This window comes from Quercus suber, unplaced genomic scaffold (assembly GCF_002906115.3).
Source record: "Quercus suber isolate HL8 unplaced genomic scaffold, Cork oak 2.0 scaffold_278, whole genome shotgun sequence".
Taxonomy (NCBI): domain Eukaryota; kingdom Viridiplantae; phylum Streptophyta; class Magnoliopsida; order Fagales; family Fagaceae; genus Quercus; species Quercus suber.
This window is the reverse complement of record NW_027069734.1, coordinates 148129-215484: the sequence shown is the minus strand read 5'-3', so window position 1 is coordinate 215484 and position 67356 is coordinate 148129. Positions and strand designations below refer to the sequence as shown.

Genomic DNA, 67356 nt, shown 5'->3' with positions numbered 1-67356 from the left:
CATGAACGTCGCCAAAATTTAGGCGAATTCCTTCATTAAGGCCCCGATAACAGTGTTTTTGCTATTTATAGTAAAATTTGTTTTTCCTTAATAACTTTTAGTTTAAAAGTCAGAATAAGGTCCCGTCTGTTTTGGGACGACCCTTAAGGTCAGTAGTTTATGATTCTGCGCTTAACTCAATTTTGCCATTTTTGGTAAAATTCGGTAATTTTGTCACCTAATCGCTTAATTAGTGCGAATTAGGGTTTTAAACGTTTTTGCTTAGTATTTATATGTTTTGTAGCCGTCAGAGGCAAAATAGACTATTATCAATAAACACAGACTTTTGTCAAATTTTCTTCTGGTGGATTCCAGTTTTCTCTCCTTGTGGATTCAGGGAAACCCCTCGTGGATTCGAGGTTTACTACCAGAAACTAACAGTTTAGTTTCTGTCCATCAAGAGAGCATCGTGTGTGCTTCTCTTCAGGCTTCCGCGACATCAGTCTCTTTGCTGGCTTTGCCTTTAGCAACATACCAACATAATCAAAGGTAGTTTATAATGTTTAGGATCATCGTGGCTGCTATATATTTTGTTGGTAAATTATATAAGCATCCTGTCTAGTTCTTTGGAATTATTAAATCTCATTTATGTTAAGCACAACATCAATTTTCAATTTGATTTTAAGGATTTGTATCAATTGAAATGAATAGCAGCTAGTTATGGCTTTAGTTCTCTTAGAACGGAAATTTGATTTTATTTCCTTTTAAATTAGTAGTCCATTGGCATGTCAAAACGAACATTACTTGACAAGAAAGGAAAGGCATTGAAATTCTTAATCTGCCATTGGTATTTTGATATGGTTAATTGTTCATGTAACTTTGGTATTGTTCACATCCCCTGCATAAAAATCAATGACCAAGTCTAGATGAGATCCACCCATTTGATAATTAAGCACTAGTTCCACAAGTCTACTCCATTATATAAGCCAAGTTTCAGTTTTGATTTTATGGCTAGGAGGTAATCATCCCTTGCTGTTTGGTTTGCAATGCTGAAAACTTCACTTGTTTTCTATACTATCACTTGACTTCCACCCTCTTGCTTTTCTTTCATCCCTAAAAAAAAAAAAAAAAAAAAAAACATTTTACTGGTTAAATTTTGAAGTAAACTGTGCACAGACTTTATTAGTGGAATAGTGCCTTATTATTAGTGGAAATTATTCAGGTGACAGACTTTATGCCCAACCTCAGGGCTGCCGGGTTTTGGGTTTACTCTCCATGAATTTTTCAGTGGGGAGTCAAAGAAGGTGATTCCTATTTGACACCCAGAGATACTCGCTTTTTAGATATGTGACAAAAATGATGGTAGCAGTCTAGCAGATAATGGAAAACACTTTCCTAAAAAAAGTGGATGTTGGAACCGTCCTGAAGTTATTTTGATTTTAGACCCCCAAAACATTCCATTTCCAAACGCTGGAAGTGGATTCCAACTTCCAAGCCTAGAAGCTAGATTCAGTTGTTTTAAGCCAAAAAGAGTTCAGAGGTTTTTGCTTCAATAAAAATGTACAGTTCATGATCGTGGAAATGACTTATTATTTTACTTTAATCTTTGCTAGAATTTGGGCAACATCAATCCGGGACATACTATTTGCTTCATTTCAAGTAACCTATGTATGCCATTGGCCTATGAAGTTCAGCTCGGTTTGCTATTCACTGTAGATGGTAGCGAGAGGTGGTCTAAGTCACTCACTGTTCAGTCCTTTGCCTGATGCATCGAAGCACATACTCCACAAGGCATTCTTTACTATCTACATTTTCTTTTTCAGTTATTAATCCTCAATCAAAGGGGAAGGAAAACCGGAAAAGGGAGGAACACCTCTTGGCTGCATCTAACAAGGTGAGTCATTTTTCTTTTTTGGGCTAAGAACTTCGAAAAAATTTCAATAAATTGATACGGTGAAGACTTATAATGAGGCTCAATAATTGAGAAAGTACAACTAATAGTAGTCAGTGATTGTGAGTGAGATAGTAGTGACGGAATAAATCAAGGTGCAATAAAATTAGGAACGGTTGTACTAGAACAAAATACAAGTATCATCTAAGGCTGAGTTTGTTTCAACTGAAAATTAAGGATGGCAATTTTTCTCTGCCCAACTCCACTTCGCCTTGTGCAAGTTTTTCCCACCCCGCAAAGGTGGTAGGGCAGGGATGAGTTTAGGTTTTTTAGCACCGTCCCTCCCCACTCAATTAGTGTTAAAAACTTAATTTGAATTACTAAGTATATAAATGCATGAATATTAAGACTTTTTATTTTATTGTGATATTGTCTTGTTAATCACTTTAATGTTATCCAATTCTTACTAAAAAATAGTTTGATTAAAATAATAAATTTAATTGAAATTTCAAGTATATTTATATTCACAAAACAAGTTTTATAAAAAAAAAAAAAAATGTAAAGGCATTGAGCGGGATGTGACAAATTAACATGAAGTAAAGTCTTGAAAATATTTTTTGGAAGATATTTTCTCCATTTTTGGGTGTTTGGTTTGATAGTAAAAATAGTTTTAACTTGAAAAATATTTTCAGATTAATTGATAAATAACCCCTTTAGAAGGGTAAAACAATTTATGCCACACACACAACTACAACCCAATTGATCCATTGAGACACCCTGCGAACTATTGTAACCCACTTAGGGCCGATCGGGAAATAAAAGTCTCTCTCTTTCTCTAAAATTGGGACTAACAGCAGTGACGAACCCATGACCACCGTGACACAACTGACAAAAGCGACCATCTCTTGATTTGGCAAGCCAACATAACCCATCTTTGTCTCTCATTTTACTTTTTAAAATTTTGAGTGGATTTTTTTTACGCGCTTTGTGAATCACAGTGAATTTTGTTGTTCTTGGGGTCTTAATTCTATTTCTTGGTCTTCTAAGAAGCAATCCACTATTTCTCCCTCATCCACCAGGGCTGAATATCGAGCCCTTGCCACCACTGCTATGGAACTCCACTAGCTACACACCTTATTCAAGGAGCTTCATCTCTTCCTTCCTCACATTCTTACCTTTTAGTGTGATAATGTTTATGCCACTGCTCTCAAATACATTGAGGTTGACTTTCATTTTGTCAAGGAAAAGGTTCTTTGCAAGGACCTTTGTGTCAAGTTTATTTCAGGCAAAGACAATCTGGCAGATGCGTTTACTAAGCTTCTTGCAGCTCCTCATTTTCAAACTTTGCATGGCAAACTAATGAATCCCTCCATAAGTTTGGGGATGTTAAACAAAAGAGCTCAAAATAGCTTCAAACGACATCGTTTCAACAGAAGATTTCAGAACAAACCAAATGGCAACATTTCGTCAGCAACACGTGTGATCGTGAAATCACACGACGTCATTTCTCATTTAAGTGCATTATGACAGCGTTTTATCTTAGTAGCCGTTGGTTCTTAAATTTCTCATTTAAGATTTTTTTTTTTTTTTTTAAAGAAGTATATAAAGAACTCTTAAGTGTATTAATTTTAGCTATTATGAAAATTGATGAGCCAAAAATAACATGGGATCATCATTCTATGTCAATGACGACCAGAACGAGCGTTACACATTTATTGTACGCGTTGATCATGAAAAGTAATGAACGGAGTAATCGTAACAAGTGAGTTGTGTACTTCAGAGCTCTCATTGATGGCACACTAGCCATTGCCCATGAATGCTGAGATTCATTACCTATTAAGATAGGAAACCACTATAAAAGGAAGGGACAACATAATCCAAAGGTACACACAAATACTCACCCAAAAACTACTCCAAGTCATTTTTTCTCTCTATATCATTCTTTTCCTTTCTAACTTAAGCATCAGAGTGTTTTTGGCAAACACCACACTGGTGTATTACACTTCTTTCTCAAGCTTTCTTATAAATTTGGACCAGAGACATGACCCACCATGAGATCGTCCATCCAGTGAGACGAGGTCCTCAACTTGGTGATTTTTTGCATAATCAGTTTGGCACCATCTGTGGTAAATACTGATCGTTTAAAGCCATCTTCCCTAAGTGACAAAAGGGAACCTCGTAGCATAAGATGGATGCTAAACAAGCTGCAGAACAAATCCAAGCCTTGATAACTGGCTTGGAAGAAGTAACTCACCAGAATGAAGAGCTGAGGAGAGCTACTGAATCCTAGAATGAGGAACGACAGCGGATCATGGAGAACCATAATGAAGAAGAGCGTTGGAGGATCGAAGGAAATCATAATGAGGAAGGATCAGATAGCCAAGTGAACAAGAGGATGAGAACGCCAAAAGAAAACTCGTCCAGAATGGAAAGTAAGCATCATAACATGAGGAGGGAGATGGACGAACTTAGGAATGCAGTAAAAGACAAAGCTGTGGGGAACTTAGACGGAATGATCCGAAGGACGAATTCACATTCACCACAGAAATGTTGAATCGTCCACTCCCACCAAAGTTTCTTCTTCCCTAATCGGAGTCCTTTGATGGCTGAAGAGATCCCTTGGATCACATTGAGTCGTTCAAGACTTTGATGCTTTTACAGATGACCCTAGACGAAGTAATGTGCAGGGCCTTCCCAACGACGCTGAAGGGCAGCCAAGGTGTGGTTTGGCAAATTGCCCTCATGCACCATTGCGAATTTCAATCAGCTCAACAAAGGCTTTGTTTGTCATTTCATTGGCGAACAATGACACAAGAAGCCAATTGGGCATTTTTTCAACATACGCTAGGTAGAGAGAGAATCACTGAAACCGTACGTGATGCGTTTTAACAAAGAGTTGCTGTAGGTGGACGAAGTAGAAGACCAAGTGATCTTGACAACCTTCCAAGCAAGATTACTACCAAGTGATTTCTTCTTCTCAATCACCAAGAGTCCGCCAAAAACAGTACCAGAATTACTCCACAAGGCCTAGAAGTATATGAATGCAGAGAACATAGTAATAGCCAAAGGAGTGATGACTAAAAGGAAAAAAGACGAAGGAACCGGTCACAACCCTAATAAGAAGAAGGAAACACGGGGTATTGGGCATGCATTGGACAAAAAGAAGAACCTTCCAAATCGAAGACCTAAGTTTACTAGTTTGACTCCTCTAATGATGCCTATCGAGCAAGTATTGATGCAAATAAAGGATGAACCAGCTCTACAACTGCCTAGACCCATTCACGGCCTAGCAAAAGTAAAAGACAAAAGCAAGTACTGCAAATTCCATCAGGACTGCGAGCATCACACTAATGAATGCAGGCACCTGAAGGACCAAGTAGAAACACTAATCCGTTAGGGAAAATTGCAGAAGTTTGTACGAAGAACGAAGTCGTACAGAAGACAACAGAGAGATGAGAAGGAAAGGGAGCCAGAGACGGGGGGCAATAAAGCCCCCATAGGAGAAATAAAGATGATTTCAGGAGGATTGGTAGTGGGAGGATCCTCCAGATCACTGAAGAAGACGTATGTAAGAGAAGTAAATAGCGTACACTCACGGTTCCCACCTTCAAAAACACCTAGATACAATGAAGCGGACATCGTCTTTTCTGAGAAGGATGCTTATGGCATTAGATAGCCCCATGACGATCCGCTAGTTATAATGCTCAGGATGGAAGAGTTTAACATGCATTGGGTACTGGTAGACAATAGAAGCTCAGCAGACATCATCTATCTGCCAGCTTTCCAACAAATGAAATTGAACAAAGAAAGGCTTTGACCATTCACTTTCCCATTTGTAAGTTTCATTGGGGACAAAGTTCTTCCCAAAGGCATTGTTAAACTAACCATAATTGTAGGCACTTATCCAGTACGAGTCTCCAAGGAGATTGATTTCCTCATGGTAGATTGCCCATAACATACAACGTCATTCCTGGACGACCAATACTCAACAAGTTGAAAGCGGCAACGTCGATCTATTACCTAAAGGTTAAATTTCCTACAGCCCATGGCATAAGGGAAATCAGAGGAGATCAAGTCCTTGCAAGAGAATGCTATCAAGCTGCCTTAGTATCAGGGAAAAACCACACATGGATGATAGACAAACCTGAACTAGTACCCGAACCGTTAGAAGTACCACAAGAAATTAAAGTCGTCCCTGAAGATTTGTCTAAAGTCTTGAAAATAGGTTCAGCACTTTCGGCTTCAGAGAAGACGAAGATAATAAACTTCCTGAGAGAGAACCAAGACGTTTTCGCTTGGAAGCACGAAAATATGCCAGGAATCAACAGAGGAGTCATCCAACATCATCTCAATGTTAATCCAGAGTGCAGACTAGTGTAGCAGAGACGAAGAATATTCGTACATGAATGCAATAAGGTAATAGCAGAGGAGGTTGAGAAACTTCTAGAGGTAGGCTTCATAAGGGAAGTATTTTACCCTAAGTGGCTAGCCAATGTATAATGGTAAAGAAGAATAACGGCAATTGAAGAATGTGTGTCAACTTCACAGATCTCAACAAATCATGCCCAAAGGATAGCTTTCCCTTACCCAGGATCGATCAACTGGTGGATTCAATTACCGGATGCAAGCTTTTAAGCTTCATGGACGCCTTCTCCGACTATAATCAAATCATGATGGATGAGGAAGATCAAGAGAAGACCGTATTCATCACTAGCCAAGGGTTATATTGTTACAAGGTGATGCCTTTCGGATTGAAGAACGCTGGAGTCATATACTAGAGGCTGGTGAACCGCATGTTTTCTCATCAGATAGGAAGAAATGTGGAAGTGTATGTAGAAGATACATTGGTGAAGAGCAATAACGAAACGAAACACTTGGACAACCTAAAGGAAACCTTCGACACACTGCATAAGTATAAGATGAAACTAAACCCTGTAAAGTGTGTCTTTGCTGTCTCATTAGGAAAATTCTTGGGATTCATGGTATCTCAACAGGGCATAAAGGCTAATCCAAACAAGATAAGGGCAACAATGAAAGTAAAGTCCCCTAAAACAGTAAAAGAAGTACAAGGCTTAACAGGAAAAGTTGTGGCATTGAACAGATTCGTCTCTCGAGCGATAGACAAGCGCCTACCCTTCTTCAAGGTCTTGAAGAAGGCCTTTTAGTGGACAGACAAATGTGAGGAAGCCTTGACGAAGTTAAAAGAATACCTGACATAGCCACCATTTTTGAGCTGTTTTAGTAATAGGAGAGAAGCTACAACTCTACTTGGTAGTATCCAACATAGCAGTAAGCTTAGCACTGATTAAAGAAGAAGAAAACGTGCAAAGACTGGTATACTACATAGGTTTGGGAAGACATTTCCATGGACTTTATTGATGGGCTACTAGTGTCTCAAAGGAAGTCCATTGTTATGGTGGTTGTTGATCAGTTCTTCAAATACTCTCATTTCATTTCCATTGCTCACCCTTACACTGCTACAAGTATTGCTCAGGTATTTTTTGATAATATCTTTAAACTTCATGGCATGCCTCGAACCATTGTTTGTGATCGAGACCCTGCATTTAATAATGCTTTTTGGAAGAAATTATTTTACTTAAATGGCACTAGTTTTAACCTTAGTTTGGCCTATCATCCTCAAACTAATGGGCAAAGTGAGGTGGTGAATCGAACCTTGGAAATGTACTTGCGATGCTTCACTAGTACCAAGCCCAAGCAATGGGTTAAGTGGTTGTCATGGGTGGAATTCTATTATAACACTAGCTGGCACTCAACCATACGACACACTCCCTTTGAAGTCGTCTATGGAAGGGAACCACCATCTCTATTAGCCTATGTCCCAGGTATAGCAAGGGTGGCTACTGTGGAGGAGGAATTAATTTGAAGGGATGAAGTCCTAAAAGAATTAAAATAGAACCTCAAGGTAGCTCAAGAGCAGATAAAGAAAAACTAAGATTTGAGGCATAGAGAGAAGGCATATGAAGTGGGATCATGGGTTTATGTTCGCTTACAACCATATAAACAAGTTTCAGTTGCAATGCGACGAAATGCTAAGCTAGCTCCATGCTACTATGGTCCATTTCAAATCCTTCAGCGAATAGGAGCAGTAGCTTACAAGCTTGACTTACCACATGAGTCTCGTATTCATCCCATTTTTCATGTCTCCTTGTTAAAAGAAAAATTAGGGACACATGTCTCAGCTTAAGTTCAGTTACCCTTAAACATAGAAGGTAGAGAAGGGTTATTGGTGCGACCACAAGCTATGTTGGATAGCGAACAAGGCGAAACAAGAAAGAAATACTCATACATTGGCAGGGACTTTCCCCAACAAAAGTCACGTGGGAGAATTTGCAATCAAGGAGGAATCAGTTTCCAGAATATGCCCTTGGGGACAAGGGAACTCTTTAAGAGGGGAGGAGTTGTTATGCGCACAAGTTGTTGCAGGGCAGGTGGGATCTTTGAAGATTGGCAGCTGTGGTGTTTCCTTTATTTGTGCTAAGATAGTTGGTATTTGAATGTTATGTCAGTTGTAGTTTTTTTAACATTGAGTTATTATTTTGTTCTAGCTTTTAGGAGTTGGAGTCTATTGTTATTTAGTTCTATTTTTTAGGAGTTGGAGTTTAAGAGGATCACGATTTTGTTAGTGGTCCTGATTTCATGCTTTGGAACGTTACTATCTACTTGTATAAATTTAGCAGCTATTGGAATAAAAGTCATCAGAAAATTTATCATCCAGACTTATCTTTTAAGGAGGCCGGATTACCTCAAATCAATCTAGAAATTATCCATTGTTTCCTATTTAAATTCCACAAATAAGCCATCATAGGTAACGATAAGGAGATATATGTACCACAACACCCTGCAGATTTGCGGGCCAAAAAGGAGATCTAGAGCCTAGTCCTTCCAAAACCAATATATAGCTTAAGAATAGTGGCAGAAAAACTTAATTGATTTTGCTTTTAGTCAACGATAAGTTTTTGCAATTGTACTGACTGAGGTTATTTAGATTTCATGTATATGACTCTGGGTTCGAAATGATAAACCTACTCTGAATCCACTTAAACTAGACTGAACACATATAACTTAACTACAAACTCCAGGTATTAGGCTAATCAACAAGGTAAGCAGCAAATAATCAAATGTTAGCAAATAATCAAAGAGAGAGAGAGAGAGAGAGAGAGAGAGAGAGAGAGAGAGGAAATGTGAGAGAGACTCAGATTTTATTAATTTTACAAAACCCAACTTTTTTATTTTGTTTTCTCTTGGTTTTGTATGTGTTTTTTGTTTTGGATGAGAGAGACATAAAATGGGGGTAAACGGAGGTGGGTTACAGTAGCAAATGGAGCAAACTTTAAGTAGGCAAAGTAACACTTTTCAAACCACAGATAGGCAATGTAAATTTGGGTTAAACCACAGGTGGGTTTATTGCAATTACCCCATTTTAAAATAAGATCATTCACTCTAATAGTTGGTTTTAGTTGGTACTGATTGGCAGTTGATCTAGTTTCTTTTCTTTTTCTTTTTCTTTTTTTTTTGGTAGATTAACATGACACGTGACCTGGATAGTTCCCTTTCAGGATTTCTCCACAGCCATGGTTTTTGTTTTTACCCATCAGGGGATAGAAAGAGGGTGGGGGTCCAATTGTTTATGTAGGAAATAATTGTTAACATAATTTTAATTTAGCATTGATGATTTAATGATTGCAGCAGTAGATAAATGCTGTATCCGGTCAAGAAGAAAATGGGGACGGGGGAAGGAAATGCCTGATGTCAAAAAATTCAAGTTAATGTAAGTGAAATCACATGTACATTCAGGCAAGAGTTGTAAATCACATGAAGAAAGTGTTTTCCTACATTCTTTCTCTGAGCCAAAAGTGAACTCCTGTTTTGGCTACTGACAGCGGTAAATAGAAGCGAAGTGTGGCATCTATGTGTCTGGATCTCTTTTCTACTGTGTTTAATAAGTTTCTTTGAAGATTTCAGCTACCGAAAGTGACAAGCTGAAGTTCAAAGTTCATCAGTTGCTCCCATACAAATAGAAATGAGCTAGGAGCTCAATTGTAAAAATATTGAACTAGTATTGTATAAAACAGGATCTCTATGCTTGTAAATTGGGTAACAAATTGGGCAATAGTTTTTGTAATTGTAATGTTTTCCTGATTACATAGAACTTTCGCATGTTGTGTACACTTATTAATTTAAGAGAATGGCATCATTTTGGATTTAGTTTCTTCCTGAATGTATAGGATATATATTGGAGCCACCTGCAGGCATTTCGCATACGTGGTGCAAAATTTTGAAATAGCATGTGCATATTGTCCTGGTCCCAAACTGGCAATAAACAAGAAAGGGTTAATTATAGCTTAGGATAAATCAATGCAATTTAGGATGACTCAATGAAAGGGAAAATTCTTGAATATTCTGAGAGTACTATAAATGCATATTTTTCCTTTTCACATAAATTTTGGATCTTACCATAAATTTAATTAGTAAGACCCATAGTTATGTGAGAAAGAAGAGTGCGCATTTATGGTACTCCGAGAGTACCTAATAATTACCTGAAAGAAAGAACATTAATTCAAATTCGAGATTTTCGAATTTAGAGAGATATTGAGAGATCAAGACTTCTCACTATTTCTTAGATTCGTGGACCCAATTCAATTCAATGAGATCTTTCATTTACATTCTTTTTCTATCAAGAATGTTTTATAAAACTCTCGGACTCCCAAATTTGAAGAAGTGTCGTGTTTTTCTATGTGTTCTGTTTGGTATAGGCCATTTTTGTGGGTTTATTTTGCCCAAAAAGTGTGTTTTGTCACTTTTGTGAGGCTTATTAAAGTACTTTTACATTTTCGCTTGAGCCGGCACTGCTGAAGTAGAGGGGCTATGTCTGTATAATAAAATCAGGACTGCAAGGCAAAATGAAAAGAAATATGCGCATCCAGGGAATCGAACCCTGGTCAGTACCGTGGGAGGGTACTATGATACCACTACACCAGATGCGCTGGATGGTGAGAATTGCCTTCTATTGTAAATACGACCTTATTGTTTTTCTTGAACTGAGCAACCATCGGTTTCTACGTCTCTCACAGAGAGAGAGAGAGACGCCCTGGATGCATTTTTTAAAATGGATAAAAACGTAAGAATATATGTGCATTTCATTAAATTTAAATATATGGTTATATTTAATTTAATTTTTCATGAAAAAGATAATATCGTTTGTGGTTTATTGGTGAATATATTGTAACTAAGTTTTTTTATTCTAGTTTCTCAAAAAGAAAAAGAAAAAGAAAAAAAACAGGTTTTGTTATTCTAAAATTAGTTTTTTTTTTTTTTTTTTTAAACACAAAAAGAAAAGGAAGAATAAATTTCGTTTTGAAATTTGACGTGAACACTGGCATCCTCATTCTCATTTTTCTTTCTTTCTAAATAGGAAATATATCATTAAGTGGAAGAAAAAAAAAAAGAACATCTCTCAACCAAATCTCTTTGATGCAAGGAGGGTGAGAAGAATTGTTATAACAAAAAGAAAGATTTTGATGGGCAGAAAACTTGGCTAGAGTAGGAACAATCGAGTTTGCTTCTATTTTTACTTTTTACCTAAAAAAAAACAATTAGTAAAATAGTATAATAAATATTGTATTATCACAAAGAGAGTGTATCTTGTGTATACTATATTTTATGACACATCATCTCGATCAACATTTGAAACATCAATACAAATATATTAGTCCCCTTCCACTATAATTCTTTGCAATTGTTCCATCCTTGACAATATTAGGACCCAAAAAAGGCTACAGCCTCATAAACTATTGGTTCCCTAAGTGGGGCTTCTTTAGTCGAAGCCTTTATAATCTTTCCTTTATCACCACAAACATGGCTTGTGTCCAATGCATTAGTACACTAAATACGTTGGGATACGGACACATGTTCGCATCTTAACGTGTCCAATGCAACTGATATACTAGACACAAGTTCTTCCCTATCATCACAAGCCACTATAGCTAAGAAGGCTTTATCTTTCAACAAGGCAGCATATCTGTCAAGTGCCAAGACATGAATGATGTTCAATCTCTCCTGCTCCCTCCCAAAAATACAATTTAACAATAGGGTATTTCCAGCCATTGCTCATAAGGAACATCTAAATATCACTTATAGATTTGCATTATTCGTGTATGTAGACCTCATATGGAATTCACATGTCTCATATTATAAAGGCTAAATCGTATATAATTAAAAAAGAAGGTAGAATAATCCTTATAGTGTATTCTTCAATAACTGTGCATCACATGACACACAAAAGTGTAAATACATTCAAGGAACCAAGGGATCAAGGACCCTATATAGGCATTTTCCCAAATCAATTTTTGTCACTTGCTATCACTAACTATATATAGGTCGGCACAGCTCAACAAAGAACATATTAATTTAATTTAATTATAAAAAAAAATATGGCCCAAAAAATTGTAGCATTGTAAATTCAAGATTTAAAAGAAAAGATTTTTATGATGTATTGGGTAAATTATGGTTTTGTTTAGGGTTTAATTTCTTCCATGAAATATCAACTGTTTTAATTTAATCCCTAATGCATTTAAAAAATAAATAAATAATTCAACATTATTTACCTTACCTCCACTTTTTCTTTTTCTTTTTTGATTGCCCACCACTTCTTTTTACAACTTGACTGATTTCCTTGAAATTATACAAATCAAGTAAGACAGGTGATGGGGTAGTGAAAAAGCCATCTCCTATTCGTCCAGTTGGGTCGTCCATGACATGCAGTTTGCCAAACAACTAGGCCATCTCCTATTCGTCCAGACCTCTCTTCCCTGAGAGGTAGACCAATTGGGTAGATCCCGTAATCAAGCCAAAAGGGTCGTCCACGGATGAGTCTCATGGACGACCAGATAACAGCATGACAAAGGGTCGTCCATAAGCATTGCACATGGACGACCACACGATACTTAGCAGGTTTTGAAATGGTTCATCAACCGGTGCTTATCCCGTCAATTTCTCCCAAGTATGTAACTTCTAGCAGCGGTTATGACCGTTAAAGAAGTTACATCCGGATTCCACAAATCTGGGGAAGTTATTGAACCAAATAACTGCCCTAAAGTACCCTATATAAGGACCGGTCTGAATTATGTAAAGGTACGATATTCTGAGATCCTTACATTACAGTTAGATTTCTAGGAGGGAAGGCACTAACTTAACCATCGGAGGATATTGGACCGGTCCACCCCGGTCATTCCTTTGATTCTTTTCTTCTTTTTCAGGCCTTTGCAAACGTTGTAGCCCATCGAAGCCGAAGTGTTCAACCAAACTGATTTTATCCACTATCAGTTTGGCGCCGTCTGTGGGAAAGTGAATTGTTTTGCAATTGAACTTTCTGAGAAAAAAGGTTGAATGGTTCGGACTAGGTCGAGGGCTACAAGCCCAGGCCATCAGGGAAGCAGAGATGCTTCAAGCCATCCCCAGCGAAATCACCAATCAGCGCCTGCCACGCAGACGCCTTCCATCCAACACATACAGTCCATGGCGGCCGCGATGGCGGAATTGACCCGCCAAAACCAAGAATTGACTAGGGAGATAGAAAGGCACCGACGAGAAGGACAAGTTGAGGGACAGTCTCAGAGTCGAGAAAATCCTGAGCCCGAGATTCAATCAAGAGGCACCACTTCGCGAAGGGTGCCACATCTGGAGAAGGAAATGGATCAGATGAGAAAAGTTATGGATGAGATGAAGGAGAACATGAGAAGGGCAAATCCTATAGAGGATTTGGTCCACCGAACAGACTCCCCTTTTTCTGCTTCCATCAATGGGCATCCCCTGCCGCCTAAGTTTAAAATGCCTTCTCTGGACTCGTATGATGGAACACGTGATCCCTTTGATCATATCGCTACTTTCAAGACAACAATGCATCTCCAAGGAGTTCCAGACGAGATCATGTGTAGAGCCTTCCCTACTACCCTTAAGGGGCCAGCGCGTGTATGGTTCAGCAAAATACCCCCGAATTCTGTAAGTTCTTTTGAGGAGTTAAGCAAATTATTTGTCAATAATTTCATTGGGGACAGAGACACAAACGTTCCTCGTCCAGTTTTCTGACCATAGAGCAAGGAGAGAATGAAAGCCTGCGTTCCTTCATCACACGCTTCAACAGGGAAGCTCTGACGGTAGACGAGGTGGACGATAAGCTACTTTTGGCAGCATTCTACAATGGGGTTAACTCAGACTTGTTCATTCACAAGTTGTATGAAAAAGAGCCCCAATCCATGGCCGAGCTCGTCCATTCAGCCCAAAATTTCATGAATGCAGAAGACGCCATCATAGCTAAGAAGAGGAAGAGAGTTGAAAGAATGGAGGTCAACCCCTCACGTCATCCTGACCAGGGGCCTCGTCCAAAGAAGGGACGAACGGAAGATAAGAAGGATCGTGACAGGGATAACAGAAAGGCAGGCCCATCAGCAAGGAGTCAGAATTACACACCCTTGAATGCCCCACTTGATCAAGTGCTTATGCAAATCAAGGATGATCCTTCCTTGAAGTGGCCGGAGAAGATGAAGGGAGATCCTAACAAGCGCAATAAGAATAAATATTGTCGCTTCCATAGGGATCATGGTCATGACACGGATGAGTGTTATGACTTAAAACAGCAGATCGAGAATCTTATCAGGCAAGGAAAGTTGAGGCATTTCGTCGGAAGAGATCATAAAGATGAAAAATTGAAAGCAAAGATGGAAGAACCATCACGACCACCATTAGGAGAAATAAGGGTTATCATTGGTGGGACGTCAACGGGGCAGTCTGCCAAGGCAAAGAAGTCGTACCTCAAAGCAGTGCAGAACGTCCAACTCTCTGGACGACCTCCAAGGACGAAGGAAACAGACGAACCAGCCATTACATTTACGGACGAAGAAGCTGAAATGATCCATCATCCACACGACGATGCAATTGTTATTACCCTGCTTATAGCAGATTACAAAACCAGGAGGGTGTTAGTGGATAATGGGAGCTCCGCAGATATATTGTATTATCCCGCCTTCCAGCAGATGAGGATTGGACAAGATCAGCTTCGTCCTGCTTACTCGCCACTGATAGGATTTGGGGGAATGAAAGTACAGCCCGTGGGTACCATTACCTTGCCTGTAGTGGTAGGGTCATACCCACAGCAGATAACCAAGGAAGTAAATTTCCTTGTGGTGGATTGTTCGTCCTCATATAATGCCATCATTGGAAGACCAACTTTGAACAGTTGGAAGGCAGTAACTTCCACATATCATCTATCAGTTAAATTCCCGACGGAATGCGGAGTTGGACGAGTACAAGGAGATCAATTGGCAGCCAGGGAGTGTTACCTAGCCATGTTGGTTATGGACGAGCAAATGCATACTATGAGTATAGAAGAAAGGAAGATTGTTGCAGAACCGACTGAAGTATTGGAAGATGTTTTATTACAAGAAAATGATCCAGAGAAATTCACTAGAATTGGAACAAGTTTGAAGGAGAAGGCGAAAAAAGACCTCGTCCAGTTTCTAAAAAATAATGCCGATGTTTTTGCATGGAGCCATGACGACATGCCTGGTATTGACCCAGGTGTAATCACTCATCGACTGAACGTGTCCCTCTCTTCTAAGCCTATTCGTCAAAAGAAGAGGGTGTTCGCCCTGAACGAGAGAAGGCTATCAGGGAAGAGGTTCAAAAACTGACTACAGCGCAGTTCATCCGGGAAGTCTATTATCCGGATTGGTTAGCAAATGTGGTGATGGTGAAAAAAGCAAATGGCAAGTGGAGGATGTGTGTTGACTTCACTGACTTGAATAAGGCTTGTCCTAAGGATAGTTATCCCTTGCCTCGTATTGATCAACTGGTAGATTCTACCGCTGGCCATCAACTGTTGAGCTTCATGGACGCCTTCTCAGGATATAATCAGATAAAGATGGACGAGGCAGATCAGGAAAAAACATCCTTCATTACCAGCCAGGGTCTATTTTGCTACAATGTGATGCCCTTCGGTCTGAAGAACGCAGGGGCAACTTATCAAAGACTGGTGAATCGCATGTTTCGTCCACAGATAGGACGGAACGTAGAGGTGTACGTGGATGATATGCTTGTGAAGAGCTTAGACGAAGGAGGCCACTTGGACGATCTTCAAGAAACCTTCGAAACACTTAGGCGGTACAAGATGAAGCTGAACCCAAGTAAATGTGCCTTCGGAGTATCTTCAGGGAAGTTTTTGGGATTCATGGTTTCAGAGAGAGGAATTGAAGCAAATCCAGACAAGATCCAAGCCATACTGAACATGGAGCCACCGAAGAACATCAAGGAAGTCCAATCTCTAACAGGACGAGTTGCAGCCCTAAACAGGTTTGTCTCAAGAGCCACTGATAAGTGTCTGCCCTTTTTAAGATTCTTAGGAAGGCGTTTGAGTGGACGGACGAATGTCAAAAGGCCTTCCAGGACTTAAAGCATTATCTTGCCACGGCCCGTTGCTAAGTCCGTCCGTACCAGAAGAAGAACTATATTTATACTTAGCAGTGTCCCCACACGCCGTGAGTTCAGCGTTGGTCAGGGAGGAAGAAAAGGTGCAAAAGCCTGTGTATTACACTAGCCGGGCACTGAGAGGGGCAGAAGGAAGGTACCCATTGATAGAGAAGCTAGCCTTCGCACTAATAACAGCTTCTAGGAAGTTAAGACACTACTTCCAAGGTCATGTCATCGTTGTCATGACGGATCATCCACTCAAGAAGGCAATGAGTAAGCTTGAAGCCGCAGGACGACTAATTCAATGGGCAGTTGAGCTCGGTGAGTTTGATATTCGGTACCAACCGAGGAATGCGATAAAAGCTCAAGCCCTAGCAGATTTCATCGCAGAATTTACTCCGAGTTGTGAGGACTTGGATGACAAAGAAGGCAATAAAAGATGGGTCGTCCATGTAGATGGATCATCTACACTGTATGCGGGAGGTGTAGGAGTGGTTTTACAATCACCAGAAGGAGATAAATTGAATCACAAGGTTCGCTTGCAGTATCAAACAACTAACAATGAAGCAGAGTATGAAGCCCTTCTTAAAGGGTTGGAGTTAGCTAAATCTGTGGAGGCAGACTCTGTACTCGTCCTGGGAGATTCTCAGTTGGTTATAAGCCAAGTAAACGGAACATGTGACGCCAAGGAAGATAGAATGAAGAGATATCTGAAGAAGGTGTTACGCCTTATGAAGAAATTCAGAGAAGCTAATTTCGTGCAAATCCCGAGGGAAGAGAACATGGAAGCTGACACTCTAGCGAAGGAAGCCTCCGCCAATGAAGCTATGGGCAAGTTGGATGAAATACAGTACCTGCCGAGCATAGACCTTCCAGAAATGTTACAAATAGAGGGTGAAGAAAATTGGATGACCCCGATAGTCTCATACCTGAAGGACGGAAGGCTTCCAGAAGGGAAGGACGAGGCCAGGAAGCTAAGAGTTAAATCAGCCAGATACATCCTTATAGACGAGATTTTATACAAACGAGGCTTTTCACAACCATACCTTAGGTGCCTAGCTCCAGATGAAGCAAACTATGTATTGAGGGAAGTTCATGAAGGAGCATGTGGCAATCACTCAGGAGCCAGATCACTCGTCCACAAGGCCATCCGTGCAGGGTACTACTGGCCAACCATCCAAGCTGATGCTAAGGCATACGTAAAGGTATGCGATCAATGTCAACGTTTCAGCAATATTCCTAGACAGCCTTCAGAATACCTCACCCCAATGATGGCCCCTTGGCCTTTTGCACAGTGGGTTTGGATATTTTGGCCCCTTCCCGACTGGAACCAGACAGATGAAGTTTTTAGTAGTGGGGATAGACTACTTCACTAAATGGGTGGAAGCTGAACCCTTAGTAAAAATTACACAGCAGAATGTCAAAAATTTCGTCTGGAAGGACATTGTATGCAGATTTGGAGTACCAAGAGTGCTAGTATCCGACAATGCGACAGTTAGCAAAAACACCCCCTTCAGAGAATTTTGTGANGGCGGCGGAGAGGTTTTACGCCGAGGGTTTCGGTTTCCTCTTCGATAACACATCGATGTGTTGTTCTTGTATTTGCATCTCTCTTCCCTTAATCTTTACTATTTAATTTCTGCTGTAGATGTGATTTTATTTGGTTTAGATTGTTTATTAATTCCGATATTAGCTTATGTTCATTTTCCATACATATATTGTTTGACATTAAGATTGAATTGATATTATTATTATTAGGGGTCTAAATGTTTATAGTGTTTTATACACTAATTAAACATTTAATTGGAATCAGAGCAATTATCTTAAGATGTATGTCAAGTGTTTGATTGCTAAACCTATTGCTAAAAAGGATGAAAATATTTGTTGTAATTATGTTGTGGCACCCGATTTTGTGCCTATTGTGTGTTCTACCTTAAAAGACAAATCGGTGTACATTCCTTCACATAAAAGAAATCAAAAGGTGGAGAGAAATGCTGTTAAGTCAAAGCCTCTGTTTAGGTCTCAACCTAAGGCTTTGGATGGATCTAAGTTTGTTCCAACTTATCACCATTGTGATGTGATTAGTCATATAAGACCTCAATATCATAAGTTGAAGAGAGAACAAAACCATGTGGCTAGATCCCTTCCTAAAAAGCCTAGTAGACCTAAACACATTGTTTGTCACTATTGTGGTGCTTTTTGTCATCTAAGACCTCATTACTCTAAGTTTCATACTCTTAAAAGAATCAAAAGAAAAGAGAAACTTGAGCTTCTTAGAAGTTGTGCTAAAAAAAGTAAACCGGATTTGAGTGAAAATAGCATGTTGTTAAAAAAAGTGTTTAATGCTCTTAACTCCTTGACTATGTGAATTTCCGGTTCTCATTCTTCCAACCCTTGTCTCACTTCTCATGAGATACTCATTCCAAACAATCATTTCATTTGGATGAGGAATGATTCCTATGGTTGAGCTTTTACTCTTTTGGTCATTGATCTAATTCTTTCGATCTTTGTAGGACCCTTCATGCATTGAATATCATATCTTCATGCATTTAGTGCATCTTGCATTTATTCATATGCATTGTTTTTGTTTTCATCTTACTTTTATGTTTTAGTTTTGTGTGAGTGAAAAATCCAAAACCACATAAAAAGTGAAAAATTCAAAAAGTTTAATCGTATATGTTTGAGCACATATCTAATGTGAGTTTTGCCTTGTACCTTTGTACTAATGGCTTTGTGCATTTATGAGCTTAGCTTGTTTTTTATGCACTTATATCTTTGTGGGAAAAATCTTGACATCTTTGTGTGATTGTTGTAAATCGATCTTCAAGTTTGTCATTAATGATTAGTCAATAGTCATGTTGGTTTTGATATATGCGTAGACTTGTACCTATATATCTTCCCACTCTTTTATTTTTATTGCTTAAAAAGCTCAACAAATGTAAATCTCAAAATGAAAAAAGATAATGAGCTGCAAAAGCCATTACACATACTAGTATTTTACTAGGAAAAAGGAAAAGCGACTTTTATGAAAATATATGATGCCCCAAAAAGCCAAAGGCTTGTTCATCAAATTGAAATATAAAAAATTTTAGGCATCGATCTCAAAAAGAGATGTAAAGATAAACAAAAAATGATCAAATGTTATAAATTGTAAAGAAGCCAAACGAAAAGCTTCAAAGATATGTAATCATTTTCTTGTGGAATGTCATATATGCATATTTCTCTGAGTGAGATAGACCACTTGACTTAGTACTAATTGTGTATGACTTGATTGAATTGATCATTGAAATTTCATTCTAGACTAAGGACTATTCCACACTTGATACACACACACAACACACATGTCTAATATTCAATGAATGCTTTATTCATTTGTTCGATTATACTTGTTTAAATGTGATGTATGTGTGCTCAACTATATATGGATTAATTCAAAAATAATTTGATCATTTTATATGTTTTTGGAAGTGATTTTTATCACTTTGTGTTCATGTTTTGTGCTTACTTTGTTTTTCATTGTTTAAACATATTCTATGTTGAAAAACATGTATCTGAGTTTTTCACGACTCACCTCGCGACTTTCTCGCAACTCACTCACTACTCACATGACTCACGAAAATTTTCGCGACTCATCTCGCGACTCGCCAGTCACACAACACAAGTCGCGAGTTCATCCAGAAGACTTTCGTGACTCACTTGCGACTCGCAAAAATTTTTGTAACTCACCTAGTCGTGAAATGCCCAGAAACAACTTTTTAAAGGGCTTTTCGTGGGAAACCTGTTTTTAACCTCTCCCATCCTCTTTTAAACCCCTTTTTCAATATTTTTACATTAAAACCCAATCAATTTGAATAGTTTTTCATTCCATTAACATCTCTAAAGTAATTTTAAACTCTTTTCATTGATTTTGATCTTTAGATTATGTTTTGGAGAGTTTTGTGCTCTTGGTTGGGATTTTCATCATAGGGTTTGGGAAAACTTAATTTTTGTCAATTTTTTGCATAAGATTGGTTTCTTTTGATGATTTACTTTGGATGTTAGCCCCTTGTGGCAAAAAAAGCATGTATTTAGTGTGGATTTCATGATGCTCATGCATTGTTTCACATTGTTGTTCATAGTGTGCACGTTAGGTGTTTGATAAAATGTCTCTTAGGCATTTTTTTCGCTTGTTTGGACTTCGATGAGTACCAAACTTCGGAATTTCTCATGTTTCCTCATTAGGAACATGCTTGGTTTATTGGTTGTGTATTTAACACATCTTGCCCCACATGTGTATTTTTCTATGCATTGATCATACATTTCACATAACCACCTCTTGCACATACCTTTGCTACCCTTATCATGCATTGGTCTATACCTTGTTTCTTCATCTTAGCATGTTATATTTACCTTATACTTTATAGCATTTTGTTTTATCTTTTATTTGTGCTTCATTTCTCATTCATCTTGCACTCTTCGTGCATCATTATCCTTGTTCATTCCTTCATCTCTTGCCCTCTGTTCCCCTTAGCCCTTTGTCTATTGGGAAAGTATACTCTAGAGTAGTATACCGGAGAGTTTTGTCATTTCTATATAACTCTTGTGCACATTTGTAGGGGGAGAAATATTCCATAAGAGAGATGCATATACTAAGGGGGAGAAGACATTGTGTTAACAAGAAAACTTTGTTTTGTTTATGTGTTAGACATGCATACTCCTTATTCTATTGTGCTTCATTGAATGCATGTTCGGATGATCAATTGCTTTGCTATGTGATCATTGTAGTCATTTCTATATGACTGTTTTGGTGTATGATCAAGTTGCTCACATGTTTCACATCATGTTTACTTGATTGCAATTTACTTGTTACATTATACTAGTCCGTTTATTACTTGCTTTACCTTGAGAGTCTAATGTGTTTTGTGTAAGTGTTTTAGGTTATGGGTATATGTGTTACAAGTTCATCACAGCTGTTATGATTCATGATAAGGGGAGTGATATGATAAGCGAAGTACTTTATAGTTTGTACCTGTTGCTTTTGTAAGGTTTTAAAGTTTTTGTACCCATACTTTGTAGCTTAAGTACTTGATGTTAAATGTCATGCATTTTTTTTAAGTACATCACTCTTGTGCCCTTTGTTGGACTCTATATCCTTAATGCAATTTCCTAGTGTTGTTGCATTGGTTTAGTGTTGGACATGCAAATGATACTTTGCAATTAAGTTTATTAGCTTGCATGTCCAGATGTTCATTCCATGTGTAAATGAGCATTGTGATCACTTTTTATAGTGATTGTTTATTTTTGGTCAAGTCTTGGTTTATTAGTTATTTCCATTATGCTTGATCGCATTGTGCTTGCTCCATATGCATTACAAGTTTTTTGCATACAATGATCATATTGTGTTGTTGTGTTTCAAGAGATACTTGTTTTTATGGTTCAAGAGCTTCACAGATTGTAGAATTAGGTGTGAGTGAGTTTTGATCAACTGTTCCCAACACACGCGTTAAGTCTAGAGTTTGTTGTAGGGTTTTATTACTGAATAACCAAAAGGGGAGATTGTAAGGTTGAATTTAATCAACCATTCTATTGGCTTTATTCTGTGCCAAATTCACTTGTATTTAGCATTTAGTAACCATGTATTTAGGTGGGATTCATGTAAGGGTAGTGTGTGAGAGAGTGTGAAGAATTGCTCAAGATTGTGTAGTGAAGCAAGGACTCGTGACTGGATCTCGCGGGTAGCTCGTAGCTTGCAAGCCGCCAGAAGATGCTCACGTGCCAAGCATATGGAGAAGCTGAGGCGTGATGCCAGCTAGAGCACTACAGGACAAAAAGTCCAAATAGACCATTTAGTTATCTTGCGGCTTGAACTCGCGGCTTAGTTAAGTCGCAAGGCCAAGCCGCCAACCAGTCCTGTTTTGGAAAAATGACTCTTCGCATTCCAAACACACACCACTATATATAGATCTTTATACCCATAAAATGTGAAGAGCTTCTAGAGAGAATTTTGAGAGAGAAGCCTTAAAGAAAAACAAGATTGATTCATCCACAATCTTTACATAGAGATTCTTCAAATTCCTCTACTCTCACCCTCTCCATTGTTACATCCTTGAGAGGTTTATTACCCAAATCATTTTCTCACCATACCCACATCTGTGAGAATGCTATTTGATGCTTTGGGAAGCAGTTAGGAAGGGACCAATGGTTATTGGTTGATATTATGGGCTATAGCGAAATCCGGTAAGCTAAAGAAGACAAAGGTTCGGCGCAATCTCGTTGGAGCAAGAAGTTTGGAGGGCTTAGGTACACTAGTTAGATTAGGCTTGGAGGCTCTTCTGCTGTTCATGTATCCCAACTTCATTCTTTAATGGATTATTGGCCGCTTGGAGGGTGGCGGAGAGATTTTACGCCAAAGGCTATGATTTCCTCTTCGATAACACATCATTGTGTTACCCTTTTGTTTGCATCTCTCTTCCCTTAATCTTTACCATTTAATTTCTGCTGTAGATGTGATTTTATTTGGTTTAGATTGTTTATCAATTCTGATATTATTTTATGTTCATTTTCTGCATATATATTGTTTGACATTAAGCTTGAATTGATATTATTGTTATTGGGGGTCTAAACGTTCATAGTGTTTTACACGCTAATTGAACATTCATGGGGTTAGTCAAAAGAGTAATATTAGTAATATATTTTTTTTATAACAAATGATAGGTTGTAATGGGAATAATATAAAATACTAATATCATTTTCATATGAAAATGAAGAACAAATTTTATTAAGTACTCCGAAACATAGTTGACGTGGTAATTAACATCAATAAATACAAGTACTTTGACATACAAATATGATAGATTTAGAAAGTAATATAAAATTGTGAGATACAATATTAGGTGGCATGTATTTATTGTGGTGTACTAGGTTACCTATTCTTTTTTGGTTTCCCAATGTTTCCTCAAAACTTTCAACCAGAGACTAATCACTGTTTGTAATAGATGGGCCCATAGCAGAGTAAATCGCTAGCCCAGGGAGTTTTTTTAAAATGCTAGTGCCTGGACTTAAACTAGGGAGCTCCTAGTCAAACACAAGACAGCCACTTTGAGACCGAGTGCCCAACCACTCAGCCAACCCCACTGGGTTTACTGGATTACCTATACTCCATAGTCAATGTCATTTTAAATATGCAAGATCACAATATGCCATATTAGCAAGAGCCCATATCTGGTAAATATAGGGTGTAAAAGTAGAATAAACGGGTCAATTCACGTGACCTACAATTGACATGTGTGTAAAAGTAAAAGCAACATAACAAAACACACAATATGGTAACCCAAGGAAAACTAATTGAGTAACTTGTCCCAAAATAAAAAATCATTGGGGGGAAGCTTTCTTAATGAAGGAAATCCATTATAGAATGAAATGTTACTACAATCTTAGGAAAAACATTGTCCTAGACTTTACACCCCATAGACAACTCACAGAGAAAACCTTTCACTACACTAGAATGTCTGGACTTTTCAACTCTGTGGAATGCATTTATGGAAGATGCACTCATGATCATGACTATAACCTTCAACCAACTTCAAGAACTTCTTGAAGTTTTTCTTCACAGTAGCAAGTTTGTGGTAATGCTATGACTTCAGCTTCTTCAAATATACTTGAAACTCTTCAGTATGATGAATTCAAACAAATATTGGTAACACAACCCTAGTCGCTCAAATGGAGAATCTCTCTTAAAAACCTTATGACTTATAATGTCCCTTTTATAATTCAACAAACGGGGCTTAAATTGGACTTAAAAAAACACAAGTTGTTGAGCTTTTTGTGTTGATGAATGTTTGTTGTCTCACTGGTACCAAGTGGATTCAAGCCTAGAGTCGAGGAAACAAAAACCTCACGTTTGAGGTGCGATTGATCCATTGGAATCAAGGCTGGGAAATGCAAATGAGCTAGTATCAAGGTTGGAGTTAAGGTCACTAATACTTAGCTTTTCTTACACAACTCTTGAGTAGGTTTTGTCACTTCAACTAGATCTTTAATTACCATTTTTAGACACAACAAAACTCACCATTTACAAAATTTGCCAATACTAAAACATAAAGACCTAATAGCCTCTAAACCATTCTACGAACACTTGCAATTTATCCTCTTTCATCAATATCCATTCATCCAACAATAACGTCATTTTGAAAGAAAATTATAGAAAAAATAAAACACTACTTTTGACTAGTTAATGACAGGGGAAAATTATCTGAGTATAATATAAGGGACACATTGACATCTATATATATAAATATATATATATATATAATTAAAGACAAAATTAAGATAAAATCTAATTAGATTCTCTTTTATTTTTTCATTCATGAGAGTCACCCCTATTTTTAATTGAGTTTCTTCATTTGTTATGATCTTTCCTTATATTTCCACTCATCCATCTTAACATTCTCATCTCATTTATGCTCTTTTCATACACAAAATTTTTATAGCCCAGCTTCAGCACATATAGAATGTTAAACNCAACCCACACTTCTTAAATCACCAAACTAACCCTAGTTTGTTAATCTTGAACCCACATGTCTCCTTAGTTTACCAGATTGAAGAGAGATAGAAAAAGCTTGGGATTTGGAAATTGGGTTATAGGTTTTCCGATTGAATTCACTGGTGTTGCGTCCGGCCGCCACCAGCCACACCGTGCGACCAACTGAAGCTCCGCCTTATGGCCACTGTCACTAATGTACCTTGACGTGGTTTTGGTGTTTTGAATTGGGTTTTTGGGGTTTTGATTTTGGTTTTGTTTAGAAATTTGGCCACCCTTAAAATTTGAGATTTGTCCTCGTTAAAGCCACTGGATTGGACTTAACACAAAGGCACCAGCCTGACTCATTATGGGTTTGTTCTTTCTTTCTTTTCTTTTCTTTTTTTGTTTCTATTTGGTTACCGAGAAAATTTGCTAAATCTTTTTGTGTTCTAAAATTTCATGTTCTTATTGGTGATTTATGATCTGGATATTTCTCAATTGTATAGAGGTGAGATGTTGTTGAATGTTTTGTGAATTCAATGATTTAAGATAGAAAATTAAGAAAGTGTTGTTGTGTTTGACTGTTAAGAAAATTTGGGATTGCAATTTTTTTTTTTTCATTTTAAAATTGCGAAATAAAAATAAAAATTAGTTTTTTTTTTTCAAATTAAATGCTGATATGACATTTAAAAATATTTATTAAATATTATTTTGATTATTTTATTTGCCACATTAGCATTAAATATGCCAACTATGTACATCGTTTGTCATGTAAGCATTTTCCGTTAGTGAGTTAACGGTATGAACCAAATTGATTATAAGTTGAAAATAGTGGAAACCAAATTGACCGTTACCAAAATATAGGGACTAAATTGACTGTGACTCTAAAAAATAGGGACCAAAATGATGTTTACACCTTTATTTTTTTATTTTAGTTTTTTTTTTAAATTATATATATACACACACACACACATAAGTTTGCTCTTTTTTTTTTAATTGGATTTTTTTAATGATTTATTTATATTAGACTTTTTGTCTTTTGCATAACATTAACTCACCTAAAATAAGATTTTCAAAAACTTAAATAGGGCACATAACCCAAAATTAGACAACAATTGGAATCTAATTTGGGGGGGGGTGGTGGGGGTTTGTATTTGAGATGGTTTGGTCATGTGCAAAGCAATTAATGCAGTGCACTAGTGAAGAAAAATGATTTATTCAAGTCAAGAGAATGAAAAGAAGTAGAGGAAGACAAAAAATGACTGCTAATTAAGGAGGTGATATATAGTATGAATTTGGATAGGATAGAATGACGGAAAAGAATATATGTGAATGACTCCAATTAGTTTATTGATACTGTTGAACTGGGTTTGGCTGTTTGCCTCGAGTTTTTCTCTCTCTCCTTTTTCCCCCCTCCCCTTTTTCTTTGCTGAGAAACATGTTTGCTTTTGTACTTTGTGTGGAACCCATATGAAGTTCCTCTTAGTGCCTTGATGATCTTCAAGTTGCATATATGGGTTATTAGAATGCAATCCTTCATCCAAAATGAGATAAGTGTTTTGATGCTTAGTAAGACTTTTATGTACATATATCTGTAAGTGTCACTACACGTCATCCTTCACATGAATGACTAGTATCACTGATGTTCTTATTCTTCTTTAATGTATGGTGGAAGCAACCACTTGTCTATTTAGTTCAGCTTTCACATTTGTCCTAGCAGATGTCAAAAATTCCGTGTTCAAGTTGCTGTCGGTGTAACAGTATAACTGCAACTTAAAACTTATGCATTGATTAGGAGGCTCCAGACCCTGTCTTTTTGTTTCTGAAAGAGAAAAGTAAAATAATAAAAAAATTAGAACAGAAAAGAAAACAGTTTAGGCTAATTAAGGGTGATAATATTCAATAAGTAACTCTTATTAGGATTGCCTTTTGATAATTTTTTCATGGATTAATTTGTTCTAATGACACCTAAAACTTTCTAGGATAGTTACATCAGCTTAAGACTCTTCCAGAAAGCAAAATGTTACTTCTTGAAATATTTCTTTGGAAAAGGCAAGAAAAAAGAGCTGCTATTGAGAAACAGTATCATGCTAATCTTTTAGTTAATTGCAGAGAATCTGCGACTCGGTGCAGTAGTTTCTAGTAAAAACTTGATTGAATCTGGTGACAGTGAGAGTTGTTTGTACTTGATGTCCATATCAAATTCCTTCTTAGTTTATTATAATAGTAGTATTAAATAACATAAAAAATTTCAATTACACTCTTAGATAACACAAGTTAATATCAAAGACAAATTTACTTTCCAACTGCTCTGTATAAGAAGCTTTGCTTGAGAACACCTCTGGTGATTTGTTTTTCATCTTTTACTTCCTTCTTATATTATGATCAGTAAGTTAAGAACTTCACTAATAGAGAAAGCATGCCAGAAAATCTTTCCTTTCAGAGAATATACAGAAAACTAATCAAGAGGAAAATATATATGCATCTATTTATTTACAAGGTGAAGAGGATTCAATTGCATTGCCATATTTAAAACTTTACAGCAAGCGCATGATTCTCATCTCTCTCTCTCTCTCTCTCTCTCTCTCTCTCTCTCTCATGTTCATCTATATATTCTACTGCTTGCTCCATAATGTATTTGCTACTTTTTGTTAGTCTGAAAGTACACACTATAAACAGGGGCTTAACTTTACCAGCATTGTTAATCTTCATGCTCCTTCCAACAAAGCAGCATGGCTATGCAACGTCTGATTATGTAGAACTTTGTTTTCTTCTCCTTCAAAGTTCTCGCCTTTGTTACTCTCGCCTTGGTTTGCCTTTGTGGGTAAGAAGTAGACGATTCCATTACCTTTGACTTCTTTTCTTCGTTTCTTCTGCTAAGCCACCTTGACTTTTCAGGATTGTCTTCTGTGTAGAAATCTTTTTATAGCACATGTAGGAATCTTTCACAGTGCAGGAGTTACTACGGTTTGTTTCAGTTTTTCTTAGACGTCGGTAAATAATTGGTTTGTTCTGGCAATCCCAGAGCAGAGCTCATTGTCTGCTTCCAAATGCTTTACAAATGCTGTCCTTTTACTTACGTGGCTTATTATCCGGAATTTAAGTCAACTGTCTCCTGAGCAAACTTTTTTTTTTTTTTTCTCTCTCTCTCTCTCTCTCTCTCTCTCTCTCATGAGAAGGTGGGGTGGGGTGGGGGTGGGGGGAATAGTTTGTACGTGAGAGAGCTAAACATGTGTGTAAGGAGACTGAAGATGCAGGCTTAAAACATTTTACTTGTTTTGTAAAGGGTTGGCTTATAAATCGAGCCTTAGAGACTCGATTTCTAGGTAGACGCCATATGGAAAAAACACCAAATCAGACGTGATCAGAACACTAAAATCAAGTCTTTGAGACTCGATTTATAAGTCTTAAATTGAGTCTTTTAAACTCAAAATGTTAATAAAAAATATAGTTTTGTAATCGTGCTTATTAATTATATAGTTTTGTAATCGTGCTTATTAATTATATTGTTTGGCAAACAAAGTTAGTTTTTAATTTCTCCAAAAAAAAAAAAGTTAATTTCCAATTTTGTCCCTTTAGCAAATGTACTTCCAAATCAGAAACAATCCCATTCCCATCATTAGAATTTCAATTCAGGAAAAAGGTAGAAGTAACAAACAAAAAATGGAAGACAACAACAACAATCAGAGCATGATATCGCGAGAGAAGCTGGACCAAGCCGCTAGCTGGGTGAGCTCCACCGTCGTCTCCGCCTTCTTCTCTTCCCTCCAGCGCTTTTCCTGTGTCAACGTCGCCACCACCGACCCCGAAGACGAAGAAGAAAACGAGACCAATCTACCCCAAAACGACACCCGAACCCACCTCCAAAACGGCACCGTCAATGTCAATGTCCAACAACCAAACGACGTCACCAAGCTCCCCGTCTGATTCATTCTCATCCATCTTCTTCGGTATTCAATTCCCGCGTGCTTATGTAAAAATGTTTTAGGGTTTTTTTTTTTGTTGGCTGAATCAAATTATAAGAGCTTGAAATAGATAATTTGTGCCTGAAAATATATCCATATGAATGTGTTCTTGTGTGGATAATTGAAATTTAGCGTATTTTCTGTGCATTTAATCCAATGATATAGAAAATTTTATGCTTTTTAAGCCCATTGATTATTGGGGTTTTTATTTTTGGTTTATTTTTTATTATTCATAATTGTACATGGTTAATGTTTGTTGAACAAATTAGGAAGCAAATCCCTAATTTTAGTGAAAAGCTTAGTCTTTTAAATGTTTGATTATGAAAGTTTAGGGTTTTGCTTTTTATGTATTGGTGGTTTGTTTGGCTGGCATTGGCAGCATGGTTTGGAGCTCTCAAATTGAGATCAAATGGGATTCAAGGCTTCAGTTCATATTTTTGATTCAAAACCCATTTTCATGGTGCCAAAAAGATTCAATTTTTAAGCTCCTATTGCTTGCTGTAGGCACCAGATTCGTCAAACGGGGCACTGGTGTTAAATTAGATGATTTATATTTGTGGGTCTAGAATTTTCTGACTAAGGCTTTGTTGTTGTTGTTGTTGTTATTGTATATTTGTGGGTCTAGAATTGTGCTTTACTTTTGGGGTTCTAATATTGGTTTGGACTTGTTAATTGTAGAATACCTATTAAGTTAAAGGGATTGTTTGGGAAAGTTTAACAAGACTTCTATAACACTAGCCATTCTATATGGTGCTGAAAGCTGGGCTATAAAATATTTTATGCGTATGAAAAGAGCATAAATGAGATGAGAATGTTAAGATGGATGAGTGGAAATATAAGGAAAGATCATACAAAATGAAGAAACTCAATTAAAAATAGGGGTGACTCTCATGAATGAAAAAATAAAAGGGGGGGGGGGGGGGGGGGGGGGTTGTATGTGAGNCCTATTAAGTTAAAGGGATTGTTTGGGAAAGTTTAACAAGACTTCTATAACACTAGCCATTCTATATGGTGCTGAAAGCTGGGCTATAAAATATTTTATGTGTATGAAAAGAGCATAAATGAGATGAGAATGTTAAGATGGATGAGTGGAAATATAAGGAAAGATCATACAAAATGAAGAAACTCAATTAAAAATAGGGGTGACTCTCATGAATGAAAAAATAAAAGGGGGGGGGGGGGGTGGTGGGGGTTTGTATTTGAGATGGTTTGGTCATGTGCAAAGCAATTAATGCAGTGCACTAGTGAAGAAAAATGATTTATTCAAGTCAAGAGAATGAAAAAAGTATTTTCTGAGTTTTCCCGTCTTCTTGGAATTTGGTCTTAATCATATTGTGTTTCACCACAAATTAAAGTTTACACTTTAATGTCCATTTTCGAATTGATACATAAGAAGAGGTAAACAGGACATACAGCAATTCCCCATCAGCAAGTAAATCAGAAACAGTCATCTGTTCCTCCAATCTTATCTGCAAGACTTCCCCAAGCCATATTCTTGTTTGAGTCTGTATGAAACCACAAAAGTAAACTATCAACAAAAAGACAACTACAGTGTTAAGAAAAACCACAAGCTATGCATTTTTTTTTTTAAGTGTGTCATTAGCGATACTAAATTTTTACTACATAAACCTTACAAAATAATACACCAATTTACGAACACGGTACAAAAATATTAATAATAATCAATAACTTTCTTTTTACTCTTTTGTTGAAATGTAACCAATCACATTCATTGCACAATTTAGTTTGTAGACCTTTTGCAGTAGTAATTTTAGCGCGAGTATTGAAACCACGACCTCACTTGTATCTCAAAAAGGAAACCACAATACATGTTCTATTTGAAATGAAAAAAAAAAAAGCACACACACACACTATAATATGGGTTTAGCCCAGAAATGAATATAATTAAACAACAGATTATGTACTTATTAGTTTTAATCCTAATGACTGTGACTAGTGTTTATATCCAAACCACACCAATCTTTACAATTTACAAAGCAACAGTTAACAAAATCTTTTAAATCAATATCAATATCATCATCCATCTACCATTCTTTCTGTTTGGTTTAAAAATAACTATTTTGAAGAAAGCAAATTTAAAAGCTGATTCAAAACAAGTAGTTGTTGACTCGTATTGTATGTATAATATAAACCTCCATTAATAAATAAATAAATAAACAAATATGAATATTAGTTTTTTTTTATTACCTGGAGGAACACATCGTCTAGCTCGCGAAAGCTCGATTCAGAAGATGAAGAAGAAAAAGAAGAAGAAGGAGAAGGAGAAGAAGAAGATTCAGATGGGTCCATAGATACGCCGTCGTTTCCGGCTTCCCGCCAAAATGATTATCAAATAGTACTCTTCACACACTCACACTCCGCCTAAATGAAAATGAGACTGAACACTCCTGTTCAGGAGAGAGCATGGAGTAAGAAGTTTATTAAACTTTTGGCGTAAATACACTTTTGGTCCCTACATTTTGGGCCATTTCTCGATTTGGTCCCTAAATTGATTTTGCTCTTATGTCAGTCCCTGATTTTTCAAAATCGTTTTTAAAATCATCCCTACCGTTAACCCGGTTACTGAAGAAGCTGACATGGCAAACGGAAGCGCCAGGTGTCAAAGCCAACTAATAAAATAATAATAAAATATCTTATTTAATATTTTTTAAATGCCACATCAGCATTTTTTGAATTAAAAAAAGCCACGTCAGTTTAATTAATAGAATAAAAATAATTTATATTTTTTATTTCAATTTAATTCAAACTAAATTAAAAAAAAAAAAATCTCCAATTAGTTTATTGATACTGTTGAACTGGGTTTGGCTGTTTGCCTCGAGTTTTTCTCTCTCTCCTTTTTCCCCCCTCCCCTTTTTCTTTGCTGAGAAACATGTTTGCTTTTGTACTTTGTGTGGAACCCATATGAAGTTCCTCTTAGTGCCTTGATGATCTTCAAGTTGCATATATGGGTTATTAGAATGCAATCCTTCATCCAAAATGAGATAAGTGTTTTGATGCTTAGTAAGACTTTTATGTACATATATCTGTAAGTGTCACTACACGTCATCCTTCACATGAATGACTAGTATCACTGATGTTCTTATTCTTCTTTAATGTATGGTGGAAGCAACCACTTGTCTATTTAGTTCAGCTTTCACATTTGTCCTAGCAGATGTCAAAAATTCCGTGTTCAAGTTGCTGTCGGTGTAACAGTATAACTGCAACTTAAAACTTATGCATTGATTAGGAGGCTCCAGACCCTGTCTTTTTGTTTCTGAAAGAGAAAAGTAAAATAATAAAAAAATTAGAACAGAAAAGAAAACAGTTTAGGCTAATTAAGGGTGATAATATTCAATAAGTAACTCTTATTAGGATTGCCTTTTGATAATTTTTTCATGGATTAATTTGTTCTAATGACACCTAAAACTTTCTAGGATAGTTACATCAGCTTAAGACTCTTCCAGAAAGCAAAATGTTACTTCTTGAAATATTTCTTTGGAAAAGGCAAGAAAAAAGAGCTGCTATTGAGAAACAGTATCATGCTAATCTTTTAGTTAATTGCAGAGAATCTGCGACTCGGTGCAGTAGTTTCTAGTAAAAACTTGATTGAATCTGGTGACAGTGAGAGTTGTTTGTACTTGATGTCCATATCAAATTCCTTCTTAGTTTATTATAATAGTAGTATTAAATAACATAAAAAATTTCAATTACACTCTTAGATAACACAAGTTAATATCAAAGACAAATTTACTTTCCAACTGCTCTGTATAAGAAGCTTTGCTTGAGAACACCTCTGGTGATTTGTTTTTCATCTTTTACTTCCTTCTTATATTATGATCAGTAAGTTAAGAACTTCACTAATAGAGAAAGCATGCCAGAAAATCTTTCCTTTCAGAGAATATACAGAAAACTAATCAAGAGGAAAATATATATGCATCTATTTATTTACAAGGTGAAGAAGATTCAATTGCATTGCCATATTTAAAACTTTACAGCAAGCGCATGATTCTCATCTCTCTCTCTCTCTCTCTCTCTCTCTCTCATGTTCATCTATATATTCTACTGCTTGCTCCATAATGTATTTGCTACTTTTTGTTAGTCTGAAAGTACACACTATAAACAGGGGTTTAACTTTACCAGCATTGTTAATCTTCATGCTCCTTCCAACAAAGCAGCATGGCTATGCAACGTCTGATTATGTAGAACTTTGTTTTCTTCTCCTTCAAAGTTCTCGCCTTTGGTACTCTCGCCTTGGTTTGCCTTTGTGGGTAAGAAGTAGACGATTCCATTACCTTTGACTTCTTTTCTTCGTTTCTTCTGCTAAGCCACCTTGACTTTTCAGGATTGTCTTCTGTGTAGAAATCTTTTTATAGCACATGTAGGAATCTTTCACAGTGCAGGAGTTACTACGGTTTGTTTCAGTTTTTCTTAGACGTCGGTAAATAATTGGTTTGTTCTGGCAATCCCAGAGCAGAGCTCATTGTCTGCTTCCAAATGCTTTACAAATGCTGTCCTTTTACTTACGTGGCTTATTATCCGGAATTTAAGTCAACTGTCTCCTGAGCAAACGTGTATTTACGCCTTTTTTTTTTTTTGGATGAGAAGTACGGAACTTTTATTAATTAGAAGGTAAGGACAAAGCATCATAAAACACTTGTGGTTCAATGAATGGTGGGCATTCCTCCATCCATGATACAAAGAAATCAATATTCTTGGCATATGCAGCTAAAGCATGTGCGGGACAGTTGGCTTGTCTCTTGACGTGGGAAACTTCAAAGGAATGAAACTCCTGTAGCTTTGAGTGGGTTCCAGCGACAAGACTAGCAATGGTAATCTGAGCATTGTCTGGGTCCACAATTGCATGAGAAACATTGATTGAGTCTGTTTCATAAATCACGTCCATTACTCCTACATCCCATGCAAAGAGCGTAGCCTCATCCAAGGCTTTTGCTTCTGCTTCAAGGGGGCCGAGTGGAATGGGGAGGCGTTTACTAAGTGCAGCAACCACAAAACCTTCATGGTCACGAATGATAACGCCAATACCAATCATGCCAAGTTGAGCGAAGACAGCGGCGTCCACATTCACCTTATACCACGGAAAGACAGGTGGGGCCCAGTGATTGTTTGTGGCGTCCTTGAACAGCGTGGGCTGAAGGTGGGCATCCTGGTACTCCATAAGCAAAAAACGAGCTTTGGTCATTATCTCATGAGGTGGTTGGCGGGTGGCTCCATGTCGTGTCTTGTTTATGCTAAACCATATACTCCATGCTGTAGTAACAATAAGCTCAAGAATGTCTGTACCCACATGTTTAGTGAAAACCAAATGCCAAAGAAAATCCATGAAATCTCTGTAGCTGATGCCATGTTTATCAAAAGGGATATCAAAGAGTTTCCATGTTTCTTTTGCAATATGGCAATCCCAAAAAAGGTGTCCAGTAGTTTCTGGGACTAGGCCACATGCTTCACAAATGGGGTTATCAAGGATGTGGCGATGGCATAGATTTGCTTTCGTAGGTAGGATATTTTGGCAGACTCGCCAAGTGAAGAGCTTTATTTTGTTTGGTATATGGAGGTTCCAGATCATTCGCCAGAAGCTGCTTCGGCTTGTGCTGTGGGAGGTCTCAATAGTATAAGAGCTTTGGGTCATGGATAGCGCCACCTTGTAGGCACTGTTGACTGTGAAACTCCCTTTAGGTGTGTAGGCCCATACTAGTTTGTCTTTCAGTTTATGGCGACTTAGAGGAATGCCGAGGATGGAGTTGACATCGTCAAGTAGGAAGGTTTGTGTGATCAGTGGAACATCCCAATCACTAGAGTCCGGGTTGATAAGGGAGCTAACCTTCAAGTCCAACGGCAGTGAAGCTGGTGGTGATATCACTCGGAAGGTCGATGGTTGTGGTATCCAGTGGTCAGTCCAGATGCCAATGGATGTACCATCCCCCACTTGCCACCGGCATCCCACTTTCACTACCGGTAGGGCTGAGAAGATGCTGCGCCATGCGTATGAGGGTTTGGAGCCCAGTTCTGCATTTAAGAAGTCTGTGCTTGGGAAATAACGGGCCTTCATTACCCTGTAGACCAGTGATTGATAATATTTTTGTAACCGCCATCCTTGTTTGGCCAATAAGGCTAGGTTAAATGTTTTTAGGTCTCAAAAGCCCAGCCCACCCTTCTCTTTGGGGGCGCACATTTTTTCCCAGCTAAGCCACGCCATTTTATTTCTACCATCTTTTTGGCCCCACCAAAACTTTCAAATCATTCTAGTCAAGTCATCACAGAGAGCATCAAGGAGCTTGAAGACACTCATAGTGTATGTAGGGATAGCTTGTGCTACCGCCTTGATAAGCACTTCCTTACCTGCTTGAGATAACATCTTCTCCTTCCACCCTGAAAGTTTGTTGTCAAGCTTCTCCTTTAGAGCTCTGAAAGTGTTTTGTTTTGATCTTCCCACTAGTGAAGATAACCCCAGATAAGTTTCATGCTGTCGAATGACCTCTACCCCAAAGCGATTTTTGATGGCTTCCTAAATGTCTGGCAGAGTATTCCGGCTAAAGAAGAGGGCAGTCTTTTCCCTATTAAGTTGTTGGCCTGAAGCTTTTTCATATATATCCAAAAGTTGCTCCAGATGGCTGCATTGTTCTGTGGTTGCTTGGCAAAAAATGATGCTGTCATCAGCAAAGAATAAGTGGGAGATCCGTGGGCCATGTGCACTAGTAGAAACCCCCTGAAGATGACCCTGTGCTGAAGATTGGTGTAGAAGTGCTGACAGTCCCTCTGCACAAAAGAGAAATAAGAAAGGAGAAATGGGGTCCCCTTGCCTCAAAACCCACGTAGGGATAATGTGGCCTCGGGGTTTACCATTTATCCTGACAGAGTATGTAACAGAGGTAATACATTGCATCATAAGATTTACCCATCTCTCATTGAAACCCATATTCTGCATAATTTGTTTTAAGCAACCCCATTAAACACGATCAAAAGCTTTGCTCATATCTAGTTTCAAAGCCATCTCACAAACTTTACCCCTAGTTTTTTGGTTTAGGTGGTGCATAATTTCAAAAGCAACAAGAACATTATCAGTGATGAGGCGATCAGACATAAATGCACTCTGATTTTCACTAATAATAGATGGCAGGAAATGCTTCAGTCTATTAGTAATGACTTTGGATGTAAGCCTAGAGATGACATTACAAAGACTTATTGGCTGATACTGAGTTATTTTTGTAGGGTTTTTGACTTTTGGGATGAGTACAATGTGTGTTTCATTGAAATTTGGAGGCACACTGCCTAAGTTCAAAAAGTCTAGAACAGTTTTTGTGACACACTCACCCGTAAGAGACCAAAAGTGTTGAAAGAAAAGATGAGGCATACCATCAGGTCCAGGAGATTTTTTTGGATGCATCTGTTTGAGAGCTCTGTGAACCTCATCCGCTGTAAAAGGTTGAGTCAAAAACTTATTCATGTCTTTTGTTACCAGTGGTTGAATAGCATCAACAAGCAATGAAGTATCAGTAGGGCCATTGGAGCAGAAAATATTGTTAAAGTATTCCAGAATAATGGTCTCTGTAGTGTGATCATCCTCCTGCCACCTCCTAGTTGAATCACAGATACCTTGAATGGAGTTTCTGTTTTTTTGGCTAGATGCTTTTTGATGGAAAAACGTAGTATTACGATCACCATTAGTAATCCACAGGTTTCGTGATCTTTGGTGCCACATGGTGTTCTCAATGTCAAGCCAACGGTTCAAAGCAGCTCGAACTTCATATATTTTAGCACTATTTCGGATGGGGTGCTGTTCAAGGAGTTGAAGCTTCTTATCAAGTCTTTCAATCTGCTTTCCTACATGACCAAAATCATTTTTGTTCCATCTTGTCAAAAGTTCACAGTAACTGGCAAGGCAGTTCGTGATAGGAACACCATCCGGTTTGTACAGCCCTTCGTACCAAGCATCTTGGAACACCTCAGCACATCGTGGGTCCTGAAGCCACATGGCTTCAAAGCGGAACAGAGGTCGAGCACCAAGCTTACGTGGTCTGGGGCGTTGCAAGTGGACAGAGATTAAAGAGTGGTCTGAGGTGGACATGGCGACGTGGTGGACAGTGGAGCATGGGAAGAGTGACCTCCACGCATTGTTTGCGAGTGCTCTATCAAGACGAATATGAATGCGTCCTTCAGTGGGATGGTTTCTAGACCAGGTGAAAGGGGAGCCAACGTAGCCAAAATCAATAAGGTTACATAGATGAATGGTTCTGCGGAAGCGATCCATCTGACGAGCTGGACGAAGACAACCTCCAGCTTTCTCAGACTGGCTTGTGATTTCATTAAAATCACTGACACAAAGCCCAGGAAGATGATTGGATCGGCTAAGAGACTCAAGGAGAGTCCATGTTTCCTCACGTTTACTTGTTTCAGGATGGCCATAGAAGCCTATCAGCCTCCAGCAGAGTCCTGTGGTGGCACAAAACACATGAGCATCAATAAACCAACGTGAGAAGTTCTGTACATGTACCTTAGTATCAGGTTTTCACAAAAGAGCTAAGCCGCCACTCAAGCCATCACTAGAGACCACCAAGCCTTGATTATAATCCCAGTGCTGCTTTTTAGCGTTCAACTGATCTGTAGAAAGCTTTGTCTCCATCAAGAAGACACAGAGGGGACCTTGTTTTCTGAATGCTCTCTTGAGAGCGTTAACTGTTCGGGGGTTCCCAAGTCCTCGACAGTTCCAATTCAGGATATTCATTGGACCAGATGGTGCTGCCAAGCAGCCACCGCCGATCCCAGGTTGTCCGCCATAATCTTTCCCAAGCTTTTCACTTCCTCGTCTAACTTCTGTTTTTTATCCAAAGAAGAGTCATGCATGGTATACATATCCTCAGTTTTATGTTTTGGCCCAGTACTTAGCAAGGTGGTGGGCTTTGTGTCCAGTACTAGTTTGGGAGGCCCAATTCTTTTCCATGTTCCTCAGGCTGGGTTCAGGACATTTTTTGGCCCACTAGAGTGCACGTGCTCCAGATTCAACACGTGTTTGGTTTGGGTGTCAGTCAAGCAGGAGGTACTAACATGTACTGCGGGAATGACAGGGTGTACGAGGTTTGGAGAGCATGGCGCAAATGGGTTCGCAGAATCCATACCTGCCTTAAGTGGGGTGGTTGACTGTGAAGTGTTTGGAAAATTTTTCAAATCATTGTCAATCTCCGTGATATGCACGTTGAAAAGATTTGAATCTGCCAAATTTTCCAGATTAGTTGGAGAATGTAGCGTAACTGATTCCGGGTTTGTGGGGATAGCCATATCGGTGCGAGTAGGCTTCGAAACCGATGCTTCTGTACCCGCCGCCGTCTCGGAAGCTTGTTCTGTGGTTGGAGATGGCTTTTGACGAGGAGGGCAGGGTGGGCCACGAGGAGCATTGATATTTGGTTTGTTGTTGCAGTTGACAACTTGTGGTTGTTGAAGATTGGTCGTGGAGGCTCGCAGCCAAGCCCTGTACTGTTGGTCATCAAATTCAGCGTGCTGCCGCTATCAGTCCATAGTGAGCAGTCTTTTTCGTCATGGTTGAGGTGCCTGCACCAATAGCAGAAAATCGGTAGTCGTTCGTACTGGAAGGACACCCATTGAGGTTCCATCTCACCAACGTTCACCATTCTTCCTCTACACAGGGGTTGGTTGATATTGAGAGTGATACGGACTCTGAGGTAACGGCCACGACATTCACCAGTGGGCGATGCATCAATCTGTTCAACAGTGCCCAACGTTCGGCCCATGGCTTCCGCGATGGCTTTGTTCATTCACTGGAGGGGAAGGTTGTGAATTTGGACCCAAAAGGATGCTTGCTCAAAAGTTGCGTCGTCCACCGATTCCTCACCTTTGGGGTTATATAGACCAATCAAGTATTTATCGAAAGACCAAGGCCCCTGCAAAAGAATCTTCTATGGATCAGCGTCATTGTCGAAGAGAATCAGAGCTATATTTGAACCCAGATCGCGAACCTCAAAGGTTTGGACGGTGCACCACACGCTTCGTAGAGTTCTAGTAAGTGCTTCCAGATTTACTCTACGTTTGGTGAAGAGTCTGGCAACAAGGACTCTGCTGTTGCTCTCTACGACAAGGGGAAGGGCGACGGTATCGTGCTCCTTCGCCTTGAGGGACAGTCGTTCCCACTTGGTTGCAAGGTCTTCCATTCGCAGAGCACGCAGCAAGGTTGGTATATGGTATGGAGTGAAGTGTTATGAGGAAAAAACTAGGAGAAAAAAACCGAGTTTCCACCACGGGAAAAAGAAGCTCTATTCAAGGAATAAAGGCATGGGTTTCATTGACCTAGGCCCCTCTAGAGAGACCTACGTGAGAAAAAGCTAAAAGCTGTTCGTTACTTATTTATGATTATTAGTTATGTTTTCTTTAATTGAACAAACTTATTTGATTGATCTTTCCAGTATTTATTGCTAAAAAAACAAATTGACCGCTTAAACTTCTAGTTATGTTTAGTTAGGGTAAAATGAAAAAGGACAGAAAAGGGGAGGAAAAATAGGAGTTTTTCATTGATTGGTTGATGAGAGGAAGTGGAGGGGGACGGAAAATGGGGCGGGTGATTTTTTCCTGGGCCCACAAACTTCAATCCCCCACCTCCCCCCCCAATTCGAGAGAAAAGTAGTGTGAAAATGTGAACAATAAATGGATTTATTATTTTGCCATTTGAAACCCATTTGACCAAACATTGAAGGTAATAAGAAATTAAATTTTTTTCTATCATTTCACTTTTTTTATTTTCTCATTGTTTCCATCTACCAAACACACAAGGTAGGAATATTAGGAATTATTCTAATGTAGCTTCCTTAAAAAGAGAAATTAATTAAGAACTTGCATCGGAATGACCTAAATTAGAGATTGGGAGGAGATGGCTTTTCCACTCTTAACTTGTTTTTACTTTTTACAACTGGTCCACAAAGTTTGTCTAGAGAAATTTGTGGAATTGAACTTCAAAATCTATGTTCCTAATCCTATAGCCTAGGAGCGTATCAATTGGCAGTTAGAAGTTAGAACCCTGTTCTTGAGTCTTCAATTTTTTTTTTTCGGCTGAATTGTTCTAGAGTCATTTATAGGTTGAAGGTGTTTGATCTCTGATGCATTACTATTTCACGAATACTGCTAGTGCTAGTGCTAGTGCTAGCTGTTAACACTATTCTAGAGTTCATAGAACTCTTTTCCCTGTTAAAATTTGGAAATTTTAAGAAGAGGATATCATCGTAATTGTCACAAATCCTGTACTAGGATTGTATATAGTAATTTTTAGTTTTTAGCTTTTACGGTTTTACCTCTCCTTGAACAAGCTTCTCATCTTTGTTAGGTTAACTGGCTGTGTTCATTTAGCATAAATAAGTCTGTGAAGTGTGAACTATTAAGCATATTGAATCAACTCCATTTGGTTAGCTATGACTATTTTTTAACATTAACTAAATTAGCATAAGCCATTATAGCCAAATAGCATGTACATTATATAGTCAAGGTGAACTAGTATATGCACTTTTTCCTTCGAGAGTGTGATGTTAGTTCAAATTATAGACTATTATTGCCTTTGATCGTCTAAAATCATTGGTGTCCTAGGTGGTGGTGTTGTCAAATTATGACTTGGCTCACCTGGGTGTTTGTAGCTCTTCATCACCGTTTAAGCTTTTCAGGCGTTGATTCTTTAACAAGTAGAAGAGTTATTATAGTTACACTCAAGTAAGATAGCCACAACTAGTTGCCCATCCACCCTCTATCCCAAATTTGGGAGTGTTGTTTTATGACTTATGAGGGAAGATAAATAAATAAATAAAGGAATGAGAATGGAATGGATTCAATGGAATGAAATTGTTGCCTTTTGTCCAATTGCTTTGTTCTCGTCAATAATAGAGGAAAGATTACATTTTTTTTACTTTTATTTCTTTAAAATACATATAAAAACAATATAATGAACACAATGCTGCAATTTATTATTCCTTTCGTCTTACCTTTTTATTTATTTATTAAACTTTAAAACATAAATATTTAAAAAAAAAAAAAAAACCCCTCAGTGGTACCAAAGAATAATGATGAGTATATATCAATAAATCCAAAAAGAAGAAATGAAACGAAAAAATTTATATTAATTATATGAATTTATGATCTTATTGTTGTAATTTGCATTCTAAATAACACTGTTAATTCTTTTAAACTTTCGTTATTTTATTTAATTGAAATTTACCACGTGAGCATATGTGTTAGGTGATAATTAGTTACTGTGCATCTGTTTTGGCTTATGTCATACCTACATGATCATTTTTGTTGTCCAATAAAAATGATGAAAGTCTAATAGAATGATAGTTGAGTTATTTTAAATATCATGAGTTTTTTTTTTTTTTTTTTTATTTTTTTTTTAATCATAATTCATTATGGTACAAGTGGAAAAACATTTGACAACCCAGGTGATGATTATAATGTGAGCCTCCTTTTTTTTTTTTTTCCCCTTAAAAAAATTTCACTAATGGTAATGGAGAAAAAAAAAAAAAAAAAAAAAGAACAAAGTAATCACAAAGAAAAGCATATTTGAGAGGAAAAAAAAAGGAAGTATTTTACTTAACAACAAGCATTGAAGGGAAGAAGTGAAGAACCTTGTACACACAACAAGACGAAAAAAACCTTCAAACGCTTTTAGAATAAGAGATCTTCTTTTCCATAGGAGAAAATGAGAATTCATATCTCCATTGCCTATTATTCAAAGACACTACTTTCATTTGATAAGTAATAAGTAATTATTTTGTTTGGGTGGTTCCCTCTTTATTCTATTCAATTTTTACTCCAATTGGTTATATTTGTGAAAAAACAAGAGAAGCTAATTCATGTTTTTTATCTTACAATTTTTAATAAAATTATTCAGTACATTCAGTGTATTATATATACACATTTCTCATATAAGGTGAATCTCATTCGTGGGTTTCATATATAGGATCTACCTTTATATGTTACAAAAAAATAAAAAAAAATAAAAATTTATATAACAATGACACTTTTTTTAATTTTTTTTTTTGGCAGAACAATGACACTTAATAAGTTAATATATGAAATAATTTATACTTTTCCTAATACAAGCTTTTGCTCAATTTGCTTGAGGTGATAAATTGTGGTTGAACAAATATTTTTCTCAAGTGGTACATCACTAATATAAATAAGAGATAAAATATATTTTTTACTCTAACATCATCCGTTTGATCTCGGCTTGCTGTGTATCATCCTTTTAACGGTCAAGATTTTCCCAATCTACCTGAAAATCCACGACATAAACCCTGGCTATAAAACCCAGGCACATTTCTGTGTTAAACACCATTCGTTAACACACGGTTCTGGGTTTTCTTGAATGCTGGCTTTAGGTGAGAATGTCTTTGTCTTAAACCTTGATTCTTAATTTTTTTTTTTTTTTTTTATCCTCCCATTGTGTTGGAAATGAAGTTTATGAGATATTAATTGCTCCAGGGATGAATTTCAATATTATTTTTCCTATATCGTTCCAATTCCTGAAAGCTTTATCAGTTAAAGTTTAAAGCTTTGCATGTGGAACAGAAGGGACAGCTGAGGAGCTTTGAATCCACAAACCCATTAGCTTAGAATTTGATTTCCATGGTTTTCTTTTGGCATTCTATTAAAAAAAGTAGTTTGTTTTGGTTGTTGCTGGTGATTGGCAATATGGGTATGGTTTAAGATTTCTCATTTTAGTTTAGGAATTTCAGAAGCTATTATGTTGCTTGTATTAATTAGCTTTTTTGGTTGTTGGTGCCAATGGGAAATCAGGGTATGGTTTAAAAAAAAAATTAGGCTAAATATTCTTTTGGTCTTAAAATTAAAAAAAAAAAAAAAAAAAAAGTTTCTATATTTTAACTTTCCTTTCACTCTTATTAAGTTCTAATTTTCAGTAACAATATAAAGCCTTGATATTTCAGGTTAATAGAATACTACAGTATTTGTCTCTAAGATATGGTGTAGGTTCTAATTTTGTCCCTAAAATATGTATTCTGAACAAAACAATTTCAAGGAAATGGACCATGGGACGAAATGAATGGCAATACAACTTTTTTTATTTTAGTGATGAAGATAGAACATGTACTATATATATATATATATATATTTCCTTTCTTTTAGGTGTAGGAATAGCAGAAACTACAATGGTGGAAAACTGCTCAGGTAATTCTCCAAGTACCCAGAACTATTAGGGTAACCTTTGAAGATTTTAACTGGATTCTTAATGGCATAAACTAGCATAATGCTTGAGTTCTCTTTCTCTTTTGATTGGTAAGTCATACAAGCACTTTATTTGTAGGTTCCCAAGAATTTGTCTTCCACCCAATCTTGTGGGGGAGGAAGTACCATTTGAGCCAGGCTTTGTCGGCTAGCAATAGCATAGAAGAGTTTGCTTTATCTTTATTATTTGCTCAGGTGATGTTCAGTTTGAAATTTTTTTTGGCAATTTTCTCAGGTGGTGTTTGTGGTTCAAATTCAGATTTTCGTTAAGGTGGTTGGTGTGTGTGTGTGTGTGTGTGCGCGCGCGCTTAACTTGACATAAACCATTCCCATGCTTTATTCTGTTACAAATATGGCAACGATGAGCCTGGGGGAGAATTTGCATATGCTAATACCTCCGTTGATGAAGAAACACTAGGACTGCTAATTGCAAAACATTAACATTTGATTAATGAATTGCTTCTAATGAAGGGCAAAGACTAATCCATCTTATTTCTTGTATGGCCATTATGGCTGGGCAAATTATTTGGTTTCTATGCTACTTCTAGAAACTCTTACAGAAGGTATTCAATTAGTTCAATGGTAAACATGTTTTCTAATTATTCAAATCATGTTAGTTTTCTTGCATATGGTTGTGAGGTGGAGAGAAAAAATGAAGAGAAAGGTCTACTTAGTTGCTCATTAAAAATTGGTTTGGGACCATTTAGTTTGTCGGCTTTAGGAGCCAGCATTCTTTATCTAGTTTATGGGCTACAAGGTGTTCACTCAAAATACCTTATGTATATCTCTCTATAAGTGGATAGATGTGAAATTTAATTAGCAAAGTAATTGTGAATACATAAGTAGTTTCCTCAAACATCCTCCATTATAGTATCTCATTGGCTTATTAAGATCATATAGTGTTTTCTCAACTATTATTTCTTGGGGTTTGCTTTGGGGCTAGAAGGTGCTCGCTCATAACAATTTTATGTATGTGTCTGTATACGCACAAAAAAAGTGGAACTCAACTAGCTAAGTAATTGTGAATGCATTACTAGTTTCCTCAGACATCCTCCCCGATAGTAGCTCATTGCACACGAAGATCTAGTAATATTTATGAACTATTATTTCCTTGGCAGGTTCTCTTCGATCAAGAGAGCATTACTGTCTAGCGTGGTACGAACAACGAACTTTTTAAGTATTTGGAAAGCCTTGTTGGAAATATGTACCTTGACTGGTTTCTGCTGCCACTTGGTTTGCCAAGTTGGTTGGTATTGTTTGCACTATATTCATGAGTCATTGACAAATGCAGATTTGTCTTCAATATTGTCATTGCTACAATTGTATGGTCAGACTCAGACATATGACCATCCTTTGTATGCTATTTCATAGAGTTGAAGGTTTCTACCTTTTCCAATGGATACATTCTTTGGGCAGCATCTCTGTTTAAAGTCATGCCCTTGTCAGAAATGACTTCATCCGATGGTGAGAATTAATTACATAATTTCATTCAAGTACAGTATATGCCATAAGCAATATGCTGGCCTTAATCTTGTTTATTGGTTTTAGTCTTTTGACCTTCTTTGTGGCTATAATTTTTATCCTTGCAGTATGTACAAACATATATCTGTTTCTTCTTGATTGTGGCTGAACAAATCTGGATAAATATAGGCTGGATGAATAAGGAACCCTTCCAAAGTATGATCCTAGAAGGCTTTTGTGTAAGATTATTGATTTGGAACTTGCATTGTGTGTGGTTAATCATTACCTTGCACTCAAGAGGATTGTTATCAATCCATCCCTCAAGAGTTTGGTGGACATAACAGATGCGGAGGAAAGATCACAGCTGGTTGTCTGGAAATGTTCCTACAGGTGTTAAGTTGGTTGGTAGTACCATCTTCTATTCCATTTTTTCTCACCAATGAACTATTAAAGGTAAAATTTCAGACATTCTTGTCACAGTCCTCACTATTCAATGAGAAATTTGGCCTTGTGATTAAAAAAAAGTCAAGTTTGTGTGTGTGAAATAATGCCGTTAAATTCTATTGCTGTTTTGGGAGTAATACAAACTCTCATTCGGAATTGAGTTCAAGTTGGTGGTGTTGTGTTCATAGATTGTTAATTTCTGTTGACAGTTAAAGTCCGAGTACCAAAACCACTGGATTTATAGTTTAGCGGTTCTCTCTCCTTTATAAAAAGGGGTGTGTGAGGCTTAATCGATACTGTATTGGTGAGAAAGAGAGGAGTTCCACGTATTTTAGAAGGACTCAATGACATTTGTCCTAAATTATATCATGTAAGAAACTGTGTGAAATAGTTATCTAAAGCAATGACATTGTTGTCTTTAAAACAACCAAGTAGAAGAGCTACTACAAATCTTGAAGTCTTTTGTGAGGATACGTGGGAGGCTAAACTTGCTATGCAGAATATAGGAATGCAGAATACTATGTTTTTGGCATCATATAGAACATAAATAGCGGTCAGGCCTTAGTGCAATGGCAAATGCTTTCCACCAAAAGCGATAGGTTGCAGGTTCGAGTCCAGGAATCAGCCTCTCTAAAAAGTTGAGGGTAACGTTGCCTACTATGAATTCTCCCAAATCCTACAAAAGTGGGAGTTTTGTGCAGTAGATATGACCTTTTTTTATATAAACGCTTAAAATAGATTTGGTCCAAGGCCTTTTATGTATGTTAATGGGAAACCGCAGGTTCAGTGCTTAGTAATGTTCATAATGCAAGCTTTTATATTCAACAGCAGGCTTCAAGTACAAAGGATCCGGTTATATGGAGTTTTGGTCATATGAATCAATCAAAACTGGGTGTGGCTGTGTTTGTAAAAAGGCCTGAAAGGTTTGAAACTTTGATATCAGTGCATTTCTGAGTGTCTTTTTATGTGTTATTGGCAGTAGTTGGATGATGGAGTTGAAGTTAGTTTGCTGCCTTGCTGTGGTGTGAATGCTTGGGCTCAGTTTTGCTGAAAGCAATCAAAACTCTTCTTCTTAAGGACTTTGTCTTGAGTGATTATACAATTGATATATATATATATATATATATCCAGGTGCCCATTGCTTGAGATTTTGTTTAATAGGCTTAAGTTTTTTTTTTGAGAAACTAATAGGCTTAAGTTAGCTATTCTCCATGTGCTGTTAACTAGTAGCAGATAATGTATAAGTAGCTCTAGTGCTGAACATATACTGTACTGATTCATTTATCTCATTTGATCAATATACAGAACTTCTATTCTTCTCAATAATAATAATAAATAAAAAACACAGAACTTCTAATCCTGAACGGGTTGGATCTGCTGTTGAAAGCCTGCAGGAAGAATTTGGGGAGCAGAATGTTGAGTACCTCCTCAATAACTATATTAGTTGCATTTGCACAAAGAAATCTGAAAACATCTCCATCACATGAAGAACAAGTATTGTACATGTGCAAAAGGTTGAAGTCGCCTGGAAGCCATGTTTAATGCGTGCACAAGATGACAAATAGACATCGCAAGTGGAATAGATAGCAAGTTATTTTGATGTATATATTTTTTAACAGAAAGAAGTTACATTGCTAAGATACATACATTTTTTCTCTATCTACACGGTTGAAGTAATTATAACTCTGGGTGGTTAAAAAGGCCTGAAAGGTTTGAAACTTTGATATCAGTGCATTTCTGAGTGTCTTTTTATGTGTTATTGGCAGTAGTTGGATGATGGAGTTGAAGTTAGTTTGCTGCCTTGCTGTGGTGTGAATGCTTGGGCTCAGTTTTGCTGAAAGCAATCAAAACTCTTCTTCTTAAGGACTTTGTCTTGAGTGATTATACAATTGATATATATATATATATATATATCTTCTTAAGTGCACATTGTCTTGAGTGATTATACAATTGATATATATAGACATATAGATATATATATATCCAGGTGCCCATTGCTTGAGATTTTAACTAATAGGCTTAAGTTAGCTATTCTCCATGTGCTGTTAACTAGTAGCAGATAATGTATAAGTAGCTCTAGTGCTGAACATATACTGTACTGATTCATTTATCTCATTTGATCAATATACAGAACTTCTATTCTTCTCAATAATAATAATAATAATAATAATAATAATAAATAAATAAACAAACACAGAACTTCTAATCCTGAACGGGTTGGATCTGCTGTTGAAAGCCTGCAGGAAGAATTTGGGGAGCAGAATGTTGAGTACCTCCTCAATAACTATATTAGTTGCATTTGCACAAAGAAATCTGAAAACATCTCCATCACATGAAGAACAAGTATTGTACATGTGCAAAAGGTTGAAGTCGCCTGGAAGCCATGTTTAATGCGTGCACAAGATGACAAATAGACATCGCAAGTGGAATAGATAGCAAGTTATTTTGATGTATATATTTTTTAACAGAAAGAAGTTACATTGCTAAGATACATACATTTTTTCTCTATCTACACGGTTGAAGTAATTATAACTCTGGGTGGATTTTTAATGTTCCGGTAAGATAGATTTCACTTTTCTTTACAAGGATTTAATATCATTTTTTTATTTTTTTTTTCCATAGTTTGGATTAATGAATATTTTTAGACAGGGTAATTATTAAGTACTCTCAAAGTACTATAAAGTACTGTAAATGCACACTTTCCTTTTTTCTATAATTTTGGATTTCACCAATTAAATTTTCGGTGGGATTCACAATTCATGTGAGCGGATGAAGTACACATTTATGATACTCTCTAAATATTCAATAATTTTCCTTAAATGACCTACTCTTATAGCATTTGTTTTATTTCATCCTCCATTTTATCTTTATGAGGAATGAAAAGGAGCACTTTTAGTCAATTTATTCAATGAAACTTTTAGTTTAAAATCTTTAAAAGATCAATGACAAAAAAAGGAGTTAAAAAAAAAAAAAAAATCTAAAAAACAATATAAACTATAGACCATTCATGTGTACAGTTGCTGAGGGATGAAGCTAGTGATTATGCCTATCAATAAATTCAGTCATCACATATTTGATGCTATCTTGATTTAGTGTAAATAACCATATGGGCTTCACATCCATATCCGATATCTTGTTTCTGCCCAAAGCTTTTTAGTTTTAAGATCTTGGTTGTGCTCTGAACTCCCTCCTTAATGCACACAAATTTCCTCGAAGTAACTTTTCCATATTTTTTTGTGCATCTATTCATGCACTCTTTTCTAATACTATAACCTTCCCTTCTTCCATACTCATTATAAAAATTGTAGGCAATCTCAACTTATTCAAACTCCATGGCTTTTGATGGTGAAATTTCCATGAGCACGCTAGGAATAACATTTTCTTCCATTGAGTCATCCCTTGGTTATTAAGACCGGCTGGTTTAAAACTAGGGCCGACCCTTCCACTGGGCCAATTTGGCAATTAACTAAGGCCCCCAAGTGGAAAGAGTGGCCCCAAAATTTTAGAAAATAAGGGGTAGCAGGGGAAAAAAATTTAGTTTCAGATGAATTAAAAGTATCTGGCACATCATTTTAACCAAAAAACAAAAATTTTAGTATATCTGGTTAAACATTAGTTCTAAACAAAATCAATTGTCCAAAATTAACATTATTATCCTCTAGACAAACCAAAAATCAACAAGATAAACTCCAAATCCGGTCTAAGAGATTAACCACAAAACAATTACAAATCAAAACAAATAAAAAACTTCAAATCTCTAAAATTTTTATTGTTTCCTTTGCTTCTTTCTCTCAGCTCTTGCTCTCTGCCTCTCTCATTCTTTCTCTGATTCTCTCCGTTGTTGCTGGTTGCCTAGCTAAATCATCCGATCACATCTGATGATTCTGATCTGAAAACTCTGGTTTTCTAAACTGAGACTGAGGAGTGAACCAGAACTGCCGACTGCCTTTCTTTTTTTCTTTTTTTTTTGATGCAAATGCGTTTTGATTGATTCTACAGGTTTTGACTTTTGAGGTATCAAGAATAAAGGCTTGGCTTTCTCTTCATTTTATTTGTTAAGATAATAAGATTGGGCCTGTTTTGTTTATTTTGAGTTATGGCTGGCTGGACGTTTCACGTTTGGGCCTTCAATTATTTTTCTTTGGGTAAAATATCATTTTCGTCCCTAAACTATCACAAAAGTTCGTTTTTCGTCCCTAAACTTTCTAAAGTTCGTTTTTCGTCCCTGAACTATTACAAAAGTTCGTTTTTCGTCCCTAAACTTTCAAAAGTTCTATTTTCGTCCCTAAACTTTTCCAAACGTATTGATTTTCGTCCCTCTGTCTGACGGAGTGCTGACGTGGCTTTGACAGTGTACTGATGTGAGAGGGACGAAAATCAATACATTTGGAAAAGTTAAGGGACAAAAATAGAACTTTTGAAAGTTTAGGGACGAAAAACGAACTTTTGTGATAGTTCAGGGACGAAAAACGAACTTTTGTGATAGTTTAGGGACGAAAATGATATTTTACCCTTTTTCTTTTGTTTTTTTTAAAGCATGCGTTTATTTTTTTGGGTTATAGGTGTTGTAGGGACTCAATTTAGATTTGACCCTGAGTATTAATGGGTTTTCAGCCCAACAAGCCCAAACAATAAATTTGTAGAGAGTGGGTTAAAGGTTTAGGCGTTGGCTGTCGATCACCAAACATGAACCCCATTCTTCTATTAAAAAATACTTAGAACTTTTTTACAATTTGGGGGGATGCTCCTCAGCCCGTGGCCGAGGAGCCCTTTTTCTTCTCCCCCTTTTTTCCCCCCTTCTTTTACTTTACTTGCTTTTCTTATATAGTCTTCATCTTCCTATCTCCTTCTTCCATCTGTTGATCATCCATTCACCTCTCTTCTGGCCTTCCGTCCCATCAGAGGCCTTATCAGTACTCAAGTGGTTCACTCTGATCAACGTTGCCCTGCTAAGGGGTTATATCCCCATTAATGCGGCCAGAGGGGTTAGGTGAATGCATTAAGTGTGAGGGTGACAGCTTACTTTGGGCCAGGTCTTTCCCAAAAATCATCCTTGTCATGCCGAGGACGAGGAGGTCCTCGGCGTGGATTCGGAACAGAGGCTTTCCCCAATTTAGCCTTGAATGGTCAGTATTCCTCGTCGTGGGCCTTGGGCCTGCTACACGATGGGCCGAGGCTATCAGGCCCACGGGCCCCACAATAGCCCCTCAAAACCCTGCTGCACGTTCCCTCTGACGGGGAGGAGGGTTTTGATACTTGCAGGCCCTCTAGACGAGTCGCCCCACTTCGGTTCGTGTTAATGCTGGCGACTTTTTAATTGCCCGATGCGCATTTTTGGCGTTTCAAGACTTAATGTGTGCCCCCATTAAATTTTGGCGGTACCACGTTTCTCACTTTCAACGGTATGATGGTAATTGTTCGGTGGGGATCTCCTGCTTTTATGGGCAAGCGGTTACATTTGGGGAACCTAAGGGGAAGTATAAGTACCTGTTTAAACCGCCTGGTTTCCTCATTTTCGCCCTTACAATTATTGATGCGTATGATTTGAATCTGGTTCAACTTGCATACTACCTGAAGAGTATCGTCATACTTCTGTAAGTCTTCTTCTTCCAGTGATCCCAAATTTTCTTGATTCTACTCCTTCTTTTCTTCTGCTGGAACTTTTAGTCGTCCTTGGGGAATGAGTAAGTTTAAGAAGTTGGTTGAGTCCGACGAGATGATGAACAAATTCATTGTTGACTACGGGATACCCAATAATGTGAGTTTGAAATACTGTGAAGAAGGGGAGTGGTACATTAAGAGGAGAGAGGGTGAAGTCGTGATCCCGATAGTCGCTTTCGTAGAGGGAGGGATGAGAATCCCTATGAGGCCGGTGACCCTCAATTACCTTAGGCATTTTCGCCTGGCTCCTACCCAGTGTGCCGTGATGTATTTAGGATATTAGGGTGTGTAGATACCTTGAATGAGAAAATGGGGCTGAGACTAACTCACCACGATGTGAACTGGTGCTACAACCTTCATCACCTGAGGGGTAAGACGTACTATATGAAGACGAGGGACGATAGGGTTCGTCTCATCCAGTGTCTTCCTGATTCCAATAAGGGGTTGACTCAAGATTTCCTCATTGTGTCGGGGGAGTGGCATAACGGTTTTCATTGCCCAACAGTAGAGGGGGAGCCAGGTAGGGTATCCGAAGTAGGAGACAATCTAGGTTTCAGTATTTTTATGTTTATAACTGTATATCCGCTTTGGTTTATTAACCATAGGAGTTTTACTTTTCTTTTCGCAGATCCGCACGCCTTTGCATGTCATTTCCACCTGGTTAACAAAGCGGATTTGGAAACCGTTCTTAGGTCGGACTTTTTCCTGAACGAAACTGATAACCAGGTCAAAGCTGCCCATCAAATCCTCGGATGCGACCCAGCTCAGAAATCATTCCCAGTTCCAAAGCACGTAATTAGAGCTCGTGATCCTCGACTTACGCAGATTACCATGGTGGAGGACGGTTTTGCATTTTCCGAGGGATCTTATATACCTGAAGGCATTCCTCTAGCAGGTCCCTCCTCATCCCAACAAGTAACGGTGGCCGAGGAAGGACTATCTGAAAAGGCAAGGGAGGTGGTTGAACTGAGTTCTTCTGAGGACGAATATAGTGTGTTCAACCTAGCTGATCAGTCCGAGGATCCCTCTAGTGATCTAGGAGACCCTCATTTGTCCGAAGCCGATCTCCGATCCCTAAGAGTTGGTACTTAGGCTGAGATGGGTTTAAAAAGACAGCCCCAAACCAGTCTTCTTGACCTGCTCGAAGGCGGTTCCAAGAAGGGTGCACCGGAGGAGTCGCAGCCCCAGCCCCCGGCACCTCCGCCCCAGATTTTAACTGTGCAAACCAGGTCATCCTCTATCCCCACAGTATCAGAACCTCAGACCGAGTCTCATGACCCGAAAAGGAAGAGACCTTCCAAGGGTAAGGAGCCAATGGATGGGAGCAAATCCCACTCCCCGCCCGAGGAGGGTAGATTTCGCAGGCCTTCAAAGCAACTGAAGCTCGGTGGTCAATGGAAAGGTAAGAAGACCATCCAGCAGTCCGAGGCTCAAGCCTAGCTGCCCGCTGCTATGCTCCATAATCAGCCCTTGATGGATAACGCATCGATGCGGGAATCTCAAGGAACCGAGGGGGCTCTCATAGCCGATGCCCTGGAGAAATCTCTTCTTCTTCCCACTGACATGGCCGAGCTAAGAAATATGAGTGGGTCAGAGGTTGTCCTTGACCTTAAAAAATATCTAGGCATGGTGGATCCTTTGGCACCTATTTACTTTATTCGAATTTTGTCGGTTGGTACCTTCCTTTCTCTTTACGGAGTTACTTGTTTTTATTGGCAGGCTATCCAGGCTCTTTTCAGGTTAGACGAGGAGGTCGATGGCCAGAGCAATGCCTTAGTGCAAGAGCGTGACAAGTTCTTGGAAGCTGCTAATACCCTCAAGAGATCTGAGGCCGACCTAAAGAAGGCGACCGAGGATTTGGAGGAGATGACGAAGGCCAGGGACGCTGCTGCCTCCGACCTAGCCGTGGCTAAGAAGCAAGCTGAGGATCAAACCAATCGCTTGCAAGACGTTGAGGGTCAACTACAAACTGCCAAAGGGGACATTACCTATATAAAGGAAAAGTTGACCGTGGCAATCCATGAGAAAGGTATTGCCGAGTACGCCAGGGACGAGGCTGTGAGAGCCAAAGACGAGGCAGTATTTGCAAAAATAGACGCTGAGTACTCTGTAGAATAGGCAGAGGAGGAGGCTTTCGCAGATGGGGTGGCTAAAACCGAAGCCATCCTTCGGGCTCAAGTTCCTGCGGTGTGCAGGCATTACTGTTCTCAGACCTGGCATGAAGCCCTCAACCAAGCAGGGGTAGATGCCTCTTCTGACCTTAGGAGGGAGGACAGGGTATATTACCCTATTGCAATTCGCGAGACTACCTCTGCTGCTCCCGAGGAGGGGTCCTCATTACCAGAGGTTGAGAGTCACGATAAGACCGCCGAGGATATATCTTTAACTGACCAACCATCCGAGGAGGTTAAATCCCAGAGAACATTGGGGGGAGTTATAACCGAGGGTCAGGAAATACCACAAGACGTGGCTAGGCCTCCGACGGACCCTTCGAGACAAAGCCCTTAGGCCTTGGCTAAAGCCTTTTGATTTGCTTATCGAATTATTGCCTACTGAGTTGGGGAGACTGGTATACGACATAGGATAATTTTGTTTATTTTCTTTTTCATTCTCTCTTTTATTTCATTTTGTTTCTAGCCCCAGTGGCGTTGTAAGGAAATTGAATACTTTCTGTTTGAGCTGAATGCTTAATACTTTGCTTCCAACAACAGATGTTTTCTTTTATTTGCTTTACTATAATATTTTGCTCGATATTTGTATTCTATTCTGGAGTTAGTCTCATGAAATCATCTATTATCCTTCAAATATAAATCTAAGGACCGTATTATATCTTGACTATAGGTAACGCTTTGGTTTTTCTCCAAATAGTTATTTTCTCCATGGGTTCGAGTCCGAGGACCATGCAATACCTTGGTTCTGTCTAGTACTTCTATTTTTCTGTAAGTATCTAGTTTTCCATAGGTTTGGGTCCGAGGACCATGCAATACCTTGGTTCTGTCTAGTACTTCTATTTTTCTGTAAGTATCTAGTTTTCCATAGGCTTGGGTCCGAGGACCATGCAATACCTTGGTTCTGTCTAGTACTTCTATTTTTCTGTAAGTATCTAGTTTACCATAGGCTTGGGTCCGAGGACCATGCAATACCTTGGTTCTGTCTAGTACTTCTATTTTTCTGTAAGTACCTAGTTTTCCATAGGCTTGGGTCCGAGGACCATGCAATACCTTGGTTCTGTCTAGTACTTCTATTTTTCTGTAAGTATCTAGTTTTCCATAGGCTTGGGTCCGAGGACCATGCAATACCTTTTAAATAAACATTAATTTAATTAATATATAAGTATAAATTAAAAAAAAAAAAAACCCTATTTTTAGTTCTCACCTTAAGCCCCAAAATGTCTAGACCCGGCCCTATTTAAAACAAAATAGAATGAAAAATAAAATAAAATAGCAACTAGAAGAAGGAGACACGTGGTAATATGCTTCACTGTTCTATATATAAATCAATTTTTATTTTTATTTTTAATGAAAAGCAGATCATTTTTAGCCCATGACAAGAAAGGCAACCCAGAAAAGGGAGGGCAAACACAAAACAGCAGCAAAACAGGGAAAACATCAAAATAACTTGTGAATGAATTTACAAGTGACCAATGAAACAGGGAATATGCAGCCATGTTTGCACTTACAGGAACCCAATTAAAAACCTAAGCTTTGAACTGAGACTACAACCTGCACTTCTGCAACAGAGTTTGACAGTCTTTGTGTGCATTTCATTGGTTTTACATTTCACATTATGTTTGTAGTTGATATATCAATTGGTTTAAGTTCATTTTTTTTAAAATCCAATTTAATCATTCATCTACAAATGTGTAGGCAAGTATACAAATTTCCTTTTTTTAATTGAGAGTTTTTTTTTTTTTTTTTGAGAAACTTTTAATTGAGAGTTGGGACAGTCTTATGCAGTTGATATATTTATATTAATTGCAATACTCTACAAGTGCTAGAATAATAAAGACCAAAATATACATAGCAGGGACCACAATATATTAATCAATTGCAGCAAAACTTATTTCAACGTTGCAGTAAAGCGTATTTCAATGTTGCATGTAATTTTATACTCCTTTTTTTTTTTGGCTGAATCTTGTAATTCTATACTGAAAGCAATAAAGATTCTACCTTTTAGTTCAATAAAAAAAAATTAAGAACCTCGATAGAGAAGTTTTATTTAGTCACCACATTTCCTATATTTTCCTCTGTTCACTAAACGATAGGTTCAACTTCAAACCAGCAATCAGACCCACCAAATCTCTGAATCAAACTGCCAAACTCAGTCTTTTTGTCTTCCCGCTTCCTTTTCTTTCTTATTTATTTATTTTATTTTTTAAGTTAACATTAAGCGAAGCCAAATGCCCCTTTAAGAGCATCTACATTAGTTCTTCTAAATTTTCTGTTTATTTTACACGAAAAAACTTATTCTTTCTATTTTACACTATCACTTTTACAAAACACCCACGTCAATTTATCTATTTTACAAGAAATTTCAATAAAATATTCATTCTTCTCAATTTTTTTTTATTATTTCTCTTAACTACCCTTTACCTACATACGCCGTATGCGTGCTTTCTCTCTACTCATTTTTTCTGAATAGATCACCTCTCTCTCTCTCTCTTTCTCTCTCTCTCTCTCTCTCTCTCTCTCTCTCTCAAAAACTACCAACCCATATCACTTCTTCACCAGCCGATCCAGAACCTTTCTTCACCGGCCGATCTACGAACCAAACTTCGGCAACCCAGATCCTTTCTTCACTGGCTGATCAACGAACCAAGCTCCACGACCCAGATCCTTTCTTCACCGACCAATCCACAAACCAACCTCCGGCGACCCAGATCCTTTTTTCACCGGCCGATCCACGAACCAAGCTCCATAAGCACCGATCTATCTCTCTGTTGGTTTGACTGTGTGGGTTTGTTTGTGTGTGGGTGTGTTTCTGTGTTGATTTGTCTGGGTGGATGTGTTTGTGTGTGGGTGTGTTTGTGTTTGTGTGCATCTGAGGAAAAGAAGATGAGGAGCTACAGTTGCTATGAACGGAGAAAAGAGAGAAAAATTGGTGCGAACAGAAATTAATAAAATAATAAATACACGAGCTACAATACCCATGTAAATATACACGGGTACTGTAGCTCATGAAAATATATACATAGTTTTACACACTTTTACACCCACTAATGTGGGTGTTTTTTTGCTCAAAATATGTAAAATTTGTATTGTAGTTCTATTTTAGAAGAATTTAGATGATTTGATGTGGATACTCTAATATGTTAATATTGATAATGTTACTTATAATATAGTCCTACCATAGTCACGAATTGTGCATTGGAACAAGTTGCAATTGCAGAGTTAAAAGGCAAAAAATAAAATAATAGGGGTAGAGAATCTAGAGATACAATAGACGGGAGGCATTATAAAATTGATGTCAATAAAATAGTGTTACTCTAATCATAATCAATCATATTATTGATATCAATGGTTGCACCCAAAAAAAAATCTCAAACTAAACTTAATGTTCTTTGCTCATAATAAAGTACCGTAATTGCCTCTACCACCCTCTATTGAGATTTTGGAAATGATGGTTTTAAAGTTATATAAAAAAAAATACATAATAAATTGTGATTGATAAAAAATAAAATAAAAAATGGAATAGAATATTTGTATTCCTATTATGTAATGGTACTCAAAATAAAGTGACAAGAATTGTAATAGTACCCAAATAATTTTTTTTTGTTCACCAAAAAAAAATATTTGGCAAATTATAGTTGTTGTATTGGTAATTATTAAAACAAAAGAGTTGTTAAAATTATGATTAAGAGATTAAACTCCTCATTTCCTAATAGTCTAAACTTTTGGGACAATCGTGTAATTTAATATGGTATCAGAACAAGAGATCCTAAGTTTGATTCATATCTTCACTCTACCTCCCATTTAAAATGTTAAATTCCCACTTGTTGGGCCCTCACTTATTAAGGGGAAGTTCAGGCCCACAAGTTAGGAGGAGTGTTAGAATTATGGTTAAGAGATTAAATACATCATTTTCTAATAGCTTAAACTTTTGGACTAATCGGTAATTTAACAAGAGTAATTGTGTCTATGGTCAACACAATTATTGTGTATAATAGGTCATTCCTTTTCTTTAATTTTTTTAAAAAAGAAAAGTGAAAAACAACAAAATCATAATAGTTAAATAAAATTAAAATTAAAATATTTTTAAAATATAAAATTTAATTGAAATAGGCTTTTATGGGTACCTTTCGTCATAATTCTATGCCTCTATATTGTTATCAATAGTGAGTGGTGCGGAAAAAATATTTATCATTTGCTCAAATTAATGAGGCTATCCTATTTGAACATATTCTGCCTTTTTGTAGATACCCAGGATCAAATAGTCATGGATTTGTTGTTTGCGCTTACTAGTGTCTTCATATAATTCATATAGTTTTCTCAAATCCTCTTGTTCAGATCTTTGATCATTTCAATAATTTGGACAAAAATTTTGGTTGTTAGGATGGGTTTAGTACTTCAATAATTTGGACAAAAATTTTGGCTGTTATGTAAATTGGCCAATCTTTTGACAAAACGCACTTTATTTGTAATTGGGTAGATCTAAAATGAGTTTAGTACTTCAAAATACAAGAGTTCAAGTTTAGTATTAAAGTCATTCAAATTTGTCCAAGAAACAAGTGAAAAAGTGTTATTTATTAAAACTCGACAAATAGCTCGACAGATCATATCTATTGAGGTTTAATGCTGATGCTTGATAGCAGCTCGACAGAAGCTGTATCTATCGAGAATTACGAAATTCATATTTCCAGATCTGATTTCACGCATATCCATGTGTATTTGTGTAAGATTTCTTTTGTCACAACCCTAGACATATATAAGGATTATTTTAAGGGCCGTCAAAGGTGATGCAACTTGATGCAAAGTCATTGTGTATGGAAATTGTAACCGGAGACAGAATTTGTTTTAGTTCATCATATTCTCTCTAGAAGTTACTACGTCTTTGCGAGGGTTTTGTGACTAAGGAGTTTCCTGATCTTTATTGTTAGATGAACTAAAGAACTTTGCAGCCAACATTTTTCTCAAGTTGGTGTGTTAGTCATGTACTAGGATTCGTGCATTGAACGAAGGAATTGCCACTACATCACAAGTCCATTTGGGTATTGGGGTAAGGGTTCAACTGTAGGTTGGTATTAAATACTGGGATTCCTTTTACTTGTAACAACTTTTTTTTGATAATAGTGGATTCTTAGGAGTGGTGACCTTAAATTCACCTGATGGGGTTTTGCCTCGGTAGTTTTTCTCATTCGTAAACAAATCACCTATGTCAAATTTATTTTTTTGCTACATTTAACTTAGTTGGTGATTTTTTTTGTGCTACCATACTTATTGCATATAATTGAATCTAATTAATTTCACTTGACTAATTAATTTGATTAAGTTACCAAATGGGTTAATACATTCTTCGCCTATCAAGTGGTATCAGAGTAGACACACTTTGATTAGAGTTAATCTTTGATGTGTGATCTATTGATCCTTATTTATCATGAATAAAGAATAATCTCTAATTATACCTCCTTTATTTGATGACACTAACTATATATATAGGAAAGTATGCATGAGAGCTTTTTTGCAGTCTTTAGATGAGAAGGTGTGGCAAGTTGTGGAGATTGGCTGGACTAAACCAAAGGAAGCGTTGGCTGATTGGGATGATGTCAAGATCAAAGCGGCAAACTTCAACAGCAGAGCATTGAATGCTTTATTCAGTGTGGTCAACAATGAAGAGTTCAAGAAGATACCATTTACTGAAACTACTAAGGAATCATGGATTATCCTTCAGACAACCTATGAAGGGACTAAGGTTGTCAAGAATTCAAAACTTCAAAGGCTTACTACGAGTTTTGAAGAGATTAAGATGGAGGAGGATGAGTTGTTTAACGAGTTCTATGCCAAGCTGAAGGACATAATCAACTCTACCTTTAATCTTGGGGAAACTATTCCCGAACCCAAGGTCGTAAGAAAGATGCTCAAATCTCTGCCTGAGAGATTCCATGCCAAGATCACTGTCATTGAAGAATCAAAGGACATTGACAAAATTTCTTTGACAGAGCTGGTTGGCAACTTGCAAACCTATTAATTGGGTTTAACTAGGATCAAGAAAGCAAGCAAAAGTAAAAGCATGGCACTAAAGGCCAAAAGCAATGAGATCAATGAGTCTTCTGATGATGAAGATTCCAAAATGAAATCCTATATTACTAGGCAATTCAAGAAGTTTATGAAGAATGTCAATGTGAAAGAATTTGATAAAGACCGAAAGCAATGTAGTTCTTCTCAATTCAAGAGCCAAGACAGAGGAAAGAATTATGTTAAGGATGGTGGTTAGTACACTATTCCTTCCGGACCAAAGTACTTTGGATGTCAAGGTTTTTGACACATGAAACAAGAATGTCCAACATATCTCAAGACTATTGGAAAAAGCAAGACCCTTGCTGTTACCTTGAGTGACACCGAGCCTAAGGATGAGTTAAATGACAATGATGACGAGAGAATCTTGAATGCCTTCACTGCCACAGTGAATCCTACTGAGGGGATTATTAAAGAGGTAGATGAAGAAGAGGACTTGATGGAGTCTAAGTTTGAGAAAATGGATGAACAAGATGACATCCATACAGCCTATGATAAGTTGTATGGGTTTTTGTTGATACCGTATTTTATACGCTCTTGATTTGCATGCTAAACCTTGAAAAACCAAAAAATATCAATTTCTCTCCATGGAGTCAAGAGAACATATATAATGGCGTGATGCAACCGATTCGAACACCGAAGCGCTCAAAGTGCCTTTTTTGGCCAAAATGACCAAAATGCCTTCAGTCAACCCTAAGTTGACCAAAGGTAAAAATCCTCACAAAACAAGATTTTTCATGGTTTTATATCAAACCCGAGCTCTTAGGAGATTTTTGGCAACTTTGACCAAGTTTGACCTGGAATTGACTCTCGGTGGGCCCTAGAAACCCTAATTTGGTTTTGGCTGGCAAAACGAGTTGAAACCAATTCCATTGCAAATAAAATCAAATTATTATTCCAACAACTTCATGGGTCGAAATCGGAGTTAAAACGGTTGAGATATCAAGAAAACTGTGAAAACTGCGTTTGACAACTTCCAAGAGGCATAACTTTTGATCCAACTGTTGGATTTTTTAGTTCCATACCTTTTTAAAAACTGAAAATTAAGATCTATCCGAGGGTGTTAAGATCAACTTGATCAGAGGAGATTTGAGGCTGGCGGCCCTTGAAAAGCCGCCAGCGGCCCTACAATGGCTGCTACCTCCATTTTCATGCCCAAGGCTATAAATAGCCCCAGACTGGGGGGACACACATTTTTTTGAAATTTTCCTTCTGCCCAGCTGCTTTCTACATTTTTTCTCTCTTCCAAATACCAGAAAAACCTAAAAACACTCCAAAAAACACATCAAAGTCTCTTGATTCTACCCTTTTCACCAAGAACACAAGGTATTGCTTTTGCACCCAATCTTCTTTTTCTTGGTTCTACACTTGGGATTTGGGGTTTAGGGGTGTGGATGTAGCTACATCCACACCCCTAGCCTTCTAGATCTCTTTTGTAGCATTTATCTTTCTGTTTACTAGAATAATATGTTTTATTGCTTTCTTTGACATGTTTCTTGTTTTATCTTGTTTCTAGCATGTTTTTAGCTTAGATCTGTATTCTTTCATGCTTGCTCACATATTTATTTGTCCCAATCTACATGATTAGGGTTTTTATGCCATGTTTTATGCTTAGATCTACATCCATTCATGCTTATATGTTTAGATCTACATGCTTAGGGTTTTATGCCATATTTCCTTTGTTTCGTTCCTATCTTTGCTTTTCGTTGATGTTAGGGTTATGTGCTCACATGCTCAATGTCATGCCTATGGTTATGCTTTGCTCGGATCTATGTGTTTTTATGCTTTTTGCCATGTTTTATGTTTAGATCCACACCTGTACATGCTTATATGCCTAGATCTATGTGTTCATATGTTTGCGTGCTTGGATCTATGTTCTATATGCTTTATGCCATCTTTCATGTGCTTATGCACTCTATGCCATGTTTGTGTGCGTTTTGGCCTAATGGTTCGGACCCAACCTAGATCCCATGGTCTTTGTCATCGTCCATACACCTTGGCCTATATTAAAGGGTTTGGATCACCCATTTTGCATATCTATACTTGTTTGCTTCTATACTTTATGCTTGTGTTAGCCTCTCTTGTTGTTGGCTTTGCCACGTTTGATACCCTTAGCGGGTTCGTGGTTGTGTGGTTACATTTGATGCCCATGAGGCCTTGTTTGGAACCCAACCCACTCCACTACCCATCAAAATCCACTGCAAAACACACTGAAATCCACCACCGCCTACACCCACTGCCACAGCCACCGATACCCATTGCCAAACTCATCGATACCCAACCACAACCCAAAATCAAATCACAAACTCAAACCCACTTTGAAATCAACACAAGACTGAAACCACTGCAACCCAACCAACCCACCGCCACCAGCCACCACCGCCCAACCCACCGCCACAGCATCGATACCACATTGCCAAACTCATCGATACCCAACCCACAAACCCAAAATCAAATCACAAACTCAAACCCACTTTGAAATCAAACACAACCCGCGGCGCTCTTGAGTTCGATGAAGGCGGTGCCGGTGGAGCTTGGATCGACGATGAAGCTTAGGTCGGCAATGGAGCTTGGATCGGCGTGTGAGATGGAGACTAGGCTTGTCGACGTTCGGTGAGCGGTGAGATGGGTCGGCGGCATGGGACGGCAACGTGGGCAATGACGATGAAGATGAAGATCGGCGATGATGAAGCAGAGAGTAGATGAGGGAGAGAAAAAAAAAATGAGAAGGAAAAGGAAGAAAGAAGAGAAGCCGGAGAGAGAGAGAGAGAGAGAGAGAGAGAGAGAGGAGAGGAAAAAAAAAGAAAGAAAAAGTATTTTTTTTTTAATCAAAGAGGAGAGAGAAATTTAATAAAATAATATATAATTTTTTAGCTCTGATGAAAGTGCACATCTATTTATAGATGTGCCACTGTAGCAATGGAGCTAAAAATTATAGATTTAGCTCCACTGCTGTGAGTATGATTTTGGGGTTAGTGTAGCTAAAATATAGCATATAGCATTTAGCTACACTGCTGCAAATGCTCTTACAAGCTTATCAGTCGTTTAGATTATAATATATATATATATATATAAGTATATGTGTGTTTGGCAAAAATTATTTTTGCCAACTTATTTTACTATTCAACTTATTTTTACTACTATTAATGGGTCTCACTGCATTTATTGGTACTATCCTTGGGTCTCACTGTACTATTTCAACTAACTTTTATCTTTATCGACAGTATTTGCAGTAAAAAGTTTTCAGTTTCAGCAAAATAAATGGATCTTAAACAAACTCTAAGCATTCACTTTTGTTTGCCGATTGATCAGCTATATAAAGCGTATGTTTGCTTGCTTAAAGTGTTTGTTTATTATTTGGTGTTTTATTTCTTTTGCTTTTATTGTTGTATGTTTTTAGACTATGACCAATGATAGCAAGAATGTATTACCTTTGGTAACTTAATCAAATTAATTAGTCAAGTAAATTAATAGATTCAATTAATGCAATAAGGTGGTAGCACAAAAAATCACCAACTAAGTTAAATGAGCGAAAAATAAATTTGACAAAGGTGATTTTTTACGAATGGAGAAAACTCACCGAGCAAAACCCCATCGGGTGAATTTAAGGTCCCACTCCGAGTCCACTATTATCAAAAAAGTGGTTACAAGTAAAAGGAATCCCAGTATAATACCAACCTACATTGAACCCTTACCAATACCCAATTGGACTTTATGATGTAGGGCAATCTCTTTGTTCAATGCACGAATCCTAGTATATGACTAACACACCAACTTAAAGGAAATGTTGGTTGCAAAGTTCTTTATTCATCTAACAATAAAAGATAGGAACTCCTTAGTACAAACCCTTGGCCAAAGACGAGTACTTTTAGAGAGAATATGATGAACTAAGCAAATTCTGTCTCGGTACAATTTTATCACAATGACTTTGCATCAAGTTGCATCACTTTTGACGGCCTTAAAATAATCCTTATATATGTCTAGAGTTGTGACAAAAGAAACCTACACAAATACACATGGATATGCTGAAATAAGATCTGGAAATATGAATTTCGTAATTCTCGATAGATACAGCTTCTGTGAGCTGCTTCAGCATCAGCATTAAACCTATAGATATGATCTGTCAAGCTATTGTCGAGTTTTAATAAAAACACTTTTTCATTTGTTTCTTGGACAATTTGATGTTTAATACTAAACTTGAACTCTTGTATTTTGAAGTATTAAACCATCTTAGATCTACCCAATTACAATAAGTGCTTTTGTCAAAGAATTAGCCAATTTACATAACATATGTCTCTAACAAATTATACATATATTCTAATAATCTCCCAATTCTGTGATAAAATCACAACAAACAAATGAATTATGAGAGAAGTCTTAAATCACTAAACTCATAACCACTTATTAAATACAATAAAATCTAATCCTAACAAACTCTTAAAAAAATTGCAAGAAGAGAGTTCATGGCATGATAGATTTTTACAACATGTTTTTTTGAAACACTTTAAACAAAACTCATCAAGGCATCTTAATATGAAACATAAATAAAGGATTACATACATAAAGAAACATGTATATTAAGATAGAAAAGAACAATACATATAGAGATAGGTGAAAAACAACATACATCAACATATATATAAATGAAAATAAATACAATATATGTTATAAATAAATGGTTACAAGACCGGTGTACAAGAGGATAATGTAACTACAAAGAAAGAAAAGAAAAGTACATAAGACCCTTACTACATCCCTCAAAATATAGACACTCCCCCTAACAAAAATGTCATATGCTAACTCTCTCCCTAAATACAAGACTACTTTCATCATCACAAAACTATTATCCCTTTTTGTCACGAATGACAAAGGGTAAGTCACTGAGAGGTCGTCATCTCCTTATCATTGGAAGGGCTAGCATTCTCATCCTCATCCTCATCCTCATCATCATCAGCAGCACCATCATCGCTGTCCTTATCTGCCGAAGCATCGGGAGAAGGAGAAGGAGAAGCGACAAAACCACGGAGGTGAGCTTTGTCGTGCAATACGACCAACATGGGTGTTCACCTGACACAACTCATCACTGAGAGTGTCAAAGCGAGGATCCATGGGCTGAAGCTGCGCCATGATGGTCTTGAGAGTCAAACCACCACCCGAAGAAGGAGTAGAGGTGGAAGGAATGGTGGAGGCTGGAGGATCAGTCGTCTCCATTCGAGGCCGCTTCGATTGAAGCTAGGCCTCACTCCGCCGAACAAAAGTTGCGCTGATGGCACCTATGACAGTGAAGTAGGAAGAATCAGGAATAGGGGATCTGCGTTATAGCCAAAGGAAAATGAANATAAGACCCTTACTACATCCCTCAAAATTAAGACACTCCCCCTAACAAAAATGTCATATGCTAACTCTCTCCCTAAATACAAGACTACTTTCATCATCACAAAACTATTATCCCTTTTTGTCACGAATGACAAAGGGTAAGTCACTGAGAGGTCGTCATCTCCTTATCATTGGAAGGGCTAGCATCTTCATCCTCATCCTCATCCTCATCATCATCAGCAGCACCATCATCGCTGTCCTTATCTGCCGAAGCATCGGGAGAAGGAGAAGGAGAAGCGACAAAACCACGGAGGTGAGCTTTGTCGTGCAATACGACCAACATGGGTGTTCACCTGACACAACTCATCACTGAGAGTGTCAAAGCGAGGATCCATGGGCTGAAGCTGCGCCATGATGGTCTTGAGAGTCAAACCACCACCCGAAGAAGGAGTAGAGGTGGAAGGAATGGTGGAGGCTGGAGGATCAGTCGTCTCCATTCGAGGCCGCTTCGATTGAAGCTAGGCCTCACTCCGCCGAACAAAAGTTGCGCTGATGGCACCTATGACAGTGAAGTAGGAAGAATCAGGAATAGGGGATCTGCGTTATAGCCAAAGGAAAAATGAGCTTATCACGGGTCGTCGTATCCCTATAGACATCTATGATAGAGATAATGAAATAAGAGGGAAAGTCTATGGAAAAATCCTTTAAGAGGGACAACAAAAATCAAGCAAAAGGCTCTGTGATGGAGTTATAGTGAGACAGTGGAGTAAGAACAAATGTTCTCACCATATTAAAGAATCTCGGACCTTTTACAAAGTCTGAGCATGGGGTGTTTTGACGCTCACCCCATATGGAAGGTGTCTCACAAAAGTGAGATAGAAGCTCGTCTTTGGACACAATCCTCAGACACTGACAGGCAGGGTAGTCAGGATGCACTACCCGCGGGACATGTAGTATCTCAGATATAAGATCTGAAGTGATTACGATACGTGTACCTCGGAGTATCGTAGTAAATTGAGGTATAGAGGTATTAATACCTTACATATTAGAGTAAAACTCCTGTATGAACACGATGGGACACCTTAAGGGTATCTCACAAAGAGATTCTCATCCCTTAGTGTGAATGACATCGGGTAAAGGAGTGTCGGCAAAGTCTGATAGAATCACATGGCGCTCCAGATGAACACCATGCTTAGAAAAGTTCTCAGAGAAGTCCTGATAGGCCTTCTCATCAAGGAATCGAACGTGACGAGGGGAAACGGGAAGATCAGAAGATGAAGAAGACTCGGAACAAAAAGGGTTCTGAGTCGAATTAGATTTGCGCTTGGGTGCCATGCGCAGTCTATCCGAGAGAGAGAGAGAGAGAGAGAGAGAGAGAGAGAGAGAGAGAGAGAAAGGGAAAGAGAGAGAGAGAGAGAATACAATCACAACAGAGCAAATAGAAGGAAAAGAAATGGTACGAATGCATAAAATATGCATGAACATGTGACGTGCTAAAAATAATTGCATCATGGGTTGAAACCCAATCCAAACCTACTAACACATAATTTTCAATAGTCAAGCATACATCTAAACGCATGAAACATTGTGAAAATGCTAATGGAATGCAATGCATGATCATATAGCATCAGTTAAACAACACCCTACCCAAAAATTTCACAAAACCCTCAAAAACCCTAAAACCTCGGTCTAAAATGCATGAATGCGTGAAAAATGAAGGATTTAGGATACTTACCAAGTGATTTGATCTTGGTTTAGGATGAAAATCATGTGGGTAGAGGGATTTGAGTGAGAAGAGAGTGTTTGGAGGGAGAGGAAAAGATTTTCTATCGAGAGAGAGAAGCGAGAAATGAAATCTGATTTTGCACTGAGCATATATAAAGAAATCGCATCTCAATGTATCAAGGAGCTATCGAGATCTATCAAGCACTAAATCTCGACAGATATGAATCTGTCAATGTGTTGTCGAGAATTTGTCGATGGCAAAAGTACATCAATGGATCGAGATTCTATCGAGAATCTATTGGCCAGACAGAAAGTTTCTTGATGGATCGAGAAGCTGTCGAGGAGTTATCGAGACAAATTCCAGAAAGCTCGATGGATCGAGTATGCGCTAACTTCTGTCGAGAAAGGAATTCCAAGGGGCTCGATAAATAAGAATATGTCGAGGATTTGTAGAGATGCTGTTGAGCTTGAAGAAAAAAAATGAGTTTTTCAAAGAGAGGAAAAAACATATAGAGAAGAATGCAACAAGCAAACTACTCAAACATAGATCCAATCAACATGTTAAGCTCTCAAAAACATCTCTCAACAAGAGAATGGAAAGCATTCATGATCCAAAACACACACACACACTAAACTAGTCTAACCAATTTTATATTTCAAAAACAAGTTTAGACAGTTTAGTGAGTATACATTAACACATGTATTCCTTGTAATGGTCAAATCACATTGTACCTGCACATGTATCAAAAGTACTAAAGAATTTGCGTGTTGTGTGTGAAAGCATAGCAAGAGTACATAAATGTCTCATATTATGACGATTTGAGATATGAGAAAATCAATATCACTCACACACAATCATAACTGCTTGATGGGGACTATTACCTTCGAGGTACGATTTATAACTCCCACAGCTCCTAGAAATACGCTTGCAACTATTTTTAAAAGCATTTTGATTCTTTTTGCTTTTGATTTTCTTTGCATATTCTTTTTCTTTTGAGCATATCATGCTTGGGCATATAAGAGAGAGAAGAAATACCCAATTATGTAAGCTTAAACATCACACTTTTGCTATGCCGAAGCACATAGATGCTATTTATGATTGGCGGGCTTTAGTGATGAGATGATTATTTATACCTTTCTCTTAGGATTTTCTAGCCATTCCTGTTAAAAAGAGTTATATAAGTGTTAAGTATAAGAGATTACTTAATCGTACTCATCACAAACACGAGCCACAAAACTCACTTACTTAATTGTGCATTGAGATGCTCATCTAAACTACAAAAGATACAAAATTTAGAAAATTTTGTTTCAATGGTCATCCAATGTACACAAGTACCAATGTACACATAACACACACTGTTTTTGTATTTTTCTGATTTTTCAATTTTTTTTAATGAAAAACAAAATAAAGCAAAACTGGAAACAAACAAATAAAAACATGTTGAACAAAACAAA

The 67356-nt window shown here is 37.6% G+C and overlaps 1 protein-coding gene, 1 long non-coding RNA gene and 1 other non-coding gene across 8 annotated transcripts; 2 read left to right on the top strand and 1 right to left on the bottom strand.

The window, feature by feature from the left end:
- Window positions 1–10804: 10804 nt before the first annotated feature.
- TRNAG-CCC (transfer RNA glycine (anticodon CCC)) lies at window positions 10805–10875 on the bottom strand. The gene has a single exon. It is a non-coding gene; the product is annotated as a tRNA-Gly (tRNA).
- Window positions 10876–13405: 2530 nt separating this feature from the next.
- On the top strand, window positions 13406–15576 carry LOC112006903 (uncharacterized). The gene is made up of 2 exons (XM_065781788.1): window positions 13406–13888; window positions 13945–15576. The coding sequence occupies exons 1-2, from the start codon at window positions 13406–13408 to the stop codon at window positions 15574–15576; spliced, it is 2115 nt and encodes a 704-aa protein (XP_065637860.1).
- A 26340-nt stretch (window positions 15577–41916) lies between these two features.
- LOC136071010 (uncharacterized) lies at window positions 41917–46654 on the top strand. 6 transcript variants are annotated; one of them, XR_010632304.1, is made up of 3 exons: window positions 41975–42198; window positions 42302–46129; window positions 46160–46654. It is a non-coding gene; the product is annotated as an uncharacterized LOC136071010 (long non-coding RNA). The 6 variants fall into 6 exon arrangements; XR_010632305.1 differs by having other exon boundaries at window positions 41979–43006; window positions 43143–46129; XR_010632307.1 differs by having other exon boundaries at window positions 41986–43258; window positions 44182–46129.
- Window positions 46655–67356: the final 20702 nt, after the last annotated feature.

What these genes read in the sequence shown, in the direction of transcription:
- LOC112006903 (XM_065781788.1), top strand. Translation starts at nt 13,406, where the DNA reads ATGGCGGCCGCGATGGCGGAATTGACCCGCCAAAACCAAGAATTGACT. An exon ending in GCAAAATACCCCCGAATTCT is followed by an intron (nt 13,889 to 13,944) that starts GTAAGTTCTTTT and finishes CATTGGGGACAG; the next exon opens with AGACACAAACGTTCCTCGTC.